A 72,089-nucleotide genomic window follows, 5' to 3' on the forward strand; every position below is an offset into this window, starting at 1 on the left:
GACCTGCCAGGGGAGGAGACCATAGAATAATTGTCCGGGGGAGCTGGAGGCTCTCGAGGTGGGTGGGTGGTAAAGAGAGAGGTCCTGCCAATGGAGGCAATGTGTAGAAACCAGGACTGGGTGGGAAGGGGTTTGCTCCAGGCCCTTCACTAACCGTCACACAGCAGTGAAGAAAAAAACAGACAAAAAAAAACACCTTAGCGCCTGCAGAATGCTGAACCTCTTCAATTTTTCTACTCTTTTCCAGCTCCCTGCTTGTGCCCTGGAAATGTAGTAGAGGATGACCCAAAGCCTTTGAGACCCTGTACCCATGTGGGAGACCTGGAAGAAGCTCCTGGCTGCTGACTTTGGATTGGCTCAGCTCAGGCCATGGTGGCCGTTTGGGAAGTAAACCAGCAGATAGAAGATCTTTATGTCTCTCTTCTTTGTTAATCTGATCTGCCTTTCCAATAAAATAAATAAATCTTGAAAAAGAAAATGAGTAGTCTACAAGAGACCAGTTCAGTGCCAAAGTAGGTTAAATCACTGCCCATAAAACTAGCATCCCATGTGGGTGCCAATTTGTGCCCTGCCTGCTTCACTTCCAGTTCAGCTCTCTGCTTATGGTCCAGCAAATTAGCAGAGGAGAGCTCAAATTCTTGAGTCTCCACACCTTCATGAGAGACCTGGAAGAAGCTCCTGGCGTTCAGCTTCCAACAACCGCAGCTTTGTCCACTACAGCCATTTGAGAAGTGAACCAGCAGATGAAAGATCTCTCTCTGCCTCTCTCTCTCTTCATGTAACTTTGATTTTCAAGTAAGAAATAAGTATTTTTAAAAGCACTAAATGCAATAATTCTGATACTGCTGTGTACATATCAGAATTGAATATTGTAATTAACTGGTGAAAAATGATGGTAGTCAAGTTTTTTACTGTTAAGTGTGAGTTTAAAGGTAAGAAAATGGAGGTGGCTAGAATGATCTATGGTAGATGGGGGTTGGACATGCCACTCTGAACTCTTCAAAGGAACACTTACAGAGAGAAGAGGAAAGAGAGATCTTCCATCTGCTTGTTCATTCCTAATTGGCCACAACAGCCAGGACTGGGACAGGCTGAAGCCAGGAGCTAGGAACTACATCCAGCTTGCCCACATGGATATAGAGGCCCAAGTATTTAGGCCATATTCTGCAGGGAGCTTCTCAATCAGGAGTGGAGCAGCTGGGACATGATCATCAACAGGTGCCCATATGGGATGGCAGCAGTTTAACACATTACACCACAATACTGGATCCAAATGTGAACTCTTGTTTGGCTTAATATAGATACATGTGGTCACATATAGGTATATTCATTAAAGTATCTGGTTAATTTACTCTTGTGTATTTTTTTATTAGCTTAAAAAGTTTAAATTCAGTAACTTTCTACTAGCAAGGAAGATTTAGGATCCATATTTCAGATCGTTCCAATCAAATAACTAGATTCTTTGGAAAAAATGGCTGGTTCTAAAACTGAAACAGGGAATGTGTAAAATACGCCTGGAACATCGTCTTACAGCAGGGAGTAGAGACTAGCAGAGGGACACAGAAGCCAAAGGAAAGAGTTCCCAGTGCCTCAAGCTGGAACATTTCGAGTAACAAGTCAGATAAATAGTATTGGATTGAGTGTAAAGGAAGGGCCTGCATTAGGCCACAGTGAATTAACCCACTATCTGTGACACTGGCATCCAATAATGTGCGCTGGGTGCATCCCAACTGTTCCACTTCCAATTCATCTTCCTGCTAATGTGCCCTGGAAGAGCAGTGGGTATGACCCAAGAACTCATGCCCCTACCAGCCGTGTGGGAGACCCAGATGGAGTTCTGCCGGAGTCCAGCTCCAGTTGAGTTCAGAGTTAGAGAAGGGTGCGTGGAGTCGGCGATAAAGAAAGACACACACACTGTCACTTGGTGCTTTCTTGCTGCTTTTTTTTTCCCCAAGAAGAAACTGTTCTTTTTGTTTACTTAGACATATCACAAGCCTCTGCACAAACATTTGATTTTTTTATCTTTAACTTTAGAACTAAGCATGCACAGATGTTCAATTAATTTTTACTTCATGGTCAAACAGGTACTCTTAAAGATAATTCCGTAAGTTACTATAATCAGTTTCTTTAAAGCAAGCCATTATTCATTCTTCAGAAGTAGCCGTTCTCCAGAACTCCAAGGCCAAGGCACAGATGGTTACCTACTAATCATAAAAGATTCCTACTACATTTTATTTTCACAACTTACCTATCACTTAATGGGAGAAATACATCAAAAGAGAAAAAAGCATAAGGATCTAAGACAAAAAGTTTCAAACATTAAACTCCCCTACAAGTGCAGGCTCTATAACGTCATAAGCAATCAAACAATAATCAAAAGTATATCTCTATGATGTTAATAGAATCGTCCTATATTTCCTCTAGTTAAAAAATTATGAAAGCGGCTAAAACAGCTACATTTTCTATGCTCTAAAGAGTTGCAAGGACAGGTTAACCTTTAAGGTCACAGTAACTATATTTTTGCCATAGCAGTTTCCACTCATACTCCCATCACTTCCATTAGTTTGTAAAATTCTTTTTTTTTAAATATTATTTATTTATTTATTGGAAAGTCAGATATACAGAGAGGAGAGACAGAGAGGAAGATGTTCCCTCTGATGATTCACTCCCCAAGTGAGTGCAACGGCCGATGCTATGTTGATCCGAAGCCAGGAGCCAGGAACTTATTCCGGGTCTCCCACACGGTTGTAGGGTCCCAAGGCTTTGGGCCATCCTCGACTGCTTTCCCAGGCCACAAGCAGGGAGCTAGATGGGAAGTGGAGCTACCGGGATTAGAACCGGTGCCCATATGGGATCCTAGTGTGTTCAAGGTGAGGACTTTAGCTGCTAGGCCACACCACCAGGCCCAGTTTGTAAAATTCTTATTAAGCCATTTCCCAGGAGGCATACTATATGTCTGAGCCTGATTTCAGGGCAATAGGTAGGCACACAATAAGGTGAACAGAAATGGCATGGGTTTGATTGTACTCCTGTGCGCAGTTAAAGGCCCACTCACAAAGACATTATCAATAACATTAACTCTCAAGCTCACATCAGTGGCAAAAATCTGCAAAAACTATCTCACAGGGGCAAACAACAATGCCTCAATAGAATACAGAATTCTTAGTGGGGTGCTTGAGTGTCCATGCAACCAGGGGATCAAACAGCTTCAAGGTGGTCAGAGAGACTTCCACTGGGCCTTGCCTAACAGCTGGAAGCTCCCCCAGGCCTTGCCACACAGGGGAGCTGTTCTCATCACACCCTCGTGTCATCCACACCCACTGCACAGACCCTAGCAGAGTTCCAGGCCCCTGGCTTCCAGTTGCAGAAATTCAGGAAGCAATTCAATAAATGAAAGATTTCTCTTGCTCTCCCTCTCTCTTTCTCTCTCTCTCTCCCTCTCTTCCCTTCTTTCTCTCACTCTGTCTGCCCCCACACCATAACTCTGCCTTCCAACAAATAAATAATTTTGATGTAAAATAAATATCCATGAGCCCATAAGTAAGTTAGTGTACTTTTCAATAGAATAGGGAAAGAAAGATAAGATTTCCAAATAATTTATGTAGATAATCCAGATACTCCACCTATAAAGAGGAAAAATGCAACAGCCCACTCCTTTTTTTAAAAAAAAAAAATTTACTTGGCCCGGAGGACTAGCAGCTAAAGTCCTCACCTTGAACGCACCCTGGGATCCCATATGGGCGCTGGTTCTAATCCTGGCAGCTCCACTTCCCATCCAGCTCCCTGCTTGTGGCCTGAGAAAGCAGTCCAGGATGGCCCAAAGCCTTGGGACCCTGCACCTGTGTGGGAGACCCAGTAAAGGTTCCTGGATTCTGGCTTCGGATCGGCATAGCATGGGCCGTTGCGCTCACTTGGGGAGTGAATCATCGGATGAAAGATCTTTCTCTCTGTCTCTCCTCCTCTCTGTATATCCGACTTTCCAATAAATAAATAAATCTTTTAAAAATAATTTACTTATTTTTATTGTAAAGTCAGATATACAGAGAGCTGAAGAGACAGAGAGAAAGATCTTCTGTCCGATGATTCATTCCCCAAGTAACCACAATAGCCAGACCTGACCGATCCAAAGCAGGAGTCAGAACACAGATGCAAGATCCCAAGGCTTTGGTCTGTCCTCGACTGCTTTCTCAGGCCACAACGGAGCTTCCAGGATTAGAACTGGTGTCCTGTGCATACAAGGTGAGTATTTTAACCGCTAGGCTAGCGTGCTTGGCCCAACAGCCCATTCCTTAAGTGGACACTGTAGTAACTTCTTTCTAAAAAGTCCAATATTCTGGCGGGGACAGGGGTAATGGGGAGAGCAACTACAATGCAGAAATTTACAAGCATGGTCAAGGTTTCTGGCAACAGAGGTAAAAAATATTGATAGATAAAATCTTTTAAAAGTTCATGGAAATGCATATTATGAAAAAATTACACATCAGATTCAAATGTTCTTTCGCCAAAATAAACTTGGTGTCTTCTTAAAGATTTATTATTTTTTTTTTGAAAGGCAGAGTCTTAGTGAGAGAGGAGCAGATCTCTTATCCATTGGTTCACTCCCCAAATAGTCACAATAGCAAAGAACTTTCTTTGGGTCTCTTCTATGTGTGGCAGAGACCCAAGAGCTCAGGCCATCTTCTCTTGCTTTCCCAGGCCATTAACAGGGAACTGAATCAGAAGTGGAACAGCTGGGATCCCATGTGGGACACTGGCATTGCAGGCTGCAGTTTTACTTGCCTGGCCACTTTTCTGAGCCCTAAGCTAGTTTTCTAATTCCATTTCCCACTATCTTTTCCAAGTATCCTCATAGTGAGTGCACTTGGTTTGATGTAATAAAAATGAGTTTCCCTTTGTAATCTTTCTCTCCCAAATCCATAGCCACAATCTAATCATGTTATAAGTTACAACTGAAGAAGCTACTAGGTATATAACTAGATCAAACAAGGACATTAAAAGCAAAAAAAAAAAAAAGTCTTAGCCAAGAGAATATTAAACTGCTTTGGCCAAGAGTATAATAGAGATATGTGAGAATTAAAGTAATGCAGTGTATTAGATGGGATTTTGGAACAGAAAATGAGCATTAGGCAAAAATTAAAGAGATGTGAATAATGTACAAACTCAATGTTATTGCAATAATCATTAGAAGTGCTGTACTAATGTAAGGTGTTAATAAGGGAAACTGACTGTGAACTATATTGAAAACGCTGTTATCTCTGCAAACTCTATTTAAATTCACAAATGTTCTTACAGTGTGTCTTAAAATTAATTTTAAAATCATAACTAATAGAACATAAAAAGTTATTACCATGTATAGTGATTTTAATCCTAGGAATTCATATGAAATAATTGCTATCTGGCCTACTGTAAAGTTGTTTTAATAATAGGACTTGAAAGAACAGTGTGAAGTTAATATGAAGTCAGACATACAAAGCAGTATGAGTACTCAGTAAAGGTTGGTTGCTACTATTGCTGATGTTATTCAAAGTCAGCTTTGTTTCAGACACAATCCTTAAAGATCTACAGTGGAATAAAAATAAGTAAAAATATGAGTATATGAAGATTTAGTGAATGATGATACATGGCTCATCACTTTTATGTGAGCTTGGAAAATGAGTTAATCTCACTAACCCAGCCTCTGACAATCAACAAATGTAGCAAAAATGGTATATGTTAGCAATAGCAATTCCATTGATAGTGTAAGGACTGAAATATGGTGTGGGTACAATAAAAACTGAAATACTTCCTAATTTGGGGATATAAAACTTTCTATAAAAAAATAGCTAAAATGCATGTGAGGAATAAGTATTAGCTAATTCACTGGTGCATTCAAAAACTTTGCTATGTGTGTCAGGTTCTGCATTTTGATTCAACAATTCTTGCCATCTGGAGGGAAAGCCAAACACAGCCATCTACACAGTAATTTCAGATTCAGTGAGTGGTTAAGAGTCCAGATGTTAGCCCTTTCAACCTAACCCATGTGGGGAAGGAAAGCTCATGGAGAACTTCTCAGAAGGTTGTATACCATCACTGAATGTCAGTTGGTGGGATAACTTTTCACAGTGGAAATACGTATATAAATATGTGTATAAAGAGTAATAAACAGTTGACTGTTAGTGAAATATTACCTTGAATACCAAGAATACCAGATGGTAGGGACCTCATCTTGGCTTTTTCCTGTTTGCAATCAACATAAAGGATTACAAACGTAAGAGTAACTAAAGTACAACTTTCTTGGTTTGATGTTTGAAAGGTGATGTTTGAGGGGCCAGAACATCTTCCCAGAAAAATTAGACAGCTTTTGCAATAGTGTTAGAAAGATATGGCTAGGGTTTCAACAGTGGTGTCTGAGATCAAGAAAGAAGAAAGATTTGAGAAGTGTTTAAAAGGGAGCATTTGAAGAACCATTGAGCAGGAGGGAGCAAAGGAGGAAGATTCAGCAAGTAGCTCAAATATCTATGTCCACAATGTCATCACTGGGCCATGAGCAGATAAAAATTCAAACCACAGAAACAATGAAAGAAGAGCAGATCTAGGGACAACCGAGTTTAGATCATTCTAAGATTTATGTTCATTGGGAATACCCAGGCAAAAAGTCTGTTACACATAATTTATTTTCAGATTAATTTTCATATGCTGTATTGCATATCTTGAATTTTCACATCTCAGTAAAGGGCAAAATTTTAATGCAAAATTCATAGTTTTTGTAAGATGTTCAAGTAAAATGTTGACCAGAGAACTGAATAGATGGAATCGATAATCACTGCTACACATGAATGTCTCTGGGATATTTAATTATGTGACTGAATATTATTCATTTCCCACTGAAAAAAAAAATTTATAATTAATTTAATCTGGAGGGCTGACATCTCAGGTCATGGCTTATCACGTATTATGTGACCTTGGAAAATCAGTCAATCTCACTAACTCACTCCCTGACACCCAACAAGTGTAGCTGGCATTCCACCATATGAACACTGGTTCGTGTCTTCACTGCTGCACTTAGAACTCAGTTCCCTGCCTATGAACAGGGAAAGCAGCAGATGATGGCTCAAGTCCTTGGGCCCCTGTATACATGTGGGAGACCGATAGGAGGCTTCTGGTTCCTGGCTTCAGATTAGCTCAACTCCAGCCATTGGGGCTATTTGGGCAGTGAATCAGTAGATGGGAAAATCTCTCTCTCTCCTTCTCTTTGTTACTTGGCCTTTAAAATAAGAATAAAATAAATCTCACAAAAGGAGAATTTAATTCTGAACTGTAAAGATCCTTAATAATTTTGAAGCCTGTCTTACTAACTACTTGGAGAAATATCCAATCTCTTATGGAAACTTGTGATTATATTCAGGAGACATTGAATTTATTTAAAATTTCAATAGATTTCCAATAGGGGTTTTCTGTGATGTCACAATTTCTCATACAGATATAATTGGAAGGTTTTTTTTCTCAATATTTTGGCATATACACTCTTGAAGGTCAATTTGCTCAAGCAACACATTTAAGCACATTGTGTTAGCTCTTAGCTAGAATGTGGTTTATTTTATTGATAGGATTTTCTTTTAGCCTTTTGACTACAAGGTATAATAGAACTTTTGAAGAATAGCTTGGAAGAGACTGTGGAATACTGGAAAGCATCTGGGACCAGGAGGCAGACAAGACCTCAGTGCTGTTTTTATCTCAGCTCCTGTTATGTGTGGGCACAAACAACTCGCTCATTTCTTCATGGTTCAACCTCCTTATCTGATAATGGAATATAATCTATTTCATATAGTTCTTGTGTGGGTCAAATGAGATAGTGAATACTAACGTACATTAAAGATATGGTATACATAAAACTGAAATAACTCACTAGCCACAAATTTAATAAGAAATAATAAGTTTATTGGAAATGGAAAGGATTTTAAAAAATATATTGTGGTGTCTCTCTCTTCGCTAGTAATTGAATTTATTATGTATGCTCTAAGATTTACTTTGTGTATGTATAAAAAAGAAACAGCCATTAATAACTATTTCTGTCCATGGGTAAAAGTTACAATCATCTTGGTATACTTAGGTTGAAATAACTTGTCCAATAACAAACACTACACATAGTTGACTACCAAAATAGAACTGTTTATTATTTTTAGGGTTCTAAAAAGACATAATGTTGGCTATATTCTCTAATATTTGATTAGATGCTATTTATTTCTCTCAGAATTATAAAAGAATTCATTGGCTTTTCCCTAGAATATTTATGTGTCATCTTTTAACTCTTATTCCTGTATCAAGCTTTATAATCAGATACTTCACACCATGTAAGAGGAGATATGCAATTTATACACTAAGCTGCCATGAAAAGAAACTAAAAGACATCTACAGAAATGTTCACTTTCCAAGAAAAAGCTGACATGGATAATGGAGCCCAAATGATCCTTAATCTTCACCAGCATCAAAGACAATAACATCATTAAGTGTTCACATTTTTTAGGAAATAGCTAGGAAAAAGAAGAAAAGACCTTAAGGAGAACTGATTTGTACAAAACTTTAAGAGTTATTTGAGGGTAGAGATTTTATCCTGCTCATATCTGTGATACTAAGAACAATATTTGCATAAGAAGAGTTTTTTGCACAGATGACAAACAAGTGAAAGAAATACTAGATTGTTAGATCCGACAGATTTATGTAGAATAACAATGATCTCTAGAATAAGTTGCATCATGTGTCTTGGTATTTTAGTACTCTGGGAAAATTAGAAGACTAACAGTGCTTAATGAAGTGTGCATTTCCAGTTCACCAAAGTTTGCATGAACTCATTCTCTTATGCTTGGCTTGGTCTTGCACCTCATTCTTGGAATGCTATTGCTACATGAGGACTCGTAGTCCATCCCATATATCCTTATTTAGCATAGACCAGAGAGAACTGGCCTATCTTGATTACTTCCTATTCTGATGGGCTCCTGCAAAGTCTGGGTGGTTCTGGAACAGCCTCTATATTTAGTTCCTCCCTCATATCTAAGCAGGTGCAACCTCCTGTTTGATTTTCTCAAACACATCAAAAAGCACATCAATGACCACACTGCCAACTCTGTTACTCATTGTCTGATGGTCAGTGTCGCAATTCTCTGGTAGCCTGTAATTGTTAAATATATACCTCATGCCCAACCCTTCTTAAGCCCCGACAAAATGCTTCTCCAAAGCTCTTGTCCTACATTTTCAAACAGAAGGCTTCTACATAACGAGGGTTTTTGGTTCGTGCCACCATCAACACTGCACACAGACACTGCCTCAGAGGATTAGAGTGGTAGAAGTGTTTAGATGAAAGATCAATTAATTAACATGTCAAATTCTTCCTCTTACTATCGTTTCCAGCAGTTGGCCATTGCAACGGATGAATATGTATTTAGCAGCTCACATTGCTGTCCAGTGTGATAGCCTTGCCATCTGAAATGCAGCTAATCTGAGGGATGTTCTAAGCATAAAATACATATTGTTGTCTTTGAGGACTTAGAATGAAAAAATAATGTGAATGGCTTCATTGATTTCATGTTGCTATAGTTTAGCAGTTGTTTGCCTGCAAAGGTTCATGGGTTGGAAGCTTGGCAAAGGTGTGGCAATATTAGGATGTGGTAAATCCATTAAGAGGTGGACCTAGTAGGTGGTGATTAGATCATTGGGGGTATTGCTGTCAGCAGGGATTAGTGCCGGTCTCATGGAGTGAGTTACTGTGAGAATGTGTTATTCCTAAAAGAGCAACACTATCTCCCCATTCCCTCCTACTGGTTTCCTGTCTGACTGGACAATATCACCCCCTCATAATCACTGCTATCATGATGCTGTCTCCCATAAGGTCTGACCGTAGACTTTCAGCCTCCGAAACTATAAACTAAATAAACCACTTTTCTGTATAAAATATCCAGTCTCAGTTAGACTGTTATAGCAGCAGGAAGGATCTAATACATTTTTTAATTAGTATTTTAACAAATTAGGTTAACTGTATTATGTTAATAATATTAGAATGTTTACTTTTTTAATGTGCAAAACTTGCATAAGGAATTCTCAAAATATTTCCTTGAGAGACAGAGAATGCTCCCATACACTGGTTTACTCCCAGAAGCCCACAATGGCCAGAAGTGGGCTACACCAAAGCAGAGAAATGGAAATATCATCCAGGTCTTCCATGTGGGTGTCAAGAATCCAGGAACTATCGTCCCATGGGTGGTAGTGGCAGGAAGATGGAAGTAGAAGCTGGATCCAGTATCAAATCCATTCACTCCAGTGTGGGACACAGATATTTTAATTGGTACCCTACTCCCAGGCTAAACACCTGTCCTGGAAAAAATGTTGTCCTGGAAAGAAAATTATATATGTGGCTTGCCGTGTGTGTGTGTGACTTGTATGTATATATAAACATTGGCCAATGCTGATGTAGACTTATTAAATGTGTTACCACCTTTTATACTAGTACTAAATGGACATTCAGTGATAGAATTGTAAATAGTTTTATACTTGTGAAAACTCAAATTAACATTTAATTATATTTGGAAAAATAATTAAAAATTTAAATTTAGTGAATATTCACTACAGCTTTTCATATGCATTAGTTTGACTTTAAAAATAATTTTGAACATTTTAAAAGAAACATTGTTGCTAGGAAAAGCATGTAAAATAACTTCAATTTTATATTTATTTTAAGCTTGGCTGAAAATATATTTAAATTTAATCCTTCTTGAGTGTAATTTCTTTCAGTCCTTTAGTTCAGTAATCAATGGAGCAAAATTATGTGAAAATATGAATTAGAGGAGCCAATGCCGCAGGTCAGGATAGTGCTGGAAAGTGGGCAGTACTGTGAAGGTGCAGCTCCCTGTGGACCCAAAGTAGCTCCCAGTCCTGGATAGCACTATGGAGTTCAATCAGCTCAGTGTCAGAATAGCCTGCATTGCTGCCTTTCCTTGGGGTACTTGCACGACTTGGCTACCTCAAGGTTTGATCATTTTTCCCCAAAGGAAAAAAGCAACAGAAGTTATTATTATTTTTTAATTCACTTTTGATTCTTCTTAAAATACAAAAGGAAAACCAGAAAGTTGGAAATGAAGTAAACATTGAATATCTGTGCCTAACTAAGACAGATTATGTAGACCCGGGCGTTCTAAGACGTCTTCTGTGATGGCTCACATAACAGTGAATCGGCAGGCACTAACGTACCTCCTCTAACACTGAAGAAGAAAGATAATAGTGATGAATTAGCATTGGAATCTGCTGTGTGCTGAGAAGTCTTATAATGACAAAAAAAAAAAAACAAAACAAAACCATGAGATTTAAGTGTGCATTTCTGTGTTTGTACTGTTGTTGTACTAGGGGGAGAGAATGTATTATATTTTTCAGCTTGCTAGCCTCACGGCGTGGTATCAGACAAGAGGTATGTGGGTCGCAATTTGTACTGCTGCCTTGGAGCTCACAAATGTTAGGCCTGGACTTTTTTCTGACCTGACAGGATATTCCATGCAAACAGTCCTAAACAAAACAGGGTATTTTCTTAAATGTCCAAGGCTTTGGGTGATTCCTAAGAGTTGACAGTGTTTGTGTGGCTTCTCAATTCTATGTGACCCAAACTACAGTGTCTTCCCTGACTCATACTTAGTCGTGTACTCATACTTACTTTCAGATAGAAAGGGAGGTAGGAAACGGGATAATGAACGTGACAATGTCCTTGAATATGTTTCTCTCTGCTTCTGCGCCTTTCAGAATTAATGGCATAGCCTGTTGAATAAAACTGCTGATACAGGCTTAAAGTAAGCGCAAAGCTTCTGCAACATATGCAATACTGTATCTATGTTGCCAAATTATAGAAGAAACTGGGACAAAGGGTGGAATAGGTGGAAGGGATATTCTTCAAAAGGTATATCTGTCAATTAAGCTATGATTGAGGAGCAGGACTCTTGGAGATCATAAACGCAAGTTGGAAATTTGTTTATTAGATTCCTTCACACGTTATTTTAACAGTACTTGAAAAGAACAGCCATAAAATACATCCATCTAATATGGATAAGTACTGAGAATTATGCATCTCTAGAGATAAGCTTTATTCACTTCTAGAAATTAATGTCTGTTTTCAGTAACAGAAAATTCAAAGCCATGTGTAATCATGCTGCTAGACGTAATAATAAATTAGAAGCAAAATCCCTGTGTACTACTCCTTGTTTTGCCATCTCCCACTATAAACTCCAAGACAAATTGCTAAACTGGTTTAATCTCCAACCTACAAAATGATAGAAAAATGACTGGGCTGCCTATCTCATAAAGTGATATGAAGATCAACTGAAACCACTTAAGGATGGCACTTTGAAAATTGTTGAGTTGGTTACAAATATAAGTCACTTTCAGTCTCTGTGACAATTCCTGCTGGAAGTCAGGACTGATTTCTAAAATCACTGTGATTATTTATTGAATAGTTTGATGTTACTATACAGTAATATGTGTTTTTCCAAACGACTGCAATTCAGAATTCTAAATCAAAACTGCCAAGAATCAAAACTTTACTAAAGGAAATGGTGGTGGTGGTTTAGGAGAATAACCTTTTGCCTGCAGTACAAGCTTCCCATGTAGGTACCAGTTCCTATTCTGGCTGCTCCACTTTCAATCCAGCTCCCTGAAAATGCCCTGAGAAAGCAGTAGAGTATGATCCAAGGCCCTGGGTCCCTGAATCCATGAGGAAGACGAGGAGAAAGCACTTGGCTCTTGGCTTCAGACCAACCCAGCTCTGGCAGTTTAGACCATATGGGGAGTGATCCAGAGGATGGAAGATCTCTGTCTCTCTCTCTCTAATTCTGACTTTCAAATAAAGCAAAATCTCAAAAAAAATTATTGAAGCTCTGTTTCAGAGAAAAATTTTTAAGCCTTGTTCATTCTACTCACTATTAGATGCACTATATTTTCCCCCTTGAATTTCAATTACTCTTTCTCCTGTCTCTTGATTTGTGAAAATTATATGGTTATTTTCTGTAAGATGTCTATGTTACCAAAATCAATTTTGCCACTTTACCAGTGCTCGCTTTTCTTCTATCTCTCCATCCTGCGTCTTGTTATTGGGGGGAAGAAGCTTCTTAGTTTTGTCTGGATTGTTTTCAGTGGTAAGGAAACTTTTCAGCACCCTTCATCATCCCAGAGATACCTGTGGGTTCTGAAAGCACCAGTTGGGTGGCTAGACACACCCTGTACAGCCATGCTTCATCAGATAAAGCAGGGAGTGAGCTCTGACAGGGACTTCACTCACCATTTGGGATGTCTGTGGCGCAAGCGGAACTCTAATCGGACCTGTGTTGTGCAAGAAGCTGTACGTGGGTGACTTCTATCCCTCCACCCCAGAAGAATGCCTCACCACATGAGCATAACCAGAGTGAGGGAGATCCTGAGTTAGGAAGCTGTGAAGAGAACAATACGAAAGTAACAGGTTAGTGTTCCTGTTATACATAATATAATCATGTAAGAAGAAAATGTTATGCCCCCAAATATTTAAAAAAAAATCTATTTTTCTATAGTTACCTGAACACTAGCCTGGACCTTTATGCATTCAGTAGCAAGTTTATTCAGACCCTTCTGAGACAATATAAAGAAAAGATAATTTTCTTTGCTTCTTTTTCTTTTAAAGAAAAATAAATATCAGCAAAGGCTTTAACCATTGCATGCAAAGTTACTTCAGAACACTGTTTCTTAAATTGACATTTTTTTCTTCTTTTGTAGGTATAGAGATTTCTCCCTTTCCCTCCTCTTCCTTCCTTCTCATTTTCCTTTTCCACCTTCCACCATTTCCCTCATATTGTCATTGTAATATAGTCCTTTAATAATACTTGCAAGTCTAACATTCTGCTATTTAATTGTATCATGGTATTGTATAAACAAAGATGGGAAATCTAGTATCATTTTAAATTGATTGTCACAGATCTATGCTAAGAAAATAAATTGCACGTGTTTCTATTGTCATTTATAGTCTAGGATTAGTGCGGATCACATTTGGAGAATCAGTTACAAACAAGTAGCAGTCCCTTACTATTTCTTTGTCCCAGATGCAAGAGGGGGCACATCCTCTAGAGGAGCTGAGTTCTTTGCAGGAGCACTTGCAAGACTATCTTCGGCACAGATATTCTATCAGCCTTACCAGTGATTCTCTCTGGTGTGCTGAATGTGAGCCATATTTCTGGAGGCCCTGGACATGACCTAGTACTTCATCAGAAGCCAGTGTGCAGAGTGATTGATGCTTGAGCCCCTCCTAAGTCTTAGTGAATGCAAGATGCAAGGCAGAGCCTTCAGTAGATGGGGCTGAATTTCCCACCAGCCTGTAAGCATGGGGATAAAGTTGAATTTCAAGTGATTGCAGATTATGAATACTTAGGATGGTTCTTGCACTTATTGGTGTGTGAGCTGAGATTCTTTTGTTTCTGTTTTATAGCTTTTACACACTAGTTTGTAAAATGAAAAATAGATTAGAGGGAATTAATTCTTGGCTGAAGAAGAAATTGTTGCTGTGCTAATGGTCTTAGAACAGGTAGGCTCAAAAGTACAACAACGGCCTTCGCTTCCTTTCCTTGTAATGAGTAATGAAGTTTATAATTTAAACTTCATTGAGAGAAAGCAATGTAATTTCAACATCCAAATATAGGAATTATTTCAATGAAAAATAGATCTTCTTGTTTATGTACTAGTATATGAATAAGTAATCTGTGTTCCCAATCTGAGACACACCAGAGAAGAATCTCAGCAGAAATGCTGGAAGTTCAAGCTCTTCTGCTCTTGGCAGAATAACCTCCAGGGTGCTTGGCCTCTGTCACTTCTGGCTGCCTATGCCAAGGGTGAGAAGTGGATTTGTATCATTTGAATGCTTGTCACTGCTGAGTTCATTTGAAGATTTTCTCATGTGTCAAGAGAGCAGAGTTCAGCTTAAATTTTGGCTGTGGTTCTGCAGGCTCATGCCTGTCTGAACTTGCCTGAAGAATTAGAGAAACCAGCCTCTCTCCATGGGGCCTGAAGAACCTGTGGGAAAAAGATTGAGTTTTGTCTCCTGCTCAGGCTACAAATCATTGTGGGTACCCTGAGATACACTCTGACAGTCGGATTGAAGGGGGTCTCTGCAGTCTCATCAGAGAGAATGCATTCGCAGGGTAAGAGGAGGGAGGCACACTGAGCTCTCCAATAACACACCCTTCATCATCTGACAGAAAAACAAGATTCTGATTCTAACTTTGTGGATCTCACTCCAATCTGCTCCTAAGCCAGTACCCTAGATTCACATCTGTGTGCTAGGCAAAGTGAGGGACATAAGTGAAAACTGAGAGTGTCTACAAACACTGTAGATGATACCATGTCAGAGGTATGCACAAATACTGTGCTGTTTTTCACCTTTCATACTGCAAGGTTCCAAGGGAAAGAGGTAACCTCAGCTTTGCCACGGATTGCACTTTGTTGTTGTGAGCATTTAGGAAATGTATGGAGCACAGCAGAGTCCTTTGTGGTCACTGGTGTCTGAATAGCAAGCAGCAGGGCTTGCTAAAGATGTTTGTGGGACACTAGGAGAGCAGTGATGAGATTTGGAGCAGAAGATGGTGCACAAGGGCAGCAGAAGCATTAGCACAGCTAGCCTGACACAAACAAGTCACTGCCTGACAACTCTCAAAAATGCAAAATAGAACATCTTGGGGGCTAATCATTTGCATATGTGCACAGAGGGAAAAATAAGCCCTGAGATCTGAGTCATCTTCTTAACAATCCTGAATGTACTTCTAGGTGAGGCAAACACAGGAAATGTGCATTATTCCCATGTTCGCCTGGGTTCCTCAGGGGACTACATTGAGCCACACAGACCTAGGGATGAAGGATGATGTTAGACTTAACTACTATCTGGTCAGAAGGCTCTGGCCGTGTAAGGTTTTCATAGTGTTCCTGGCTTTGTAACTCTGGAGCTACTGTTTTTCTTTCATTTTTATCAACACATACTTATTAAGTACCTCCTCAGTGAATATAGAGATACAAAACGAGTATAACAGGACTTGATCCAGTTCCTACACAGCTTATAGCCTGGTGGACATGACAAAGAATTCAGCCATTTTGTCAACAGTTGTTATTAACTACCTACAATATGCTCTGTGGCAGGCAGTGTTTCTTTATTTTTATTATTATTATTATTATTATTATTATATCATTTTATGACACAGTTTCAAAGGCTCTGGGATTCCCCCAACTCCTCCACATGTCCTCCCCTCATGGTGGATTTCTGACCTAGCTTCAGTGTTACAGTTCAAATCAAGTCATGATTCTTTCTTTGCAAGCATGTACCATGCATAGAGTCCAGCCTCTTATTGTCCAGAGAGATTCAACAGATTCTTGGGGTGACCATGTCTGGTCTGAAAGCAGAGTTGACAGAGTATTATTCCATCCAATGAAAAGCCACAACATAGCATTAACAACAATTTACATCATTGTGGGTTTAATTGACATGTTTTTGAGTGACCAATATGTTAGAAAATGCAAGTTTTTAACCACAACCTGTGACTACTTCATTGACTTTTCAATTTTAGTTTATACACATCTGGCTGCTCTACACCTTAAAATGGTTATAGGGTACTGTTTTAGCTGTCTCGGGTCTATTTTCATTTTATATTTAACAGCTTGTAGTACTGAAGCATGATTTAACTGAACTTGGCGAGTTTTAGGATAGTCCAAACTGGCTTATAACTCTAACAATGCATTTGTTAACAGTTGAGGAGCAGAACGGTTTTAGGTGCGGTGTGCAGAGAAATCTTCAATACCTTACTGAAGAGTAACTAATCTTTGTGTCAGGTAGTGTTTCTTTACATAACTGTGACCAAGCACAGGGAGACAGATAATACACACAAAAATAACCAACACAACAAATTGTGTCAAGTAATAGTGGTAATGGATGAACAATGGGAAGGGAATTAAGGGTTACCTCGGGTAAGATTCTTATGCAAGGCCTCAACTGAAAAGATCTCAAAAAGAAAAGATGCACGAAGGTCAAATCCTGAAAGTCTGTGGAAAAGTGATCTAGGCAGAAGTAACAGCAAAGAAAAATCCCAGTGTGCTGCATGAACTGAAAGACCATGAAACCAGTTTAGTGAGAGCCAGAAGAGTGAAATAAGATGAGCTTGGGAATCGGTAAAAGCTTAACCAGACGAGGCTTTGAAGACTTGGTTAAGCACGAGTTCTCAACCATGTTACTAGGATAGTTATGAATGGTTTTAGGCAGGGGCTTGTAACCTGTGAAATCGCAATCACTTGTGGTGACATTTTCCCTTGCTATTTCTAATAGCACTCCCTCCTCCCAGTCTTATGGAGTTAAAATAAGTTATTTATATCTCACATTGAGTACAGGGCAAGCAGCACTACTGACTGGCAAAATCACAAAATTCACTCCTCATACTAATGGTCGACATTACATCTCTGCTTTGACTCAAATATTTTAACTCCTGCCTACCCTGACCTATGATGGAACACTTTTTAAAAATTAATCAATCAATCCATCTATCCATCCATCCATCCATCTACCTAAAGTAACCAGGAGGGGGAGAGTGATTGAGGAACAGTGAATTGGAGAGAGATGGAGATTTCTTCCATCTGTTGGCTCACTTCCAAGATGGCCTCAGTGATCTAAACTGGGCTAATCTGAACTCAGCAGTCTGGAAATCCATCCAAGTCTCCCATATGAGTGGTAGGGACTCCAGTACTTGGGTCATCTTTTGCACTTTTCCTGGCACACTAACAAGGAGGTGCAGAGCATCCAGGACCTAAACCAGTGCTCCAATGTGGGATGCTAGTATTATAGGCAAGTGCTTAACTTGTGGTGCCACAATGCCAGTTGCTTAGGGACCTATCTTAAGACATTCGTGGCTTTAGTCTCCTCTTGTCTTTGTATTTCTCAAGGAAGATTTTTTTTTTCAGGTATGTAGTTACTGCCTAGCTGTAGATAGCTTACTGGGTTGCCTGATACCTAGGCCAAGTGTTACACTGCTGGGGAGGAAAGCAGCCAATAGCTGGCTGGCATTCTGGGTCTTGTTAACGCTAACTCTGTGTCAGTTATACAAGTGTGCCAACATTAAATCCCTATTCTTTAATGCAAGAATGGTGGGGGAGGGATGTTAGTGGAACACTGCCACTTACTTGCCAGGGTTCATGTGCTCAGGATTTTGCATGGGCAAAGCTATAGCCATGATCCTCCCCAGGACTCACAAACCTGCAGGAATTGGGAGCGGGCTGGGCAGGGGATCTAGATGGCCCTTATCTCAAGGTCCAGAATCTGTAGGTGTGTAGTCTGGCCTTGGCACACATGCACCATGGTTAGATCACATACATCACTGACTCCTGGGCAGATATACAGAGAAAGGATAAAGAGTGAGAAAGGTCTTTCATCCACTGGTTTATTCCCCAAATGGCCACAAGAGCTAGAGCTAAGCAGATCAGAAGCCAGGAGTCAGGTGCTTCTTCTGGGTCTCCCATTTGGGTGTAGAGTCCCAAGGACTTGGTACACTCTCTGCTGATTTTCTGGGCCGTAGGCAGGGTGCTGGATTGGAAGTGGAGCAGGTGAGACATAAATTGGTTCCTATTTGAGATGACAGTGCCACAGGTGGTGGCTTAACTTACTATGCCATGGTGCAAGTCCCTGAATCTATCATTTTGCTAATTTTTTCTCTATTTTTATTACTTTAAAAAAAAGATATGGTTATTTCATTATTTATTCAAAAGGCAGAGTTACAGTGAGAAAGGGAGAGAGCAAGCTTCCATTAGTTTTTGATTTTTTTTAAAGATTTATTTTTATTATTTTTTCATTGGAAAGGCGGATATACAGAAAGGAGAAGAGGCAGAGAGAAAGATCTGCCATTCACTGATTCACTCCTTCACTCCCCAAGTGATGGCAACAGTCAGAGCTGAGCCAATCCCAAGCCAGGAGCCAGGAGCTTCTTCCAGGTCTCCAATGCAGGTACTGGGTCCCAAGGTTTTGGGGCATCCTCTGCTGCTTTCCCATGCCACAAACAGGGCGCTGGATGGGAAGCAGGGCTGCCTGGATTAGAATAGGTGCCCATTATGGGATCCTAGCATGTACAAAGTGAGAACTTTTGCCACTAGGCTGATGTACCAGGCCCACAAAAGGCATAATTTTAATCTACTCTATATTCACAGGCTTTATTCACTATTAATCATAACATTCAGCAAAAAGGTAGGAATCTTAAAATATCAAAAACTAGGGCCCGGCGCGGTGGCGCAAGTGGTTAAAGGTCCTCGCCTTGCACCTTGGAGCACTGGTTCAAGTCCTGGATGCTCTGCGCCTCCTCGCCTCACCCTCCCATATGGGCGCCGGTTCTAATCCCGGCAGCCCCGCTTCCCTTCCAGCTCCCTGCCTGTAGCCCGGGAAAGCAGTCGAGGACGACCCAAGGCTTTGGGACCCTGCACCCGCGTGGGAGACCGGGAAGAGGCTCTTGGCTTCAGATCGGCATAGCATCGGCCATTGTGCTCACTTGGGGAGTGAACCATCGGATGGAAAATCTTTGTCTCTCCTCTCTGTATATCTGCCTTTCCAATAAAAATAAAGTAAATCTTAAAAAAAAATTCCTGAGATATTTAGGCAGGGATTTTAGATAGTCACTGGGTATTCTAGCTGTCGGTGTAGAGTTCAGGAGAGCTTATTTGGTGGAACACATTACTGATATTTAACTGTATAGGGCTGAAGTCCTCGGGGTAGGCATTAGGCATTAGGCATTGTGATATAGCAGGTAAATCTGCCTCTCCTGGCATCCCATGTACGCAATGGAATGTGTCTTTGCCACTCTACTTCCAATCAGTTTTGTGCGAATGGCCTAGAAAAAGTAGCAGAGGATACCAACTGCTTGTGCCCCTGCATCCACGTGAGAGACCTGGAAGAAACTTGTAGCTCTCTGGTACTCAGGGGTGAACCAGGGGATGGAAGATCCCTATCCCTCTCTACAACGCCTTCAAATACATTCATAAAAACAAACAAACAAAAAACAAAACAAAACAAAAAGCAAAAATCCCAGCCCGGTGTATTAGCCTAGTGCTAACATCCTCCCCTTGCATGCAAGGGGATCCCATATGGGCTCTGGCTACTCCACTTCCAATCCAGCTCCCTGCTTGTGACCTGGGAAAGCAGTCGAGGACAGCTCAAGGCCTTGGGATCCTGCAGCTGTATGGGAGACCTGGAAGAAGCTCCTGACTCGTGGCTTCAGACTGATGCAGTTTCAGCCATTGGGGCCTCTTTGGGAGTGAACTGACGAACGTAAGATCTTTCAGTCACTCCTTCTCTCTGTAAATTTGACTTTCAAATAAAAATAAATAGATCCCAGGGCCCAGCGTGATAGCATAGTGGTTAAAGTCCTCACCTTGAACTCACCGGATCCCATACGGGTGCTAGTTCTAATCCTAGCCGCTCCACTTCCCATCCAGCTCCCTGCTTGTGGCCTGGGAAGGCAGTCAAGGACAGCCCAAACCCTTGGGACCCTTGGAACCCATGTGGGTGACCTGGAAGAAGCTCCTGGATCCTGGTTTTGGATTGGCATAACACCGGCTGTTGTGGTCACTTGTGGGGTGAATTATTGGATGGAAGATCTTCTTTTCTGTCCCTCCTCCTCTCTGTGTATCTGAATTTGCAATTTAAAAAACTAATAATAATAAAGAATTAAAAAATAAATAGATCCTAAAAAAACTTGATAATTAAAAAGGTTAATAAAGTGAGGTTACTCAGCAGTAGTATTGTCAGGAAAATGCAAGTTTTGCAACCAGCACCCAACGGGATCAGGTTCAAGAACTGGTAGAATATAAACTGTTTTCCTGGCATAAGCATCGTCAGAGCCAACGAGCAAAGGTGGAGCTTAGTGAACCATGGTCTTGCAGATCACTTCTGGTCCACTGGCAGTAATATGCATAGCTAGCAGATATGGAAAACAGATTTGGCGGTGAAGGGCTTTTATGTAGCTTAGTGGCTAGTGAGGCCGGACTTGAGAGAATTCTACTTAACAACTGGCAGTTCCAGTTGGTTTCCCACACTGGCACAGAAAGCAAGCAACCTGTCTTACCATGGAGTATCAATCTGAATTCTAGCACAACAGAGCTATCCTCCTTCCACAGATCAAGGGGAAGTGTTGCCCTGGACCACAAAGCTACTTAGCAGCAAATCGCTGCCCTAATGGAGATTACAGGGGAGGCCCCTTTCCCCCGAGGACACAGGAGCTTTTTCTTTTTCTCCCTCTGAGGACTACTGGGAAGGACTTGGAAGGAGGGGGCGCTGATAAGGCGAATCCGGGTGGGGTCGTTATGATGGACGTTAGAGTTTCTGCTCAAGTCTGGACAAAGAGCCACTGGGACTTGTAAACAAGCAGAGAAATAAATGCTGCAGGGTCCAGGGCTAAGCACTGGGATTCCGGAGCACGCAACAGGCCCGAATGCAGCGCGGGAAAAAGAGCCTTTCTTGCTGTATCCTCCCCAAACCCGGTCACGAGTTCGGGGGAACAATGCAACGGGGTGGATCTGGTGTATAGGTGTATAGGTTGAGGGAATCTACACTCCAACTGCTGGGAGCAGCCGGCCCCGCCTCTTCTACTTCCTCTCACCGGGCAGCTTGGCAGGGGAGTGGCTATCTCCTCGGCACCCGGCAAGAACTGGCGTTGGTAATGCTGGAAAGCCGACGGGGCAGGCCTCTGGTGAGTGCCGACCCCGCACCGCTCCACGGCCGCGCGTGGAGCCGGACGCCGCCCGGGGAGACCGGCTCGGACGACCCGGAGCCCACGGAGCTGGCGGCCAGACGCAGGGAAAGGGGCGGTGCCGCCGCGCACACACCAATCACGACGGACGCCTCCACGTGACCCTCGCTGGCCAATAGGAGGGGGCTGCGACAGCGGCGGGGAAATTCAAACGCGTTTGCGCAGGACGACTTGGGGTTCCATCTTTTTTTCTGAGCTGCCTTCCGGGAGTGAGTTCTGCCTCGCGGCTGCAGGGAAAAACGGCAACCAGCCGGGTGCGGGCTTTGTCAGCTCTGGTCGGCGAGGCGTCGGGGCGAGGCAGGTGAGCCTGGCGGCGGGCTTGATGGCCGCGGGTGGGGGAGAGGGCGGTCACCCCGGTCTGGGGGTAGGGGAGTGGGCAGATGCGGAAGAGGAGCAGGGAGGAGCCGTGTGGACTCCGGGAGGCCGCGGCGGAGGGCCTGCGTCCGAGGCGTTGTCCCCGGAGGCTGCCCCTCTTCCAGGCTGAAGCAGGGCTGTGCTCTGGCACCCTGCACTCCTGATCTGAGGGCTGGAGCGAGCTCTCGCCGACCACTACGGCCCTTCTCCTGGTTGTGAAACTGGAGGGCGAGGCGGGTTCGTAGCCCCGACCCCGGTTATTAGGTTTATGTTTGAGAATCACAACACTGGAGTTGACAAAAAGCTATCGTTGGAGTTGGACAGGTGCTTAGTACTGAGGGAGTACAGAGCATTATTGTTGTAACTAGAACGGCTTGGTAGAGCAGATCTGCTGAGTCCCTGGGTTGTGATGTTCGTGTTTTGCTTTGCTAAAATCGTGAGGATTTACCCAAATAAAGCAGGTGGCTAAGAGAATGGTTATTCTCATTACATATGTCTGTGCTTTGCTAAAGAGAATCCAAGCCAACAGTTGTATCATTTTGTAAAATGGCTAAATTTTGAAATAACCCAGAGGAAATAATTTTGGCAAGAGTGACAGTTGGTTTGATAATGAGAGAGATGTAAAGAATAAATTTAAAAACGAAGACTTTACACTTGAGCTCAATTTTAATGGATTCTCAGCTGGATACTTCAAGGCCATCAGTGCTTTTTCAAGGAAAATGCAGTTTTTGTGTGGTGCAGTGACTTGTAAGAATGTGGCTATATTGAGTATTTGTTGGGAGGAAGTGCTTGCAACCTTGCTGGGTACATGACAAAGATGTGTCTATTTTTATGCACTCAGCTGTCATAATACTACCCTCGTAATACTTGCATTAAGTCTTTTGGGTTTAAAAGGCTAATTTGGAGGTTTTTTGTTTCTCCTTTGATGCTGGTAAATCTAGCAACTGTTTGGTTTTTTTCTCTCTCAGAAATGGAGTCTGAGGATTTAAGTGGCAGAGAATTGACAATTGATTCCATCATGAATAAAGTACGAGATATAAAAAATAAGTTTAAAAATGAAGACCTAACTGATGAGCTAAGCTTGAATAAAATCTCTGCTGATACCACAGGTGAGGTTTTTTGTTCTGTTTTGTTTTCTTTTAACAAATAGTCATTGTTTGTTGAGTGTTCTAAAGTAAAGAAAAGAGGTATTATGCACCGAGTGTTAATGTCACGTAATTTTCTAAATTACCATTAGAGTACATTTAATTTTAACACTTTTGTGTGGGAGTATTCCACGGTTTTCTGCTTACTTGAAAATGGACACCTCGCACTTACTGCAGTGTGTTTAAGGTATTTTTCTTATCTCTTCCTGTATTGTCAGATATTTCTGTTGATACGCCTGCCATCATGCTATAGTATTTGTTTTCTATTCCTTTTTGTGTAGGAATTGAGATAACGGTACACTTCAGATTTGGAAATCCCACACATACACATCAGCTGCTGTGGTGGGTGTGGCCCATATCTTGCTTCCCAGTGCTCTTTTTCTCTGTGGCACGAGTTAGTCAGCCACATTATGTACAATTCACTCATGTGTTTATTGTATTTCTTCTCTGTTAGAATGTAAGCTTCATGCAGTCAGGGTTTCTAATCTCTCCTGCTGTAGTCACATAAGTTAGAATAATGCCTGGCATGTGACAGACCATTAGAAATTTGAGTGAAAACACCCCAATTTTAGTACCTTAGATTTGTGAAAAGTAATACTTCAGAAGCCTGATTCTTTATTGTTTCACATTGATGAAGTCCTTTGAATGTTGGTTTTGGTGTAAGTTTACCTTGGCCATAATAACCATTAAATATCTAAGGGATTGAAAATGAAAGAACCTATGATTTAGTCGTAGTGGCAGATTAGGTTCACTTGGAACAACCCAAGTTTTAGCAGATTTTCTACTATTGCATATATTTACAGTGCTGTGATACACTTATATAGCAGAATGTTGGTTGGACTTGTGACTGTTGCTGAGGGGCTGTGCTATTGTAATAATATGGGGAATATAGTGTGGAGGGAGGAGAATGGGAATGAAGACAAGGGAGGTGGAGGGGATAATCCCTATATCTACAAAACCGTATCATGAAAAATAATAATTTTTGAAAATAAAAAGATTTCTCATGAGCTCATTCGAAAGTGTGAACACTGGGGTCATGTTGTGCTAGCAGCAGAGAAGCCACTTTTGGGGACACCTGTGTCTCCTTTTGGAGTGAGGCATCAAGTCCTGGCCGCTCCCCTAAAGCGGCAGATGGGACTGCCATGTGGAAGGCTGGGCTGGGGCTCTGGGCTCCTGGTTTCAGCTTGGCTCAGCCCTGGCTGCCAAAGCCATTTGGCGAGTAAACCAGCAGATGGAAGATTTGTTTATCTCCTGCCTTTCAAAGAACCAAGTCTTAAAAATAGAAACAACTCAGTGTTGTGTTGATAGTGTAATGAGGACCTTTGGTGAAGTACTGGGGAAAGCTCGAGGATACTTAAGCTCAGTGTCTTGATTGACTGTGCTGCATTGTAAAGCAGCATAGGAATACTAACATGGTAAAGACACAAATGCTGCATATGTTGATTAGAGGAATAACGAAGTATTCAGATGTGAAAAACATCTCTGCAAAGCCAAAGATGGCAAATGCATTTTATAGATGCTTTTGCAGACTAAATTGGGATATTAAAGTAAAATTAGACCAAATTAAATTTGAAGGTAATAAACAGAGTTGTGAATGTACTGTTTTAGTACAAAGGAGAAATAATTTTTGTTTGTTTTCCCAAAAGTAAGGATTTAGGTTTTGTTTTGTTAAAGCAAAAACTGGAGTTGATAGAAGGAATGGTAGTTTCTCTGGGAAATCTTAGGTTTAATAAAACTGGGTGATGGTGAAAATGTCCTGTGCAGGAGACTTGTATTTTTAAAGCAACTGACAATGCCAAAAAAGAAAAATATATGACAATGTAAAAAGTCCGAAGATGATTATTATTTCTGTAGGCTGGAATTCAACAGAGAGAGAGAACTATTACAAGGGATGCTGTGAATTCTGAAGGTCTAGACTGGAGTAGCTGTTGATGCATAGAACCAAAAAATTAGCAAATGTGTGTAATGTAGAGAGATGAGAAGAAAATAATCATAAAGTTTGTTTACCTTCCTCTTTTATTTGTTTGAAAGTTGGGATAACAGAGAAGCAAAGAAAAAGGTGTTCTATCCACTGACTCACCATGGCCTGGACTGGGATAGGTGGAAATCAGGAGGCTTTGTTGGAACTCCATGCAATTCTCTTGTGGGTGCAGGGGGTCCCAGCACTCAGGCAGTCTGCTGCTGTATTCCCAAGCACGTTAGCAGGGAACTAGAGCAGAAGCAGAGCAGCCAAGTCCCACAGGTCATTCTGATATGGATTGCTAGTGCCAGCTATTACTAGTTGCATAACTGTGAGGGTTAGGGTGATAATCTTGAATGGGTAGAATTATGAAGATGGTTATGGTAGAACTGGAAAAATAATTTTTAATGAATAAATCACTAGAGGAAAATTTTCAAGAAAATTGGTACAGGTGTTATTGTGAAAGATTAGGTTTTTAGGGGTTGGAGGTGGGTATTTAGGATTACAGAATTATGATTATGCTGCTACAACATAAAGTTTTCTTAGACTATTTGTAATTTTTTAAAAAAAGTTTCCATATTTTTTCTTTCCATCCAAATATAAGCTTTTTGAGTCACATGTATTCTCTAATAAAAGATATATATGTGTGTGTGTGCAGTTAATAAGCTGCTTATGTTTGTGTGGCCTGTTAAAAGTAGAACAATTTATGTGTTCATACATTGATACTGAAAACATAAATGTCTAATTTCAAGGAAAAATATAATTTGGTACTTGCTTCGTATTCTTCATTTGTGCTCCATTTTGTTTTCCTTATTCAGATAATTCAGGAACTGTTAACCAAATTATAATGATGGCAAACAATCCAGAGGACTGGTTGACTTTCTTGCTCAAACTAGAAAAAAACAGTGAGCCCCTAAATGATGCTCTCTTAAATAAACTCATTGGTCGTTATAGTCAGGCAATCGAAGCACTTCCTCCAGATAAATATGGCCAAAATGAGAGTTTTGCTCGAATTCAAGTGAGATTTGCTGAATTAAAAGCGTGAGTATTATTAAACAACTACATTGCAAAAATAGATAATAAAAACATGTCAGTCACTTGTGTGAAAATTAGTGTTTTTTGACCAAATATGTTTTATTATGATTAACAAGGTAGTAATAATGTTAACCGTATGATGTATGTGTTTATAAGTTACAGATTAAAATATTTCTAAGAACAACATATTAGTATAATGTTACACACAAAAAAGTGCAATACATTGGGCCTTTTGAAAGATAAAATCAAAAGTGATCAATTTAAGTAGCTGTGTGTGCGTGTTTTCCTCAAGATCTAACTTTGAGTCTTCTCTCCCAGTATTCAGGAGCCAGATGATGCACGGGACTACTTCCAAATGGCCAGAGCAAACTGTAAGACATTCGCTTTTGTGCATGTATCTTTTGCACAATTTGAACTGTCACAAGGTAATGTGAAAATTTCAAGTCTGGATTTTAAATTAAAGATTAACAGCTAATCCAGGAAACTAGAGATTATATTTATGATATGAATTCAATTCATATTATCATGGAAAGTAGCTTCTTTACTGAGTATTTGGGGATGGAGGGTATATGTATTTATATTTAAATTTAGATAAGCTTTTCTTTAGATTTTATTTGGAAGGCAGATTTATGGAGAGGAGAGACAGAGAGAAAGATCTTTCATCTGCTGTTTTACCCCTCAGTTGCTGCAACTGCCAGAGCTGAGCCAATCCAAAGCTGGGAGCCAGGAGTCTCCCGTGTGGGTGCAGGAAACCAAGGACTTAAAACCATCCTGTGCTACTTTTCAAGTCCATAAGCAGGGAGTTGAACTGGAAGTAGAGCAGCTGGGGCACGAACTGATGCCATGATGCTGGCACTGCAGGTGGAGAATTAATGAGCTATGCCACTATACTGGCCCCTGGATATGCTTTTCTTATGCTGTGGTTTCATAGAAGTTCAATGTGTGGGTGTCAAGAACCCAATTACTTGAGCTATCACTGCTGCCTCTCTGGATCTGCATTGGCAGAATGGTGGAATTGGAAACTGGAGGATTCCAATTGAAAGCACATTATCTGATGGAAGATGAAAGTATTGTAACTGCTGGGCCAAATGGCACTCCAGAATAGGCTCCTATTCATGATGTATAGCCAGACTGTTTCTTAGTCCTCTCTTTTCATATGGCGCTCCTATATATCCTCAGTCTAGTGTTCTTGCTTTCCTTCTGCCTTATTTCTACTGTGCTCTGATCTCATTTCCAACCAACGATGAACATTGTTACTGTTGGTGGAGTGCTCCTGATGATGCCCAAAGAAGGTCTTAGTCACTGGAAAGTATTTCCTAGACTGTTGTTGGAGAAAATGATTGTACAACTCATAGGAGAACCCTGAACTACTGTTTATGGGGATTATTTCTGGAATCATCCTATCCAGACTATCCTGTATTTTATCAGGTTACTTTTAAGATTTTATTTTCATTTGAAAGGTGGTATTAAGACAGCAAGAGGGAGAGAATTTTCCACCTGTGCTGGTCTGAAGCTAGGAGCCAGGTTGTTAGAGTTTCACATAGGGGAAGGATTTAGCACTTGAGCCATCCGCCACTGCTTTCCCAAGCCATTAACAGGGAGCTGTGTTGGAAGTGTAGCAGCTGGGACATGAGCCGATATGAGGGATGCTGTCACCGCAGGCTGAGGATTAGCCCCTTTCAGGTTACTTTGAAAGAAATCTTTCCTGTCTATAAAATGAATTTTTTTTTGCTTGTTAGAACAGCTATTCTAGGCTTTTAAGATTTTCTTTTAAGGTTTATTTGTCAGGAAATGCACAACATCCTTGAAATCCTATGGACACAATGGTGTTTATGTTTCTGTGGGAGTGGAAGATGCTCTGTAATTTTTAATCGGATTTAAAAGGGACCCATGACTTTAATTCATAAACAGAAATAACTAATTCTTATTTAAGTCTTTGTTTTGTTGTCCTAAAATATTCAGTATATGAAAGTTTACTGCTATCGCATATATTTAAATATATGTAAAATTGACATTTGTTAAACTAGCAGAATGCATAAGTTGTCTTTTGATCGTCTTTCTAACCTTTAAATGCTCTGTTTATAGCATACATTGTCCAGTGGCTGACAAATGTTGAGAACATTCTTTGAGATTCACGGGGTATACATTTAATACATAGAGAGAATATATTTTAGATGTAAATTTATACCTGAAAGAAAAGTTGTTCAAAAATCTGTAGTCAGAAGCGTGGGTATAGTCTCAGTTATCTTGTACTTTGAGGATAGTATAGCTAAGTCTGAATGTAAAGATTAATATTTATCATTATTTTGACTTGCATGAGTCCTTTGATAGAAGATTCCTTCTAGTGAAATATATCAACCTTTCTTGGATGACTACATGTCATTTATAAATGACGTTTGTATTAAAGTTTGGTAAGAGATTGCTGTTCTTGGACATATCATAACATCTAAAATTCTGTTTTTGACTTCTGCAGTTAGCCTTGGCTTTTCTTGCTAACTATTTTATTATACTTTGGAAAATGGATAGTACACAGTTAAATCAGTTACTTATTTATGTAACCAACCTATTTTGACCATAGATGTATCAGAGAGTTGGTTATATGCATGGAAGACATGGCCTGGGACAACAAATGCATGAGTGTAGAATACATATTTTTCACTTGTGTTTTTGCGTGGATGCTGATCTATCAGTATTTAGAGGTGAAGGTTGCTGCCTGAAATGATGGTTACTTTTTACATTGCTAGGTAATTTCAGAAAAAGTAGACAACTTCTTCATAAAGCTGTAGAAAGCGGAGCAGTACCTCTAGAAATGCTGGAAATTGCCATTCAGAATTTAAACCTCCAGAAGAAGCAACTGCTTTCAGAGGAGGAAAAGAAAAATTTTTCAGGTAACTATTAATGTGTACTGATAATAGCTTTCTATAATAGGTGTTATTACACATAACAATTCGGAATAGTATTTCATTGAAAAATATTTATGTAGGTTGGCTGAAATCTTAAGAATAAATTATAGTTGTAAAGATGGATGACTAGAAGGCATTTGAAGTAGAAAATTATTCCAAAAACATCTTGAGGTTGATATATCTTATTTGGGGACACACATATATGTACATATGTCATGATACACTTAAACAGCATAATGATGGACTTGTGACTGCTGTTGAAGGACTGTTTTGTAATAATCTAGGGGAAAATAGTTGGGGAGTCGGGGAGAGGAAGAATGGAAGGAGAAGTTGCTGAGCCTGTGGAACCTGTGTCATGAAACAAACATTTTTAAAAATAATTAACTTTTGAGTATTTTTATTAAGAAGGTTACTTTGTTGGTAATTCTTGATATCTTTAAAAAGTTAATTATAGTTTCAAAATTTTGCAGCACCAACAGTATTAACTACCCAAGAATCATTCTGCAGCTCAGTTGGATATTTACAGAATAGAAACATCAATTGTGATACCAGAGGACAGGCCACTAAAGCCAGGTTTTTGTATGGGTAAGGAAGCAGAATTAGTCTTTTAAGTGCTCGTCACCTGTGTTGATATGTCCTTATATTTTTTTATGTAAGTTTAATAACCATTTCCAGCATTAAAATGGAATGCATGTTAACATTGATTGAAAATTTAGAGGTATTTTCTTTCTGTTTAGAGAGAATTTGCCCCCACCAGATGCAGAAATAGGTCATCGAAATCCCTTGAAACAAAGTAACAAAACTAAACGGGTATGTTATTTTTAGTTTGCTTAAATTAAAATATTTAATTTAAAGATTAAAGTTATAGTGAAATCTTGATTTCTTTGTTGGTTGCTTAATCTTTCAAAACATTTTCAGTCATGCCCATTTGGAAGAGTCCCAGTTAACCTTCTCAATAGCCCAGATAGTCTCACGAAGACAGATGGCTCAGTTGTACCAAGTTTTACAAAAAGGTATGTTTGAATTTTGATTTTTTTAATTTCTTGCTTGCATTTGATGGCAGAATGGTCATTAAGTCTTTCACTGAATGGTAGTTATTGTGATTGAATTGCTACTTAGTATTATAATTTATAGATGCTTTTAGAGCAAAGGAATAAGTAGAGAGGTATGACTGTTTTGGTGAGTGACCATTTTTCACTGGTTACCTTCTAGTACAAATCCTTTTCAAGTGTGTTTGAGTTTGTGTGGCAGGTGCGGGAAGCAGATCGGACAACAGAAAGCTCTCCACTTTGCTGGAAGAAAAGGTGCAGTGGGAAAGGTCAACTTTTCATTTGTCTCAGTCTAGGCTTCAGTAAATGGAACAGAACAGGCTTCTTCTTTTTTTTTTAAGATTTATTTATTTTTATTACAAAGTCAGATATACAGAGAGGAGGAGAGGGAGAGACATAGAGGATGATCTTCTGTCCGCTGATTCACTCCCCAAGTGATCGCAATGGCTGGTGCTGCGCTGATCTGAAGCCAGGAGCCAGGAACTTCCTCCAAATCTCCCACACGGGAGCAGGGTCCCAAGGCTTTGGGCCGTCCTTGACTGCCTTCCCAGGCCACAGGCAGGGAGCTGGAAGGGAAGTGGTGCTGCCGTGATTAGAACTGGCACCTGTGTGGGATCCAGGCACTTTCAAGGCGAGGACTTTAGCTACTGGGCAACCACGCCAGTCCCGGACAGTCTTCTTGGTGATGAGATAATGTTCATCTCATTCAGTGTGTTCTGCTTCCCTCAACTTGGGTGTTTAATCTCATAACAAGTTAGAAGATAGTATTTTAACTCAGCTAAAGTATTTCTTTGGTTAGTTCTTTAATCTGTAACCATGATTTATAAGATTTATAATGGACAAGGCTCCTTGGATTCCAGAGAGTCATTTTGCTAATAAACTTCAGAAGTGCATGTGTTTTTTTGTGTGGGGTGAAGGGGTTGGGATGGGAGGGATATCTGATATATTTACATCTTGACATAGTGGTAGATGGCATTTTGGTTATTGAGGTTAAGCTTCAGAATCTTACTACTTTCATCTCATCTTTTTATTTGCATTATAAATATGTAAATGAAGAATAGAGACCATTTCACTCCAAAGGAACAAAAAAAACAAGCCCACAAAACTCAACAGTTTTCTTGGTTTTTGTATGATAGGCTAAGCTAGTACTCTAGAGGCCCATAAGAGAGTGTGTTCCCTGGATCTTTACCTTAAGCTATTTGCAGCCTGAAATGTAGCTTCACTTACGTACTTTCCTTTCCTGCAGTCTTACCATAAATACAGTTGTTACTCATTAGCTAATAAAGAAATAGGCAATCATCTGATTTTTTAGCTTAGTCACCTTTGTACAAGAGTTAGAGTCATATCTCTTTAAAAAATCATTTAACTTTTTTTTTTCCTGATACACATATATAGCTAAAACATGTGCTTTTAAAAATGAAAATATTAATTTTAGGGTGAATGTTAAAATTGCTTTGTTTTGTGGCTATTAGACAGATCTCTGGATCAGAATGCAGAGATATGATTATGCCTGGATTTAAATCAAGTGGAAATGATTCCTGTGAATTAAGAAATTTAAAGGTAATTTCAATTTTTAAGTCTTTATAAGAATTGTGATCGCCAGATCTAGGTTTCATGGAGCTTTTTCACCATCATATCTGTATTCCTGTTGTTTCATGAGGTCCGTGTCTGCCAATGTGCAGTCACATGGAAGGCCTGAGCTGTGTCTCTCCAAGGATAAAAGAGTAGAACAAAAAGCAGTGGTCTCAGAATAACCATGAAGTATGACTCAACAGCCATATGTTTAAGATTGCTGGGCTTGGATTCAGGCTGGCTGTGGAACACCATAGCCCCCAGTGTTTGCTCCCTGGTGTATTTAATACTGTGATTCTGGTAAAGAATTTTAAAACTTTGAGAGTAGATTGTGTTGGGCAGAGATGAAAGAATACATATTGAATCCTGACCTTCTGTATGCCAGAGCGCTTTTACGTGAACATCAAAGATGAGGAAGTTAACTGTAGTCTCTGATGACCTTCGATTTTGGGGGGACTTGTACTGTTCTTAACTTTTTTAAAACACTGGACATTGAAATGTGCAAGTCTTTTCAATTTTATGTTTGTAATGCCTGTTTCATGATCCTGCTTTGAAATAATTTTTCCTAATCAAGACTATCCTGGGGAATAACGCATAATTGTGCTGAAGTGTTGTTATGTTTATAATAGCCACTGTCTTGTATTTGTGCTAGTACGAATACTTTTAAATACTTTTACTTTTCAAATAATGCTTTCATTTTCAGTGATTAAATACTTTGATTTTCCATGCATGGGAACAAAACGTTTAAAATTCTTTTGTAATAAAACTTATTCTGTGTTGGATTCAAACTTTCTACCTTCTTTCTAAAATACATTTTAGCAATTGATTGTATAATTATGATCGAAACAACATAACATGTAATAATACATAACATATTAAATTATTCTCACTGAAAATGTTGGCTAGATTCATGATTATCACCCTTCCGATTGCACTAATCAATAATTCAGGCAGTTAATCTTTGCAAGAAGTTTGTAAGTCTACATGTAACCCAAATATAAAATTATAACTAATTTTGTTAGTATTTTTGTGCAAATACTATACAGTATATTGAACAGTAAGATAAATTTGGTACTACTGCTACTTATGAAAGTTTCATTTTCTTTTTCATGTAGTGTGTTCAAAATAGCCGTTCCAAGGATCCTTTGATATCAGATGACAAGAGCTGTGAAGTTCTTACTGATTCTGTCACTCTGACAAATAAAACTGACTCAGGTCTTGTAACTCAGTTAGAAGGTAAGAAGGGTAGAAATTTATAGAATTATTTCTTTATTTTAAAAAAATCACTTTATAGCTTGAAAAAGCTAACTATCCCAAGAACTGTGAAATGAAACTATCTGTTCCTTCATCTTATATTTTAGTTCAGTTGTATAGAGTATATGAAAAGCAAAGACTGTCTTGTTTGCTTAAAAGGTGTATGGAAGGAAGAATGAAGAGAAAATATAGAGAGTGAAAGAAATCTGCCACTGGTTTACTTTGCAAATGTCCAGAAGAGCCAACATTGGGACAATACAGAGCCGAGAGTCTGGAATTGAATTCAGGTGTTTTTGAGGGTGGAGGGCAGGGGCCTAAAACCTTGAGCCTCCATGCTGGCCCTGTTGAAGACTTTTTATAGAAAGATTTTTTTTTTCTTAAATATTTATTTTTATTTGGAAGGCAGATACACAGATATTCCATTCTCTGGTTCACTCCCTAAATGATCACAATGGCTGTAGCTGAGCCACTCTGAAGCCAGGAGCCTCTTCCTGGTCTCCCACTTGGGTGCAGTGTCCCAAGGTTTTGGGTAGTCCTCTGCTGCTTTCTCAGGCCATAAATAGGGAGCTGGATGGAAAGTGGAGCAGCCATGACATGAACTGGCACCTCTATGGGACCCTGCTGTTTACAGGGCGAGGATTTAGCTACTAGGCTACTGCATTGGGTACAAAAAGGAATTCTTAATTTTAATATGTTTTGATTTGCCAGTCTTTCCTTTTGTGGAGAATGCTTTCTGTATCTTTAAATACATATTCCTATATTTATATATTTATATGTACTTTTTGTTTATAACTTACATATTCATTTTGTTATTTGAGAGAGACTAACAGACAGGAGAACACCGATTTTCTGGTTGCTGCCTCGGGCTGGGCTAACCAGAGTAAGAGGCAGCACTTGATCTGGGTCTCCCACATGGGTTTCTGAGACTCAGCGACTTCAGCCATCACTCGCTGTAGAACCCTTGAACGGAGACCAGGGCCAAGCACTCCAGTATGATGCATGGATTTCCTGACATCTTAACTGCAATACCAGACACATTGCCCATGGTTTTTAGATTGTCTTTTTACCTTCACATTTTACATTTATAATTTACCTGAATTTAGTATTTATGTATTTATAAGGTCAAGTGTCAATGACCTTTTTCCTTACTGAATGGTTGTAAATTAGATAATTCTGAAAATGATTTATATAGTTTTGGGTTTTTTTGAATTTTCATATTAATATCAGAATCTGTCACTGAACTTGTAAAGGAATTTGGAATAAATTGGCTTTTCAGTTCAGTGTTCTGATCCTTAATGTGATGTTTCCTTTCATTCATTTCAAATGTCAAGGCTCAGTACTAGAGATCTTTGTATCTTTTGCTAGATGTATTCTGGAGTATCTACTTTTTTTTCCCTCTTTTTTAAAGATTTCTTTATTTTTTACTTATAGTTACGGAGAAGACTCTCTGTCTTCTTTCTAGTGATTCATTCCAAATGGCCACAACAGCCAGCACTGAGCTGGTCCAAAGCCCGGAGCCAGGAGCCTCTTTGAGGTCTGCCACACGGGAGAAAGATCCCAAGGCTTTGGACCATCCTTCACTGCCCCCCAGGCAGTCAGCAGGGAGCTGTGCTGAAAATGGAGCAACCAGGACAAAAAACCACACTTAGGAGAGGCTGGTACGGCAGATGCAGAAATAAAGCACTGTGCCGGCTCTGAATAACAGCCTTTTGCTCATTTGTTTGTTTTATTTTATTTGGTTTTGTTTTTGTATGCGATACTAGTTTTTTTTTTCAAAAAATTATCTTTATTAGTATGTAAAAGTAAAATTGATTTTTTTAAAAACTTATTGGTGTTAAATCTAGTGACATATCTAAATTTACTTCATAAGTATTCCCATGGAGTCCTTAAATTTTTCTGAACACATGATCGTGTTGTTTGAAAACAGTCTAGAAAAAGGAAAACAGCTAACTTTTTCTTTTACAATGAATTTATTTTCTTTGCCTTGCTACATTTGCTATGACTGAGTTTACTAAAGAATATAAGATGTGTGGTGTTCTTGTCTCATTCCTTACTCTAAAGGAAAGCTTTTGGTACTTTCCTTTACTATGGTGATTAGAACAGATTTCTATAAATATTATTCCTTATAAATTGAGTGATGTCTTCTTTTTTACACATATATTACGAATGGGTTTTTTTTTTTGTGGCTGGTGTTGAATTTTACAAAAACTTTGCATGTCTATTTGTACTTTCCTTCTCTATGTATTGTGGCAAAATTACATTGATTTTCAAATGTTTTATAAATTGCATTTAGGAATAAATTCAATCGAAGCATAATTTGCTTTTCTTTAACACTAAATGCTAGTATTTTGTTCTAACTTTTTTTTTTAATGAAAGCAATACAGTTTTGTTACGTATAGAGTCTGAAGTATATTGTTCAGTCATTTTTGCTTTTGGACCATTAAGATAATTGCTGATTAATAGGAGGTAAAGTTTTTAATGTTAAATTATAGACCAGGGAGAATTACTAGATTCATTTCTCTTTATTAGCAAAACTTTATAACATCTATATGTTTTAAACTTTATTAATGTACTTGTTGATAATCTGAATCATGTAAATATGAAATAGTCTGAAAAACTGCATAACAGTTTAGGAAGGTGGCGGTGTTGCAACTTTGTAATCTTAACTCGGAAAACAAGTTGTCACCAACTGGCTTTGCTTTCAGTTTTTCTCTTTGATTCTTTGTTTTTAAAAACAAACAACTGATACTGTTTATGATTTGTTGTATCGTTTAGCCTTGATTTTGTTTATTACCATGTACTTTACTATGTAATGATAGTAACACATGATTTCAGAAGCTAGAGAGCATCAAGAACTGAAGGTGCCAGAAAGTGCCCAGAAGCAATGGCAGTCTAAGAAAAAGTCAGAATGTGTGAGTCAGAATCCTGCCATGTTTTCAAGTCAGCGGCATGTTCCAGAGCGAACCCCAAAGGCTGATGCAGAGGTGACTTTTTTTTTCCTAGTTTGCCTCAGCACTGTTGTTCTTAGTACATGATGAAGTTTGATGGTCATGCTAAATGTTTTCCTTCATTAAATGATTATGCATTGTATTTAATGTAATCAGTCAGATGTAATTTTTTTCTTAGTCATTCAGAAAATGATGATTACAAGTTCAGGTTCAGTAGGTGTCTATGTCTAAATAATGTTTCAGGAATGCTGATAGTTTGTTGATGAGCTTAGTGAGCTATAGCCTTTATTTCAAACCAGTTCCCAGATTGCACGTGGAAACAAAATGTTATCAAAACACTGGTATAAAAGTAGCTGCAATGCAGACCATTTATGTTCAAAGCCTAAAATGTTTAATATTTGATACTTTACAAAGTGTATGATGATCATCTGTGTGTAAGTATAGTGCTAGCAAGCATTTAACAGTTCTCTGTGACTGTACTCATTTATTTAAACTAGAAAAATGTAAGTTAAACAATATATGACTTTTTAACTTATTGAATAGTCACACCATTCAGCCGTCTGTTCAGAAAGAATGAACTGGTACAAATACACACCTGGAGAACCAGATACACTCCCTGTGGTCATACTTTGATCACCATTTGTATTCAGTGACTTTTGGTGAGAACAATAAAAACATAACATTATAACTCAATGATTTTGACATATTTTGGTCTTAACTGTTAAGGACCTTTTGATTGTATGGAGAGTACTTTGTTTACCATATTTAGAAGGTGAACCTGGGAGCGTGGTGTTTGACACAATGGTTAAACTGCTACTTTGGATACTCACATCCCATTCTGAAGTCTCTGAGTTCGTGTCCTAGCCCTACTCTATTTCTGAATGCTGCATCCTAAAAGGCAGCAGGAGATGGCTCATGTACCTGGCCCTGCAACTCTTGGGTGAAACCCAGCTCCTGGTTTGCGCCTTACCCAGCTGTGGCTGTAGTGAACATTTTGGAAGTCAGTTGGCCAATGGGTAATCTCTTTGTCTTTATCTCTGTATTTGCCTCTGTCTATTTTTTACTCTCTCTCTCACTCTGCGTCTATTCTTTTGCTTTCAAATAAATAAAAGATTTTTAAAAATCAAGAAAAAGCAAACATTTAAAATATATTTAAAATAATGGATTTTATTGCATGTGACTATAAATATATTTTTATGAAAGAGAAGTGTTTTCTGACACAAAATAATTACAGAGAGATTGGCATTGTTTTGTGATCTTAAATCTTTTTAATGATTGACTTAATGGAAGACTGGATTCTTATGATTTTATATTCAGTCTGTTTCATTTTCATTGTCATAGGTCAGGTTGTTTATACACATGAGGAAATAAAAACAAAAATGGCAAATATTTTCTTAGTATGAAAATAACTTTTGAGCTTCAGATTCCCTGAAGGAATTTTGGTGACTCCTCCACTTCCAGATTTCCTGGGCTGCTGCTTTAAGTATTAAATGGAGGAAACAAAATGTTAGATGTTAAAGGTCCTTCAAAGTTGCATTATGGATCAAATTGTGTTAGTTATCTACTTTTTGGAATCTGCTGAATCAGAGAAATAGTAAAGAAACTTGAAGACATTAATGGATCATTTGAAAAATGTAAATTAAAATGACAGATTAATACCACTAGGAGGGCTGCAACTTAAAAGAGATATTAACAAGTATTGATGAGGATATGGAGAATTTGGAGGTAAATTGTGCTGTTTGTGGGTGTAAAAAGTGAGACAGTCACTTTGGGAAGTAGTCACTTGCTCAGAAAGTTAAGCCTAGAGTTATATGACTCAGAAGTTCCAATCCTATGTTTATAGTCAAAACAGAAAACATTAAGTGAAAACCCTACAAAATAGACCGTATATTGTATGATCCCATTTATATCAAGTGTTCTGAAAAGGAAAGTAAATTAGTGTCTGAAAGGGAACAGGAGCACTGAGGAAAAAGAAATGATGAAAATATTCTAAAACTGGGTAGTTTTGAATGAGAGCAACTATACAGAAAACCACTAATACGTGTGGGAGACAAAGAAACTAACTGGTTTCCTATGATTGTTGCTTGTTCTGCAGGCCATATCTATACTTTTTTTGTTTTTAATATTTTATTTATATTTGTTTTATATATTTTGTATATTCATTTATTTGGAAGACAGAGCATCAGAGAAATCTTCCATTCTCTGATTCCTACCCCAGTGGGAGCAGCAGGAGCCAGAATTCTATCTGGGTCACCCAGGGCAATGGCAGAGACCCAAGCACTTGGGCTATAGTTTGTTGCCTTTGCGGGTGAATTAGAAGGAACCTGAATCTGAAGCAGAGTAGCCAAGACTTGATGCAGTACTTCAGAATGGGATGCCAGCCCCTAACTTAGCCAGCTGTGTCATGGAACAGGATCCTTCAGAAATGATTTTTTTGTCTCGCCTCTCATTTACTTTATAGCTGTAAATCCCTCGTTAGTAAGTCCCCATCATCTCTTCCTCTCTTACACGAGACCTGAGTTTTTTTGAAGCATCTTATTCCTTATTATCTCTGAATGTCATAGTTACTTCGCTGCATTACTTGAGCTGTTGCACTTTTGATCCATCCAGAGCCTGACAACTCTCGTATACGCTGATTTCTAAGGCTGTCTCCTGTCTCTTTATTTTCATTCACTTTAGCCACCCATTCCTAGATTCTAACATCAAGAATATCACACAAACATCCCACCCTAAGATCATTTTTTTCGTTATGCTTTCTCAATAACACCCTTACCACTAATTCTAGTGTATGTAGGAAATCTTAAATAAAAGGAAAAATGTATGCAGGAAAAGAAATTTCTTGGCTATCTTCCAAATTTAAAAGGACAGCAGTTGTAGAAATTAGAGTAGATTTATCCAGTGTGATTCTTTGAGAACTATAGTGAGAAGACACAATGTTAAAATTACAGTGATCAATTTATATGGATATCTGCAAATCCTTTTCAATTTCTATTTTCACTTTGACAAGTGGAGAGGTGGACAGGGTAAGCCCATTGGTTCATTCAAAAGTGCCTGTAAACATCTAGGGCTGGTCCAGCTAAAACCAAGAGCCAGGAACTCCAGTGGTGGATACCTGGCACATATAATTTGACCTATGGTCTGTACTAATGTACACCATTAACATAAAGCTCGATTGGAATCAGAGGAGGCTGCTATAACACAACCAGACACTGTAATATGGCATACAAACCATAGGTCCAATTACATGTGCCAGGCATCCACCACTGCAAATCCTTTGTAACAACTAAAACTGTCCTGAAGTTGAAATGAACTTCTGTATACAGTATGAATATTGCCCCTCCCAGGTCTGCATTAGTAAGAAAGTGGAATCAGGAATTGGGCTGGGACTTGAAGCCAGGCACTTCAGTAGGTGATGCGAGTGTTCCAGTCTATTTTAAATTTCTACATGAAATGACTGATCTGCTTGCTATATTATGCTTTGTATTTATTTGAAACAGGGAAGTCATGTCTGTCATTTGTACTTCAACAGTAGCTACTCTTCACAGCTGAATATTTTCATTTAGGTCCTATGTTGAGTATTTACTGAAAAACTGGACATGGAAATAAACAGGACATGGAAAGAACAAGCAAAAAGTGGTTTTCTAGTTGTTTGCAGTGCTCTATGACCGGAATTGGTAAACTTTCTATATAAGGGATTTGTAGGCTTTGCATGCTAGACGATCTCTGTGGCAACTTTTCAGCTGTGAAACTGGACTAATAAAACAGCCATAGAAAATATTAGAATGACTGCTGGGCATAATTGTATCCCAGTAGGATCTTGGTCACAAATGTTTTCAGCAGGCCAGTCGACTGTCATCTCACAATCCTTACTGCAAAGGATTTTTGTTCAGGATGAGATGATTCCATAAGTTCTTTGCTTCAAAATGAGGGAAAAGGATATATGAGGTGCATGTTTGCCATCCAGAATATCGTGAAATAATTAGTATTTAGGTACATTTGGGATAAATCGAATATAATTTTATTGTGCTTTTTTTTAAGAGTTTGGAATAAAAGAGCTATACTAAAGATTGCTAAAGTCTGCATTAAATATATATGTATATGCATAATATGTATCTTTTTGTTTTGATATGTTTTTGTTCTTATTTTTTTGCCAGTCTTTTATATGTTAAATGTTTGTGAAACTATTGAACACATAACTAATTTTAAAATCTAAAGCATAGCATCTATGATTTTCTTTTAGCAGAAACATACCACTATTGAGCAACCTGTCTTTTCAGTTTCAAAGCAGTCACCACCAATAACTACACCTAAATGGATTGATCCGAAGTCTATTTGTAAGACACCAAGCAACAATACCTTGGATGATTACATGAGCTGGTAATTAATTTTACTCAGCTTAGGATTCAGAATCCTAAACTAGCGTGAGCCTTGGGGCCAAATAGATCTGATAGAAATCTGACGTATTACAGACTTTACAAATTTTTGTTGGTTATCTCAGCATCTGTGGTTTTAAAGTGTAAAAAGAGGTGGGGTGGCTACAGTAATGAGTATGTGTGGACATATATATATGTGTGTATGAATATACATATGTATGTATTCAAGATTTGTTATAAATGCAGTCTTACATTATAATCTGTACTTGCAGCCTAGAAAGTCACTAAAGATGCTAAACTGCTTGCATTGCTAACTAGAAGCCTCTATTTGAGGGAGAGATTATAAAGGTTAGCATTCTTGGAACAGCTAAAGGATGGATAAACTCTTTAGCATAGAGATATTATAGTTGTGATCATTTCTGGAAGACACTGATTGTGTAGTTCACATAGTTCTAGAGGTGTTTCAGGGTTTGAGGCTTGAGTGGATAGTAATGAGGGATGAGTGAAGAAATTGGATTGAATGCTGATTAGTAAAAACAATGAAATACTTTAAAAAATGAGTCTCAATTCATAAAGGAATTAGATATAATACTCTTAATCTTTAACTATAAAGATATTTTTAATGTCTTAGTGGAAAATGTAGTCTTTAGAACTGATTTTTAGGTTTTTTAATTTAGCTATTATGTAGACTATTTTAAAGAATGATTACTAACTACACCAGTGATATTGGTATTTCTGTTTGTATTTGATTATTTATTGTTAATAAATATTAAACCTTTGGGGCAAGCACTCTTCTAAGGTCTGAAAATAGTAACAAACAAGACAGTGCGAATATGTACTAGAACCATACAGGTTCTAAGACTAAACCCCCTGATGATCTAATTTACTTTCTGCTATTTCTAGCAGATCATTGTAGAACATTATTGTTAAAATATGAGGCAGGCATTTGGGCTTAAGTTCCTGATTCCTAATAGTGTGAAAATCACAGGCGATAGCTCGAGCTGTTGAGTCCCTGCCACCCAAACAGGAAACTTGTGTGAGTTCCTGGCTCCTGGCTTCGACATTACCACATCCTAACTGTTGCAGACATCTGGGGAATAAGCCAGCAGCTGGGAGTGCTCTCTGTCTCCATTTCTTTGTTTTTTCTGCCTTTCAAATAAATAAGCATATATAAAGTAGGTGATGAGTTATAAGCTGATCTTTGTCTTGGCTAAATTCATAAAATTCCGTATTTAAAGCACCATCTGCTTTATTTTGTCAACAAAGATTGTTTGGCGATTTAACAATAACTTTCAGAAAGAATTTTCTAAAATAAATGATACATGAAAATAGAATGGAACAAAAATATTAGCTATTTTTTTTTAGAAATTGGGTTTTGTTTGAGGTGCCACTTTTTAAGTTTATGTCAGTGTTTTATAACATGAAGCCTTATTTAGAATCTTGTAATATCTTTAACATAATGCTTTTTTTCTAATTAAAAACAAAATCTTTCTTAGTTTTAGAACACCAGTTGTGAAGAATGACTTTCCACCTGCTTCCCAGTTGTTAACACCTTATAGCCAGTTTGCTTGTTTCCAGCAGCAAATATCTGTTACTCCACTTCAAAAGTTACAGGTTTGATAACTTTATTCATCTGTTGTGTTAAGGTGCATCAGTTTCATAGATTCTGTCTTTATAATTATCTAGTCTGCAGGAAAGATATTAAGAACTTGTCAGTTTTCATTCCTGGCAGGCAAAACCTTTCTGACATCCTTATATGCCTGATGACTCCAAGAAGTTAGTTATTGAAGGTGATGAAATTGTTCTCATTAACTAGGCCAATGAATGTAGTTTAAATAGTTGAATAAAATTTCTCTCATACTCAACTTGTTTAGCTATTCATTAGCTGTTAGTGGGGTACCTTTGTTTCATTTGCTAATATAAAATTAACTTAGGAAAGTTAACTTTTGCACTTGATGTTAGCCAAAAGGCTGAGAAGAGATTGAAAAGTTAACTTTTAAGAATATTAGAATATCAATATGAAGTGTTAGTGCAATCTTAGTAAAGCTATAAAGTATGAGCCAAAAGTTTTTACTTGTGAGGTGATTGCATTCCCATGTAAATGAACACTAGCTAATTTTGACACTTGTAGCTACAATGAGTTTCTAATAACAAGTAGAGAAGCAGCTTAATAGTATTAGACACTGTTGGTGAAGATAGACTGCCCAACCAATTGGAAAGTTAATCTTCACTGTTTAATGATCACCTGATCTTCTGCAAGTTGCATGAATTTTCTTTATCCATTTCATCATCTATAAGATGGAAGAAATAAAACACAAACTTCCTAGGATACTTATTAAATTAGTTTATGTATAAGAACAATTCAAAAAGTTCATGGAAGTGAATGAGAAGTTATTTTGATGGAAAAACAATTGTAATCCATGTATCTCACAGCTTAAAAAAAAGAAAGTATGGAAAATATGTATTTTTTTTAAAAAATACATGGATTTCAAAAATTATTACAATGGAAAAAGAAAGATGGTCAGATTTGTCCATAAATTGTTTCAGAGCATATTTATTGAGTTATTACTACTGTCACATTTGATGTAGTTGAAAGGTGGAAGGCAGGTCACAGATGAGAGGAAAAACTTGAGCTTTCTGGAAAAAAACAGTATCAAGGCAGAACTAAAAAGAACACAAGGATGCTGGGATTTGCATTTGAGATGAGTTCTTAAGGTCTTTGGCACGTTGCTAAGAATAAGTAGCGATGAACTGCAAGATTCTGTTCTACGTTGAGGTTTTATCCTAAGAAGGTTAGGAAGCTCTGGCAGAAATCAAGGCACGAATGTCAAATGATGTAATTTGGATTATGAGAATTGACGCCACTGAGAAATAGAGACTAAAGGGACTGCAAGATACCCTGTGTTAGAAACTGAACTTCACATTGGTTATTGAATCAGAAAGAAGTTAGGATTATTGTAAACGCTGTCAGCAGGTAAGGGAGAAATATTGAATTGCCTTTTTTTCTCCCAGAAATATTTCTGCTTTAACTACAAAAGGAAGAACCCAGGATAAACAAGAAGTGTGGGAGAACCTTGATGAAATTCCAAGTGCTTCCATGTTTCAAGGCAGATACTCTTATGGGAAACATTTTATGACTGTCAGCTCTACAGTTTAAGGAAATTAGAATCCTTATCTTCTTATTTAAATGGAAGATATTGCATGAGGGCCATTCTGTCATTTAGATCTAAAACAAGACCAGATTGAATTGAAATTTACCTTCGGTCTTGTTTTCAATTTGATTTGTCAGGAACTGTGTGTATGAACTTCTTTATCCACTCAGAGTAATGTCCTCTCAGCGTTCCTTCTGTTGTAGAGCATTTGCAGGGACACAGGGAGATCCTTCAGCATAAGGAAAGGGATGGAGGGGAAGATTGTATGTACTGTGTCAGCTGAATGTTTGCTGGTCACAATGTTGAAGTTCAGATAAGTTAAGGTGAAAGGACATTTTGGCACAGGGAGGGGGCACTACTGGAATTTGTTGCATTTGTCTGATTCGCAGATCAGCGCTTCAACACCTTAAGATGCACATTGCTTTCATTATAAGGTAATACAAAACTATGCACACCACTATGCCTACATTTTTTTATATTACCTTATAAAGAAATGTACAAGGAAAAAAGGATAGAAAACTGAAAGTGATAGCTTGGATAAATGATCTTTTTCCTCATAATTTATATTTATGTTAAGTAAAAACAGTTAAAGGGGGAGACCTTGAAGTATATCCATATGTTAACTTAATACATTTATTCCTTGATTAAAGAAAGTATGCAGAGCAAGTTCTGTTTTTTAAATATTGTGTCTAAAATTTTGAGATTTAAAAGTTAAATATTCCACTGTACCAAATATAAACTATTTGGCCTATTTTTGAACTTTTATTTATATGTCTTAATTGTTTAGGTTTCAGCATCCTCTTCAACAAATGAGTGCATTTCAGTTAAAGGAAGAATTTATTCCATATTAAAGCAGATAGGCAGCGGAGGTTCAAGTAAGGTGAGTGTCTTAAATATTTAAAAATGAATGCAAGGCTCAGCAAGATGATTTAATGCTTAAATCCTCACCTTACAAGCACTGGGATCCCACTTGGGCACCAGTTCGTGTCCTGCCTGTTCCACTCCCATCCAGCCCACTGTTTGTGGCCTGGGAAGGCAGTAGAGGATGGCCCAAGGCCTTTGGAGCTTGCACCTGTGCGGTAGACTTGGAGGAAGCCCCTGGCTCTGGATAGGGTTAGTTCCAACCGCTGTGGATATTTGGAGGATGAACCATCAGATGGAAGATATGTCTCTCTGCTTCTTCTTTTTTCCATAAATCTTATCTGCCTTTCCAAAAGAAATATAAATCATTTTTTTGAAAAAAAATAAATGCAAGGATCTTAAACTCTGTGTTTCTACCTGTTGGGTTTCATTCTACCTGTTGGGTTTCATTTTACCTCTAGGAACATATGTTGCCCTTACGCCATAAATAAACAGCCTTTCATCTTATGCCTTCATCCTCCAAAATGACCTATATTCTTTAGACATTTCAGGCCTTATTTCATGCCTTTATCTGCATTGGTCTATGGTTTCAGATGTTTACTTGGAGTGACAAATGAGCATATTTCTTAGAATTTTCCCACAAAATATCTTCACATTCTTATTTACTTGAAAATCAGAGAAGCATACACACATCTTCCATCTACTCATTCACTCTACAAATAATCCACAGTAGTGGAGACTGCCAGGCCAAAACTAGGAGCCAGGAGCCCAGTCTGATCTTCCACAGCTGGCAGCAGGGACCCGGCTACTTGACCCATCAACTACTGCCTCCCGGCTTGCACATGGGCAAGAAGCTGGAATGGATGGGCCCGGTGGTGTGGCCTAGCAGCTAAAGTTCCTCGCCTTGAAGGTGCCGGGATCCCATATGGGCGCCGGTTCTAATCCCGGCAGCTCCACTTCCCATCCAGCTCCCTACTTGTAGCCTGGGAAAGCAGTCAAGGACAGCCCAAAGCTTTGGGACCCTGCACCCATGTGGGAGACCTGGAAGAAGTTCCTGGATCCTGGCTTCGGATTGGCATAGCATCGGCCGTTGTGCTCACTTGGGGAGTGATTCATCGGAGGGAAAATCTTCCTCTCTGTCTCTCCTCTCTGTCTCTCCTCTTTGTCTCTCCTCCTCTCTGTATATCTGACTTTCCAAAAAATAAATATATCTTTCAAAAAAAAAAAAGCTGGAATGGATGGAGAGCTATTGTGCTTGGTCCCCTTAGCATTTTTTAATGTCTTTTTTTTTTCTCTCATTAAGGCATTCAGAAGAATTAAATGAATGTATGTAAAATGAATTTGTATGATGAAAGAAATGTTTTAGATGCATGTGTCTTGAATTATTTCTTTTCTTTTTTTTTTTTTTTTTTTTAAAGATTTATTTTTATTATTTTTTTTATTGGAAAGTCAGATATACAGAGAGGAGAGACAGAGAGGAAGATCTTCCGTCCGATGATTCACTCCCCAAGTGAGCGCAACGGGTCGATACTATGCCGATCCGAAGCCAGGAGCCTCTTCCGGGTCTCCCACGTGGGTGCAGGTTCCCAAAGCCTTGGGCCGTCCTCGACTGCTTTCCCGGGCCACAGGCAGGGAGCTGGAAGGGAAGCAGGGCTGCCGGGATTAGAACCGGCGCCCATATGGGATCCCGGGCGTGCAAGGGGAGGACCTTTAACCACTTGCGCCACCGCGCCGGGCCCGTGTCTTGAATTATTGAATGTACATGTTATGGTTATTTTTTCTGCTATATTCAGCATAAGCCCAGGAACTTAATTCTCATGTCAGTATATCTTTCAGGTTTTCTTAATCTAAAATTCTGTCTAGTAAATTTAGAAGCTTTATGGCAGTGTGTAAGTAGTATATTCTAAACTTTCCTATTTGTTCTACTCTATAGGTATTTCAGGTATTGAACGAAAAGAAACAGATATATGCTATAAAATATGTATGCTTGGAAGAAGCAGATAACCAAACTGTGGACAGTTACCGGAATGAAATAGCTTATTTGAGTAAGCTACAGCAACACAGTGATAAAATCATTCGACTTTATGATTAGTAAGAATGCTTTTTAAATTTAAGATGATCCTTTCTTGGGCTGTAATTCTTTAGGTAATTACTTAATAAAACTTTGTTAATATAACTCGGCCTTTTAATGGTTTATACTTTTGTTTTAATTGTAGTGAAATCACGGACCAGTACATCTACATGGTAATGGAGTGTGGAAACATTGATCTTAATACTTGGCTTAAAAAGAAAAAATCCATCAATCCATGGGAACGCAAGAGCTACTGGAAAAATATGTTGGAGGCAGTACACACAATCCATCAACATGGTATTTTAAAATACCTTTATAAATATAAAAAGAAAATATGCATTACGGTGTCATCATAGAGATATACACCCATAATTTCTAGGCTTTGGGTTTTGGCACCTTCAATTAGATGAATTAAAAAACTGCAAATGTATTTAAACATAAAATAATAAAACCATTTTTTAACATTCTGATATGAACCCATGTTCCCAGATCTATAACACAAAATTTCTATTTCTCAGTAGTAATGTGCTTTGTGATTCTTATATCCAAATACCTACATGGAAGATCTTGAAGCCCTGAGGTTTAGCACACAAAAAATATGAGATGCTTGTTGTTTTTCCTAACCATTTAGTACTGCATTGCTCTGAGTGAAGGGTGGTGTCATTTTATATATTTTTACCCTACTTGTGTCTCTCTTCCTGTACATTAACAGATGATTCACCAGTGATCAGATTAAGGCCATCAAGCAACATTAGGAGCATCACGGTCTTAGAATCGATAGTGTTGTTTTGGGTGCTCTCTAGTGGGTGTTGTATAGGGTGTTTATGTAGACAGACAAACCAGACTGCCTGACTTTCACTCATGGCACTCATTTTTTCTTTCTTTTTTTTTTTTTCCAAGGTTTACTTATTTTTATTGTAAAGTCAGATATACAGAGGGAGGAGAGACAGAGAGGAAGATCTTCTGTCTGATGATCACTCCCCAAGTAGCAGCAATGGCAGGAGCTGCCCCGATCTGAAGCCAGGAGCCCAGATCCTTTTCCAGGTCTCTCACATGGGTGTAGGTCCCAAGACTTTGAGTCATCCTCAACTGCTTTCCCAGGCCACAAGTAGGGAGCTGGATTAGTACCAGCACCCACTCATGTCACTCTTAATTTGGGCCTTGTGACTGAATAATTAACTTAAACTTTCACTATCTTAGTCTCCTTAGCAGAAAGTGGGAATAGTTAATAGTATTAACCTTAGCATTGTTATGTGGATTAAATGATACAGTATAAGCAACAAGCTTACACTGGTGCCTGGTACATTACAAGTGTTGTGTAAGTATTTGCAAAAAATATATAACATATGAATATTTAGTTATATTAACTAATTGAAGGAACCAGGTTGCTATGTGGGATTGTTTGTGTTTCCTAATATGGATTTTTCATTTCAAGGCATTGTTCACAGTGATCTGAAACCTGCTAACTTTCTGATAGTTGATGGAATGCTAAAGCTAATTGATTTTGGAATTGCAAATCAAATGCAACCAGACACAACAAGTGTTGTTAAAGATTCCCAGGTAAGACTTGTTGTGAATTCTTGGATTGGTCACCACAGAGCCGACTTCAATTCCTTTTCACCTGTGGCGTTTTAGGAATAATGTATTATGTTTTTATCCACATCATTCTTCAGTGGGCTTTTATCAGACCATATACTATAAATCCAAACAATTTAAAACCATGATCAGGGTTACCTAAAATAGAAAGTCAAGATCAAATTGAAATATTCCTGCAATTTTGAATGATCTTCTCATAGTTGACTTAGAAAGTTAGTCATAATCACCTAGGAAGTCATCTTGGCCACAATCTAAAGTCAGCCTGAAAATCTGGCTCTGAAATTGAATCCTAAGAAGGAATTGCAGTTACACGTTTTCCAGTGTTTATAAGTACAATTATTTCTCTTTCTAGAGAAAGAAAGCTTGTCTTAGCAAATAGCTGGAAAAACATTTAAGTGGTTTTTCATGTTAGAAATACCATGGTAAGTATAGCACAGTAGGAGCTACAGTATTGCACTTGGATCCATAATAACTAAAACTTACAGCAGTGAAATCAAAGTATAGCTGAAAAATAATCTTGCTTGGAACCAAGTTAATGTGTTCATGTATACAAATTTGTGATGTGGATCTGTATTAGAAAAACCAGAGCTTATGGAAAGGAATGGTTGGGTAGAATGTACTTTAAATAATTTTCTTTGACAATCATTTGTTTTTATATCAAAAGAATGACAGAACATTGTATTCAAAATTAGCTTCAAAGTACATGCATTTTAGTAAGAGTAGCATAATGTTATAGCAGAAATTGTTAATTGATTTATATTCCTATTCCTTCTTGGACATGAGCCCAAGGAATACAGGGAGATAGAGCTAGATGTTTTTTAGTTTGTATGTTGCTTGCTTGGTTGGTTTATTTAAAAAATATCTATGGACTGCTTTCTAACACTATCATGATTAATAATGAAATTCTTTGTAGTTTCTGTCCATTAGTAGAATTTTAACCCAGTTAGCTTTTGAGGTGGATGTTATTAGTTATCCACTATTAATTATGGAAAAAGCACACCATTCTGAAGAACTCATTTTCTGATTTTGAACCCAATTTTGTTTGCTGGAAATGTGAAGAAATTTGATACAGGTGCTTTAATAATTCTGGCAGTTGAGTTTTCTAATGTGAATTTTGTGGTTTTTAAAATCAAACTGCATAATAAAAATATTTCATTGATTGATATGCTTTCTGTGATTTGGCACGTAGGTTGGCACAGTTAACTATATGCCACCAGAAGCAATCAAAGATATGTCTTCCTCCAGAGAGAATGGGAAATCCAAGTTAAAGGTACAGTAAAGGTGATTTATGCACCAGTTGTGGTGATTTATACCTCAGTGGAGAATGTGCTATTCTCTAATAGAAGGTGTAACTGAAGGACATTTCTAAAGTTGAATACCATTTTGGCCATTGCCGAGAACTCGGCCTTTTGAAGCCAATTGTTAAGGCATTCTGTTTCACCCTTCTTTATTGACTTAAAGTATGGTGATCTTTCACTGTGTGTTCCTATGATAAATGCATCTATGATTTTAGGGGAGGAGGCACTTAAAATCGAGAGAAATAAAATCTAATAAATTAGCTCTGATTTAGGCACTTGATAATAGCATAAAAATTTGAACACTTTTATTTTCTCCGATTCTTACGTTTTTCAGCATTTATTCATTTGTGTATTTTGTCTTTTCAAGGATAATGGGTGTGATTTTTTTTTTTCCGTTGGCTACTTTTCCATTCATTATACGAATTTTGTGTTTTTAATACTCCCTTTCAGGTTTATATTTTGCCTGCCAGGTTGCCTTGTAGCAGGGTACCAAATTGATACAAGCATAAGTTATTACCCAGAGACAACATTCAAATCATGAATCTGCTGTTTTTCTACTTTTTTAAGATTTATTCATTATTTATTGGAAAGTCAGATATACCAAGAGGAGGAGATACAGAGAGAAAGATCTTCCATCCTTTGGTTCATCCCTCAAGTGGCCACAGCGGCTGGAGCTGAGCTTTTCAAAAGCCAGGAGCCCTCTTGCGGTTTCACACATGGGTGTAGGATCCCAAGGCTCTTCTACTGCCTTCCCAGGCCTCAAGCAAGGAGCTGGACAGGAAACAACAGCCAGGACATGAACCAGCACCCATATCGGATCCCAGCAGTTGCAAGGCGAGGATTTTAGCCACTAAACTACTGTACCAGGCCCATAAATCTTCCTCTTACATAGCAAATGGAAACCCAGATGGAGTTCCAGGCTTTTGGTTTTAGAATTTTTCTGGCCCTTGCTGTTGTGGGAATTTGGAAAGAAAGCAAAACAGTGAAAGAAGATCTTTCTACCACCTTTCTATCTCTCTCTCCACCCCCCCCCCACTTTCTCTTCCCTCAACCCCCACCCCCCACACACACATCCACACTACCTTTCAAATCATATCAAATCAAAACATGTCTGCATTGTGGCACAGCAAGTTAAGCTGTTATCCCTGTTAAGCCAGTTATCCCTGGCTTCAAGTCCTGGCTCCTCTGCTTCTAATCCAACTTTCTGCTGATGCATTCTGGGAGGCAGCGTGCGATTCTTCCAGGGCTTGGGCCAGGAATACAGTGTGAGAGACCTCAAATGCATTTCCAGGATTCTAACTTCAATATCGCAGGTCTGGCTGTAGCAGGTGTTTGAGGAGGAGTGGGAACCAGGTGGAAGCTCTGTCTCCCTCTCTTTTCGACTCTGCCTTGCAACTAGATGAAAAATAAAAATAAACATTGAAATGAAGACTAAATTTTACTCTGAGGTTTGAAGTTGTTCCCTAGGTACTCTTTCCAGATTTTACTGCAGTTTCTTAGTTTCACTAATGTCTAAAATATACAATTTCAGCTTTAAAAAGTTGTTTCCTCTTTCACTTTGATTTGTTTCAAAATTTTCCAGTTGTTAATGATTTTATACTTAGTATACGCTTCAATTCATTTGAATCCCTGCTGTCAGAGGAGCATACACTGCCCCTTGGTCAATTCCATTCTTGTATTGATCTGCCACTCTTGCGGGTGAATACCTCTTGGCTCTCAGCTTCTTCCTTGCTCTTAATACACATCTCAGTGTTTTCATCGCCCCGCTCTGCTGTCTTCAAATGCCTCTGCCATGCAGGAATTGGGACTTTTGGTAGTATGATCCTATGAACTTACTTCCTGAAGTTGATGTGCATACATTTTTGCCTAATTTTTTTGTTTGTTTAAACCCAGAGCTTTTCTGGCACATTTCGTATTCTTTTTTTTTTTTTTTAAAGACTTATTTTATTTATTGGAAAGTCAGATATACAGAGAGGAAGAGAGACAGAGAGGAAGATATTCCATCCAATGATTCACTCCCCAAGTGAGCGCAACGGCCGATACTATGCTGATCCAAAGCCAGGATCCAGGAACTTCTTCCAGGTCTTCCATGCGGGTGCAGGGTCCCAAGGCTTTGGGGCGTCCTCAACTGCTTTCCCAGGCCACAGGCAGGGAGCTGGATGGGAAGTAGAGCTGCTGGGATTAGAACTGGCACCCGGTGCGTTCAAGGTGAGGCCTTTAGCTGCTAGACCATGCCACCGGGCTCGCATTTTGTATTCTTGTAAACTAGTTACTTGTTGGCTTTGCTGACAGTTCCTATGTTTTCTTTGGAGTTTAGAAGAAATTGAGAACTGTCTTGCCACTGTAATTTTTCCCTGACTCTGGAAATTCGTTTTTAGTGTATGATTTATTTAGAAATGGATTTAATTTACAAGTGATTAAACTGGTTGAAGAAGGAGGTTTTTTTAAATTAATTTTCAGTTTGGGCTTTTGTATGTTGACAATAGAATCTGTTTTACCTGATATATTCTCAAAGGTGTGTTAAAAAAAACACAGGACAGTTTGCTTGCCTCATGAATGAGGGTACATTTATCTATGAAAAACCCCAGATTTCTCTTCTGTTTTAAGACAACTAACCTTGTTCTTTTTCTGATATGTACCAGTGTCGTCTCTTATTTGTCTTGAGTTTTCATTTCTTGACCCTCAAGTTCTTCTGTGATTTTTCCTTTGTGGAGACACAGGATTTCTACCCGATGAGAAGAACAGGAAACAAGCTTAGCCTGGTTATATAGTTTATATTTAACTTAAAGAACCTTTTAATAGTCTACGTATATTTTAGTTAATATACAATTTATTATAATCCTATAGTGATGGGAAAAATCAGTAGGCAAGAATTATCATTTTTAAGTTTTTTCCACTTGTCCACTTATTTTTACAAATGGAGAAAAATATTGTCTAAATTGAAATATGTTAAACAGTTATGAATTTTTTCAGAGATTTAAAGTGAGACTCCTCTCTGGCAAACGTAATGAAAACTGAAAAAAGATATTATGTGGCTATAGTCTAGTACTTGCACATTCACCACTATTTACTTCTGTTATTAAATACAAAAGAATACATATTGAAAGCCTTCAAAAATTTCCTGGAAAATGAAATTCAAAGTATTGTGCATTTTCCATGAACTTTATTAGAAAACCCTTATTTGTGTACACACACATTTTTATATAGAGAATGTTACTAAATTTATATAATATAATCCTATGAGAATGCAACTTGTTATTGTTTTGTTTTGTTTTTTTCTGCTTAGATAAGCCCCAAAAGTGATGTTTGGTCCTTAGGATGCATCTTGTACTATATGACTTATGGCAAAACACCATTTCAGCATATAATTAATCAGATTTCTAAATTACATGCCATAATTGATCCTAATCATGAAATTGAATTTCCTGATATTCCAGAGAAAGATCTTCAAGATGTGTTAAAGGTAATATTAATAGTTAAAGGCAATATTACTGTACTAGAATGATAGTACCTCATTATAATTAATTGTTTAAAACAATATATGAAATAATTACAAGTATACAGGGCTTGAAATTATTGTTTCAGTAAAGGGGTTTGTTTACTGAGTTAGCTTTTGGGATTTTTTGGTTTACCTTGAAGGTATGGATACTTGGGTTTCACAAGTACTTTGAATGATGGTCTCATTGAGTGGAATATGAAAGGACGTGAACAATTTCCTGGAAACGGGTCTTAAGAAAATATTTTGAAGGATTACAAAAAATTGTCCTAAATCTCTCTCTTCATGAGCTCTTTGATATACTCTTATCTAGGAAGAAGCTTCTGTAACATGTAACCTGGAAAAATGTTTTTATCAAGGTCACATAGGAAAGTTTTTGTGTTTTAAAAGATTAATGTTTATTTTTGTAGTGTTGCTTAATAAGGGACCCTAAACTGCGGATATCGATTCCTGAGCTGCTGGCACATCCATATGTTCAAATTCAAACTGTTTCAGGTACTACTACCTTAAATATTTATTACTAAGTTAAACAGCCAATTAGCTGTAACAAACAGAATCTGAACTGACTATTCTTTTTCAGCTGGCATCATTTAAAAATTTACCGTTGTCTTTCTGTACCAGCTGGCCTTCAGCTTTTATTTATTCTGTTAGGGACTATGATCAATGATAAATAGCAAAAATCCAAGTTCTTGTTAAACAGAATTCATATTTATAATGGACTTATGTTTATCTACTTGATAGTAGCACATAATTAATATCGTTTATTTTATAGGTAACCAAGTGGCTAAAGGAACCACTGATGAGATGAAATATGTTCTGGGCCAACTTGTTGGTCTTAATTCTCCTAACTCCATTTTAAAAGCTGCTAAAGTAAGCATGTTTATTCTCTATCTACATTGCTATTAATTCTTTTAAGTAATTCTTTGAGTTAGACATTTCAAAAAACAGATAATCTGAAATATTGGATTATAATTAATCCAATAATCATCAGAGCGGTTATAAAGGATATTTTACATTTATGTATTCAAAAGATGCTTTTTGATAAATGCAGATTTACTTGGTTTATAGTCTTGTGGTGCATAGACCACAGTTCAGAATGGACTGCCTTCTGTGATACATTCCTCAGATTACTTTCAAGTCTGTTTAAATAGGTGGGTGTCTGTTGACATCATCCTTAAATAGCTTTTGAATTTATTCATTCTAGCCAGTGTTTTATATATATATATATATATGTAAAGATTTGTTTAAAAGTCAAAGCAACAGAAAGAGGATGAAACAAAGAGCTTTCCCCTGCTGATTCAATCCCCAAATGGCCGCAAGTCCTAGCAGTGAGTCCAGCTGAAGTCAGGAGAGCACAACTTCATCCTCATGATCCCATGTGAGTGGCAGATGTCCGTTGTAGTTTGACCTGTTCTCTGCTGTTTTGTTAGGTGCCTTAACAGGGAGCTGGATCATAAGTGGAGCCGCTGGTACTAGAACCAGTGTCCTACAGACTGTTGTCACAGCCAACAGTTTGTCTTTGCTGCAGTGATGACTGCGTAGCTAATTTTTTCTTTAAACTGTCTTGGAGAAATCACGGTATCTTACAACGTAGCATCTTCCCTGAAGCTGCACATAGCATCAATACATTTCTCAAAGTACATGTCTCAAGCTTTTCAGCCCACCAGTCCCGTATAGTCCACGATTTTTTACCTCATTGCTGTCAAACACCTCTTCATTTCAAGAACTTTATGAATGGTTATTGACCAGCTGGTTTAGCTAGCTGGCAGTTACTAATGACATTTCAATTATTTTTGAAGTTGTAGGAGCTCCAACTAACGGTATGTTAAGTTCTCTGGGTAGGAGTAAGTCCATCTAAGTTGCTAAGAACTTGGACATACTTCTAAAGGAATTATTATATATTCACTATTATATTTGCATGCATATGATGTAAGCTTATTCAAGTGATGATGCCAAAATCAGTAACTTTAGTAATTCAAACAGGACAAAATCCATTTTGTAGTTCTTCTGTATTGTTTATTTTCATGCTTTAAATCCATATCAGTGTAAAAGAATGGGAAAACAACTGTCCCAAACGTGTACAGGTTTTTTTTTCCTCATCTTTTTTTTCTAAATGATATGATAGAGCAACAACTTAAATTGTATTATGGATTATAAATCATCTGCACGTACGTGATTTAAACTAGATGTGAAGATCTTTATAGGTGATATGAAATACTCTTTATTTAGGGGCTTTAATGTTTGTGAATTTTGAAATGTGTGGGGCCTTACAGAAAAATGCTCTGTAGATATAGGGAGGTCTCTATCCAACTGTGTATATATATATATGTAACAATTTATATGTCTGCTAATCGCTAGTTTAAATGTCATTGGGACATGAATGTGTTGTTTTTTAATGACGATATTTTACATGTACGAATTTGCCTAAAGCTGTCTTGGTTTAAGGAAAACGGAGTAGATAAAGGTCTTAAAGGTTCATATCTCTGTTAGTAATTATTTTTCTCGCACAGAAAGATTTAAATAGCTAGTGCTTCAGATCAAACTATGCGCTTATCTCTGATAGTTTATGGGATATTTTTCTGATAATGAGAACAAGAGAAGTAAATAGTTAAAGTTTGCCAAGCTGCTTTTAGTACTCTGGAAATACACTGAATTTGAAAAATTGCAAAACAGATTTGTGTTTTTAATTTTAGAGTTTATACGAGCGCTACAGTAGTGGTGAAAGTCATGATTCTTCATCATCCAAAGCTTCTGAGAAAAAATTTGAGAAGAAATGAGATTCTAATCAGACTGTCACATGACGTTGAAACGTGTTGGGCTGTTACACTTTTGATTTTCTATGGATCTGCTCCTGAAAGGAGCTTCATTCTGAAATGTTATCAGGGAAAAAAAAATGAATGCAACAGATTATCCTCAAAAGGAAGCTAAAAGGAACCACTATGTATATATTACATTGTAGAATTGTTTTCCAATTGTATACTTTCCTATAAATTAATTTGTTGGGTAGGGACAGTATTTCACACTTGCAATAGCCTGTAGACAACAGATATATGTATATATGTTCTGAAGGACTGTGTAAATAAAACTTGATAGCATGAATGACACTAAAATTTCAGGATTGTAAAAAAAGAAAACTTTCAAGGTCATAAGGTTTTTTCTTGAGATATATGTGTGTGTATATATATATATATGTTGGCATGGCAGCATAATTCTGTAGTACTAAAAATTGGATTAAGAAAAGTCATGAGAATGGACCTGGGAGATAAACTTTGGGGAGGCGGAAGTCCCAAGGTGAATTCCTGTGGTCCCTGAGTACTTGTGGCTCTGACGCAGTCCATGCTTGTACAGCTGTACTGTCTCTCTCACTTCTGCCTTTGATTTTTCATTGTATCCATTGATTTTTGTGTTTAGAGTGCTATGCTGTATTCTGTGTGCCATGCTCTCTCTGTGTGACCTACTAATGCATAACTATGAGCTTGGCCTCAGAGACACTTGACAACATCCAAAAGCTTAGTTACAGAGAGAGCATCCGTCATTCAACAATCTCACAAACAACATGACCCGAGGACTGAAACATTTTGATTGCTGACATAATGTCACATTTGGTAGGCACACAGTGAGCATGGTATAAAAATTACCTTAAGGCTAAATGTATATGTGTATATAAAACAAATTGATTTTGTATTTAGACTTGCATGCTGTCTGCAAGGTAGCTCATCTGTATATATACTTATTTTCCAGCATAAAAAAAAATCTAGAGTTCTTCAGTCCCAAGCATTTCAGTTGAAGGAAACTCTGCTTGTATCATTGTATAGTATTTTCCTAATTAAAAAAATACATTTTAATAGACTTTGTTTTTTAGAGCAGTTTTAGGGTCACAACACAATTAAGCAAAGGTACAAAGAGTTCAGTTCCCAAATATCCTATGTACAACCTCTTCTACTATGAGCATCCCAAAAGGAACAACATCCACACCATAATGGCATATTTGTCACAGCCCATGAACACGTTTGTATATCATTATCATCCCAAATCCATAGTTTAAGCTTCATTCTTGGAATTGTTTATTTTATGGGCTTTGATAAGTGGTGCAATGACATACATATATCATAATACAACGAAAAACCGTTTCACTGCCCTGAAAATCCTATATGCTTTGCTTGTTCATTCCACCCACCTCCCAGCCCCAGCAGCCACTGTCTGCATAGTTTTTGTTTTTTTCCTGTCCTTTACAGAATGTCAGATAAGTGAAATGAAACAATATGTAGCCTTTTAAGGTTCCTCTGGGTCTTTTTGTAGTATGATGTATGTTCCATTGTATGTATTGTGCCACAATGTATCTCTCTGTTCACATACTGAAAGACACCTGGATTACTTACCGGTAATCCAGTATTGTCAATTGTGAATAAAGCTGCTGTAAACATTTGTGTACAGGTTTTTGTGTGGACATAAGTTTTCAGTTCTTTTTGATAAATACCAAGAAGCATGATTGTTGGACCATTTTTTTAAATTGTTTTTATTGGGAAAGCAGATTTACAGAGAAAAGGAGAGTCAGAAATGTCTTCTGTCCACTGGCTCACTCCCCAAGTGACCACAACAGCCAGAACTGAGCCTATCCCAAACCAGGAGCCAAGAGCTTCTTGGTCTCCCACATGGAGGCAGGGTTCCATCTGTTGACTCACTGCTCAAAGGGCTTCAACATCCAGGACTGCGCCAGGCTGAAGCTAGGATCCAGGAGTCTCCCACGTAGCTGTAGGGATCCAAGGACTTGGACCATCTCCCACTGCTTTCCCAAACTCAGTAATAGGAAACTGGAGTGGAAGTGGAACCACCAGAACTGAACCAGTGCGTGTTTGGGACACCATTGTTACGTGCTACATAATTTAGTTCAACCATAAAGGACTGAGGGTCCATGGCTTGCATGATGCCTCAATTAGCTAATCCTCAGCCTACAAGTACTGATATCCCATACGTATGGATACCAGTTTGTGTCCTGGCTGCTCCAGTTCCCATATGGGATCCCAGAACATAAAACTATGATTTAGCCACTTAGCTATCACACCAGGCCCCTTAAAAAGCATTTTAAGTGCAGGCACTGACATGGATTAGGAAAGTGGCTTATTCAGAAGGTGAAGAAAACAAGTGCTCATTGGCCATGTTCAGGAAGGGAAAGGGTAAGGAAGAGACAGATTTCTACCTCTGTCCTCCAAGTGAAAGTCATTTCCTCAACATGGTTTAAGGGGCTTGAAAGGGGAAGGCTAAGTGACACTGCCCCCTACAGGTCGTAGGTAATGAGACATGTTCACTGGAAGAGCATCATTTGACAGGTGGATTGACAGAAAGGATTACATAAGGGGAGGAGTGTGGTTTCCAAATTTGTGACCCTGAACTAGTTGCCTGCCCAAGTCCAGATCAAAATGAATGCAACAACCAGACCTGAAGTAAATCAAAGCTAGGAGTCAAGAACTCCATCTGGGTCTTGCACATGAACCACAGGGGCTCAAGTACCTGGAGCATCAATTGTTTCCTTCCCTGGTGCATTAGCAGGAAGCTGGATCAGAAAAGGAGTAGCACAAGACTCAAATTGGTGCTCCAATACGGGATGCTATTGTCCTTAGTGGCAACTCCATATGATGCACCAGAATGCTGCCCCCAATATGAGTTTATTTTGGTTTCCTCCACCAAAAAAAACAAAATCAATTCAATTTTTGAAAATAATATGCATTTATATAAACTTTTTGAAGATCCAGTGTATGCATTGTGTCAGTGTGTGTACAAACTGCCTTGTATGCTATAATAGTAGAAACATACTAAATCTGTACATTGGAGAGAATAAAGTCAGATACTAGAGTTGCTTAGTCAAAAGGCTGAGAAGCTATAGAGAATAAAGCCAGAAAGTTCCCCATAGATAGAGGTGAAGTGGAGGAGGTGAATGGACAGTGCTCAAATGCACACTTCTACAAAACTGAAGGGTGACAAGGTCACGGTGTAAGGAGTTTGATAGGCTGATGGGTACAGTTGGGTCCCTGTTGGACTAAGGTAAAGGGAGAGTTCTTTCAAAAGGGCAGGCAATGCTTGCTTCTCCCCTCAAAGCTGCATTTAGCAAGAGGGAATCTAGTTTTCTCATGAGAACAGCAGAGAAACAGTGATGCCACTCTTGAGTTTTCAGCTTATCGTGACAATGGAGAGAAGTTACCAATTACACTCTTCTGATAACTTTTTGCTTTGAGCAAGCTAGACAGGATTAGGAATCCAGCTCTTCGAGTTTTGTGTTCTCACTGTTACCTACTGTTCTGTTGTTTTTTCCTCCCAATAAAAATTACGCGTAAAAGCTCCAATTCAACCAGATTTTCAGGTCTTCCCCTTTTCTAGCCCTCCTCCTCAGTGCTGAGGCAAAATGTTTCTGACTTATTAAATCCTGCTTTGCTCCCTGAATTGTCCACATGAGAATCCTTTGATGTGAGACAAGAACTGGGATTGCCTCTGTTCTTTGCATCAGTTTCCCTCTAAACTCAGTTGACCTTCAATTAAACAGAGAAGATTCAGTTCAATGTCTTTTGGTCCCAGTTTAAGGATATTCTAAAGAGAAAAGCAAATGCAAATGAAAAAATTATAAATTAGTCATAGCATAACAGTGGACTAGACAGCTATTTGTACCCTGGAGGAAAATATGATGGGAATTTTATAGTATAGTTGAGGAGAGGAGGTTGTTGAAAAGATGAGTGGAATTCTTTGAAGAAGTTATGGCTCAAAATAATCACACAAGTTGGAAAATCTTGAACAGCTTATTTATTTTGCCTTCATTTTGGGGACTCTAACAAGCCCACATAACCTGGAGTGGTAGCTGCTCCATCTTGTCTGCCTCTGAGAAAATGGCAGTCATACATGGAGAATTTAGCTTGTGAATCCCTCACTTGGGGATCTAAAAGTGTTACTATCAGAGGAAAATGACCTCATCTTAGTTTACTGAAGTAGTAGAAAGAAGCAAAAATAACTCCTAATCCCACCAAGAAGAATTAATCACTATTAATATTTAGCATATTCACATTATTGAGATAACATTCATAATTTTACATTCTTATTTTTCCACCTAATTGTTCATAAATATTTTCCCATCATTCAAGCCATAAAATGTTATGCTAATTAAACATTGTTTTATGGATATTCTAAAACATTTGCCTATTTTTAATTTTTATATGAACTAAGTCAGAAAACAAAAACCCCACTCTTAAAGTCATTTTTATAACATGTGAATTAATGTTCATATTAACACATAACTAATAATACAAATTCATAAATAAATAAAAGCCAGAACACCACCATGGATTTTTTTTAATTATCTGCAATTCCTCATCCCAAAAGCTTTTGTGACACCCAGATTTCCTCCCCACCCTAGACAGTAGTCCATTTCCTTGGCAAACTTAGTTCTGCACAAAATATCTGTGGGGCTGATATTCGACCTCGTCATTAAGATACATCCCTTTTGGAAGTGCCTGCGTTTGATCCCAGGTTCTAGTCTCTGACTCCAGTTTCCTGCAGATGCAGACCTTGAGAGGCACAGTGGTGGTTCAAAAAATGTGCTTGCTCCCTTTCTGCAAGGCATGCATTGAGATCCCAGCTCCAGCTTCAGCCCTGTCTTCCTCGCGTGCCTCGCCCCCTCATGACACTTGCAAGGCCCACTAGCTGTGAGTACAGGAAGTACAGACAGTATTGCCCATCCAAGAATGTTGGGAGGATTTGGCTTATGAGTCAATCCCTGTGTCCCAGCTCCTGGGAGGGTGTGGGGTGACACTGACAATAGCTATGGTTCTGGTCCTCAACAGGAATTTCTGGTTTGGGTGTGAGCCCATGTACATGACTTAATTGAAACAATGCTACAGGGCTCAGGCTGGGTCAGGCATACTAAATGGGTCAGGTTAATTTAGAGGACATTGTCAATTGCAGGTTACCCAATCTAACCCAGTGAATGCTCAGAGCACACCCCTTGTACTCTTTCTGCATTCATTTTGTCCTCACTAGTTGGTCTTTGCTGTGTAATTTTCTAAGAACAGGAGCCATGTGGAACTAAACAGGAGCATTTAATTCAAGCAGCAAATCATGACAAAGACCAAAGTTTTCAGAGTCAATGTTGTGGCAGATGGGTAAAGTCACCATCTGCAATGCTGGTTTGAGTCTTGGCTGCTACGTTTCCCATCCAGATCCCTGCTAATGTGCTTCGGAAAGCAGCAAAAGATGGACCAAAAGTTTGGGCCCCTGCATCCATGTGGGAGACCTTGAAGAAACTCCTGGCCACTGGCTTCATTCTGGCCCTGTCCTGCCTATCGTGTCCACTTGGGGAGTGAATCAGCAGATGGAAGAATTTCTCTCTTTCTGTAACTCTAACATTCAAGTAAATGAAGCCAATGTTCTGTTTTTGTTCTTGTTGTTTGTTTTTTGTTTGGTTTTAAGACTGAGGTTTTCGCTGTCTTATCAAAGCAACTTTTAATCCAACCTCTATTTTCTTTTCTCATTATTTGGCCTACAGATTTGAGCTCTGAATAATTAGGTCTTCTTTTCTCCCTACTTCTCCTGTATATAGTCTGACCACACACCAATTTCCTTAGGTGACTAAGTGGCTCCTTATTCTTTTGCTTCCACATTTAAGCCCTCTGTGGGTATCCAGGCACTCAGTAACCCCACCTCTTTCTTTGGCGGGGAGCTCAGTCCTTGTGTATGACACTGTTCCCCAATGTGTCTTCCTTGTACCAGCAGCCTTAGCATCACTGAAAAATCTGTCAGATGGGTGAACAGTCCAACTTCTTCCCAGGCTCAAAACTCAGAACCTGGGATAGGACCTAGCAATTTGCTTTTAACAAGCCTCTTGAAGGCATAGCACAATAGCCTAGTGACTAAAGTCCTCGCCTTGTATATGCCAGGAACCATATGGGTGCTAGTTCTAATCCCGGCTGCTGCACTTCCCATCCAGCTCCCGGCTTGTGCCCTGGGAAAGCATTAAGAATGGCCCAAAGCCTTGGGACCCTGCACCCACAAGGGCAACTCAGAAGAAGCTCCTGGCTCCTGGTTTCAGATCGGCTCAGCTCCAACCATTGTGGCCATTTGGGGAGTGAATCAGGGGATGGAAGATCTTTGTCTCTTCTCTCTGTAAATCTGACTTTCCAAATTAAATAAATAAATAAATCTTTGTAAAAATAAAGTCTCCTGAGCAAGAGCCTCTGAGCCCCAGAGGAATATTATATCACATTTGCTTGCTAAACACATTGTTTCGTCAGTCGCCTCCTAAACTCAAAGCTCTTGAAGCAGTCCTCACTGCCTAGGATTAACTTCACGGCCTCCTCAGTGACACCAGCTGCGGCACTTCCGCATGGCCTCTGCTCCAGTCGGAGGCTGTGATCTCTGACAGTCCTGCGATTTCGTCTTATCCCCTCCCCATGCCCTTCCTACTTACTCACGTCCTAGACATCTGTAGCAAGAGACGCCAAGTCTTACTTCTGAGCCCAGCCCAAGCTTTCTCTGCCCTTGAAATTATTCTTGTCATATGTATTTTTATGGTCCCATAAAGCAAATAGCACTTAATTAATCTCTCACATAGATAATCATTATTTCATGTTTATGGATCTAGTTTCCCAAAAATTAATGACAGCTTCCTGAGGTTTTATAAAATCAAGCCACATAATGTCTAATTACTTCCTAGCAATGTTTGCAAAAGGAGTCTGATAATAGCACCTGATTCATTTGTTGAAAACATGAATTTCTAAAGGCCTCCCATAAGTCTTCTACGCTGGGATCTTCTGAGAAAGGTTCTGAAAATATGTGCCCAAGTATTCTCATTATCAGGAACATTAGGGGAACACCTCTGTAAATAGTAAGCACTCAAATATTCAAAAATTACACAGAGAGCAAGATCTTCTATCTGCTACTTCACTTCCCAAAGGGTTACAGCAGGGTCTGAGTCAGGTAAGAGCTGGGAACGTGGAATTCCATCCGGTGTCCCATGTGTGTACCAAGGACCCAAGTTCTCGGACCACTGACTGCTTTCTCAGACACATTAGCAGGAAGCTGGATTCGAAGTAGAAGAACTGAAACTCAACCCAGCACTCTTACAGGGGATGCTGGCATCTCAATCAGTGATTTAACTTACTGCACTCAATGCCAGCTTTTTATTATTTAAATGATGACTTTTTGACCAAAGGAAAGAAGCAGGAGGAAAAAGCCTTTGTCATACACATCTTGCAGGCATTCAATAAGTAGTAGCTGGATGCCTAATTGCATTCAGAGAATCCAGGAGAAACCGCAAGGGAAGGTAAATGGGGGACAGACAGCAGGAAGTGAAGCAAAGGGGAGGAGACAAGAAAGCAGTACAAATGAACCGTGTGATGGAAGCCACTGTTCCTCCCGGGAGGAGTGTGTTAGTGCCAGCTGGTGAGAAGGAAGTGAGGAAGGCGAAGGGAAATCAAGGGAGGTGAAGGTTCAAGGAGCATCTGAGTTGAGCAATTTTTTTTGATTCAGGATCCACCAGAAGCCATTGAATTCTTTTCTCCTTAAATCATACATTTCAGACTGTCAAGAGGGCAATGTTGCTATTTGAATCATAGGCTAACTCATGCCACTCTGTAGATGACGAAGCTGGGCTGGGAATGTTTAACAGTTTGCCCAAGAATACCTGACTGCGTGTTGTCAGAGCTCTGAGTTGTCCTGCATCTCTTGTTTTAAAAATTTTACACCTTAAAAACAAACAAACAAACAAAAATTCTATTTATTTCTTGAGGTATGTCTTTTGAATCTTGGTTTTACACAAAACAAGAATAATTAATTCCTAACTTGGCCCCAAATTTTCAGAAGTGAGACCTAATCCTATAGACGTCCCTAACTGAGAAAAATGGAGATAATGGTGCACAGGTAGCTATTGTAGCAACTGGTTATGCTTGTTGTTAATATCCATTTGTTCTTCTGGTCTTTAAATTACGCGCTGTGAGTGTTAACTTGAAAGTTCAACCACTGTTGACATAATAAAGAAATCTTTGATCTGTTGGTTCACTTTCCAGGGACTTCTGTGTCTCCCACATGGGTGCAGGACCCCAAGGACTTGGGCCATTCTCTACTGCTTCCCCATAAGCAGGGCCATAAGCAGGACATTATATGAGAAGTGGAACATCCAGCACTAGAACTGGCAACCATATGGGTTGCTGGCACTGAAAGTGGAAGGTCACCTGTTGAGCCACTGTGCTGGCCCCAGTGTCAAGAGATTTATAGCATACTTTCTAGTCTGTCTAGATCATTATTAAAAATTTCAATTATTTGCTATGTATAGTTAATTCTGGTTTTCATTATTTAAACTGTACAGTCTCTGTGAAGCTCCCAGGAAAGTCCTAGCCCAGAACAATTATGTTCATCTCTGAAGAACTTTATTGATTTGATGTGGTTACTCTTTCTATTTCTTTCTGTATTTCTCAAGCTGTTTAAGTGCAAGATCCTAGGATATGTCCTTTTCATCTTTTCCATTTCTAGCACATCACCTGAAAAACACAAAGCTTGAACATATTTTCATTTGTGTTGAGAATAGAAAGAAAATAATTTTGGCTTTCCCATTTTTGGTCTACCCATTTTCTTTTTACATCCATTGAGTGATGGATGGTAGATGGAAAAGTCAACAGTACAGAAATGAGAGCTGATCAACTGCTTTGATCCTAAGCCCTGTCACTTACTAACTAGGTTTCATGTATATTGTTTAACCTTTCTAAATTCTGTTTTCTCTTAAGTAAAATATGGTTAATAGCACCTTGCAGTATTGGTATGCAGATCAAATGGAGGAAAAGAATGTAAACTGCCCTAAACTTTCTAAGTTATTATACACACACAATTTTTTCTTAATTTGTTTGTGATTGCTGAGAAGGAAAACTCAGGCAGAGTGGCATTGCAGAAAAGAGATAGAGGATCTGATGATAGCTAGAAGATATTTAGACATCATTTCACTAATGTATAAATATTGTCTAGATGAAGAAACAGATCTAGAAACCTGCTAAGGCTTGCTATAAGTCCAGTGCTCATTGGCATATTCTAATGCACACAAATGAGCTGCTTATTCCAGATCCTGTGATTAAGATACATCTGTTTCCTGGCTTCACCCCTTTTACCTACTTTAGGACTTGGGTCAGGTGATAAAGAGGGAGGTGTCAGTGGAAACACTTTCAAGATCAGGCCAAGTGGAATTGGGTAAGAAGAGCACCTGCTTGGGAATTTGCAAAGAAATTACATCCACCTTCCTGAGAGGCAGAGCATAAAAATTGGGATTGTGAACTGCTAGCTGAAATGAGAAATAAGAAATCATGTGGATCATCTTCACTCTATTTCTGATGCTATTACAGATGCTATCAGATATTGTCCTCTTCTAATATGTCCTGTTCTAAATATGACTCTACTGTCTAACTTATGTTTTCTCTCTGATTCTTAAAATCACGATAAAAAGGAAAGTACTGGAAACAAAGAAAACAAAAATGTAGAAAGCCTTCATTATCACTGTTAACTGTAAATCAAGCATTAGCATCGCACAAGATACTTAACCTGCTCAAACTCAACATTGTGGAAATTTGCTCAGAGGTGCAACTCAACTTGCTTTCTCAATTCAGGCTCAGAGGGATTTGTAGAAAACACTGTGCTTAGATTTTGATTGCGTTCATTTGTGCATATTTTGCACAGCAAGTATGCCTGCAAGAAAAGACTGAATATTTTTGGACTCAGAAACTGTGACATAAGCATTATGTCCTGAGACCATCATGGCTAGAAGAGAAAAGGAGAGAAAACTCGAGTAGGTCTTAGGTCCCCAGAACAGAAGTAGAGGAATCCTGGCAGCTGGTACAGTCACAGAAGAAGAAGGTTGGTAGCTGCAAGAGCAAAATTATGATGTGTGATTGTATTATGTAGGTTAGCCAAGTGTTTGTTGTGATGAGACAATATTTAGACTTAAGAAATCAACCGCAGGAGTCAACCACTATCTTTGCCAATCTTTCATCTTCCTTGTTTGCCATTAAAGACATCCCAGAATGGCTAAAATTCAAAGGGGAACTGGAGCTCTCTATAATGCAACCAATGTCCCAACATTGGGCCATAATGATTCATAAATGCAACCCCTGGAAGGGACAGATGTGCTGTGCCCTGAGAATTACATCATATGACCCATGTAAGTGACATCTTCCATGGCAATTGACAGGCTTTTTACCTGGAAAATTGATGTGAATGTCACATTGTTGTTATGTTAGTGAAACCGATTACTAAGAGTTCTGCAGTTTGCACCATTGTAAGTAAATACATGTCTAAGGCATTTTTTCAGCATTCCATGAGGAATAAAACCAAAAATTTGTATGTCATTTATGTTATTCAAAGACCTTTTGATTGCCCTTGAGGTCAATAAGTTATGATTCATTTCACAGATGAGGATTTTGCAGCTCAGTGATTGTTCCCAGGTCACGTAAGTTAGAAAAACACATGAAGGTGAGCACTGTGGTGGAACTAATTAAGCCTTGTTTGGGATGCCTGCATACTTGCTGGGATAACTGCACTCCATATTGGAGTACCAGTTCACATCCTTGCTATGCTGCTTTTGATCCAGCTTCCGTTAATGAATCCTAGGAGACAGTGGATGATGGCCCTGACGAGCGTCACACAGGTTACTCAGATGGATTTTCAGGCTTCTCACTTTGGCCTGGTCTAGCTCTGGCTGATGCAGACGTCTGGGGAGTGAACCAGTGAATGAAAGGTTTCCTTATGTTTCCCACTGTCCATCAATCTCTTCCTATTGCTCAGTATACCTTTAAAGCATTATTTGCAGCAGCCTTTTAAAAAATGTTAGGAAGCATGGAAAAAAGAATTTCTGCTTGAGTGATGTGACTATCCACCAGTCCTAATCAAGTAAAGTTCTTAGTGCAGTTGAGGAGGGCTCATCAGAAGACGCAGGATGGGTATTAGTATGAATGTCTACAAATGCATAGAACAGATGCAAGGTGCCATATGGGAAGTGGGAAGTGGGAACGTGAAGGTAGGTTAAGCATACATGATCCAGTGGAAAGAGCAATCTGAATAATGAATAAAGAAATAACAGTATCCTAATTTGATGTTCAAAAAACAGACCACTGCAAAGGATGATTTCATTGGATGCTTATTATTTATCCACTGTGTGCTATGATAGTACTTGGCTCAGAGGAGATCCTTGGGTTAGCTTTGATAATGAGTGAGCGCAGCTGGTTGAAATGATGTCTAATGAACTGCCACCTGCATAGGTCAGTAAGACATTTCGCCAGGCCACAGAGATATCTTGGACAGGAACGCTTTGCTTTGGCCTAGTTTCTATTCTTCCAGCAGCAATTGCAGCATTTGTTTGCCCTTTTTAGAAAATATTAATGCGATTTTTTTTATTCTCTACTTTCCCAATAAAGAGCTTATTCTACCGCAAAGCCTAGCTGTCTTAAGAATCACTTTTTTTCATTTGTATTATTTAATAAAATTCCTTTTATCTAGTGCAAAAGTCAGCTTGGGTACCATGCAAAAGGATATAAATGAAAACCATTTATATTATATGAATTATTACTTATTATATATATGTGTGTAAATATATAGATTTATTTATCTATATAATCTGTACTTCTATATATATGTGCTCATGCATATTGATCTATCTATCTTTAAATTTCTCTGATTCACTTCCCAAGTATTGAAATTAAACTTTCCAGCTGGATGTTGCTGTTTTGCTCTTATAATCTGCAATGAAGTAGACTGATATTAGAAAATCTAAGGATAAATGTTCCTGTTAAAATTTATGCTTATTATTGTGCATGTATACACTCCTTTATTATGCAAGCATGTATAATATTCAGGAGTGGGGTAGGAACTAAAATATCCTCTATGCTCTCAGAGCTAGTGAGGAGCGAGGGTCCAGTGGGAACCACAGCTGGAGTGAGAACTGAAGGTCAGCTATCAACCACCGTGTGTCGTGAGAAGGAGTTGTTAAAGGCGATGTGAGAAGGTACAAGCAAATTTTTTTTTTCCTTGTGCTTTAAAATATTCTAATCCTTTGAGAAAATAACACAGTGGAGACAGAAGGAAGATTATTTCTGAAGTCCAGGAGTAAGATAGTTTAGGTTTAAACTCTGGCAGTGAATTAATAATGGAAAGGAAATATAAAGCTACATAAAATTAAGAGATTGATCATTTTAAGTGAGGGAAGATGAAAAAGGGAAGTATCTAGGGTGATTATAGGCTCCTGGCTTAGACCATCTGAAGATGCTTTTATTGAAAGGAAAAACACACACACACACACAAACAGAATGAAATAAAAATCCTGGCACATAATGAATAAATGGCCGAAATTATTGTTTAGTTGGAAGTAGGTGATTTTCCCCACAAGTTTCAATACTGGTCTCCTATTAAAATTCCACATTGAATTAAAAAGCATGAATGGCCAATAAAAAAGTGATAGTGACAGCTGAATCTATTATGCATGTATTATATTCCAATAACCCATATTCACATTGCAGATAAGGAAACTGGGTCACAAAGCTTTCCTAAGGCGATTGCTTGTAAGTGGTTCAAGTTACTGCAGTATAATCCCAGATTCTGCTCTCTTGACCATTATGATAACATGTAGCGACTATGAATTCCCAATGAAAAGTAAAAAGACAAAGTAGATCTGGATGAACAGTAATTTTCCATTTTGTTATTAACAATCAAAGGAGGGGAAGATTTTGTGGAAGAACCTCAGTCTCTGCTGTTCCCCTCCCATTCTAGCTTCTCGGCATCCTGGGAGTTAACAGGTGTCAGCTCAGGCTGTTGGGCCTTGGACACCAGCATGGGCGACCAAGGTGGAGTTCTGGACTGCTGGCTTTGATGTGGCCCAGCCTCTGTTTTTGTGGGGGCTTGGGGTAACAGTAGGTATAAGATTTCTCTGTTTCTCTTGCTATCTCTCTCTCCCTCCTCCTTTTCTTCTCTTGAAACAGTTGAAAACAAACCAATAAACATTAAGGAAGTTGATTGAAAATGGAATTAAAGGATAAAGTTTATTTTTAAAAAGATTTATTTATTTATATTAAAAAAATAGAGTTACAGACAGAGGAAGAGAAACAGAAAGAGATCTTTCATCAGCTGATCTACTCCCCAAAGGGCTGCAACAGTCAGGGCTGGGCAGTTCTGACAGTAGAGCCAGGAGCTTCCCACAGGTCTCCTACGTGGGTGCAGGGCCCTAAGGACCTGGGCCATCCTCCGCCACTTTCCCAAGCCATACAGAGGAAGCTGTATTGAAAGTGGAGCAACTGGGACTCAAATCAGTGTCCATATGGGATGTAGAATAGCCTACTACACCACCATACTGGCCCGATAAAGTTTCTTTAAAAAAAAAAAAATCCAAGGGGGCCCAGGGCAATAGCCTAGTGGCTAAAATCCTAGCTTTACATGCACTGGAATTCCATATGGGTGCCAGTTCTAATCTTGGCTGCTCCACTTCCTATCCAGGTCCTTGACTGTGTGGCCTTGCAAAGCAGTCGAGGACGGCCCAAAGTCTTGGGACCCTGTACCTGCCTGGGAGACCTGAAAGTAGCTCCTGGCTTCTGACTTCAGGTCAACTCAGCTCAGGCAGTTGCAGCTACTTGGGAGTGAACCAACGGATGGAAGATCTTTCTGTTTCTCCTTCTCTGTGTAAATCTGCCTTTGCAATAAAAGTAAATCAAGCTTTAAAAAAATATCCAAGCAGTGGTGAACTTTGACACATGTTGAGCTAGAATTCTATGTTAAATAGAATTAGTGACAAGATTAGGTTATTTACAAAAATTTCAACTTCTATTTTATAGTTATAATTTCATTATTAAATCACCATTTTAAAGCTCGAAGAAATGAAATGCTTTAATTACAAATATGTTACTGAATATTTGTTCATTTGGGAATATTACTATTTGTCCATTTCCAAAAAAATGAGATACATTTTGTCACTGTAAAAACTGTACAAACTTGATTGTGAGGCGCTGAATTTCACCTTAGTCGTTTTGTGATACATGGCTGTAATTAGTCTCTCTACAAGTAACATGACTTATAGAGGTTCTGGGGTTGCAGCTTTCTACTCACTCACAGTAAGGACCAGGCAAAGGCAGGCAAGAGGTTAATAAACCCAAGTATGTATGCCAGGAACCATAAATGGAAAACACCCCTGGGCTCTGACTCTGGAATTTAATCTCCAACTAAGATGTCCTCCTTGAAACCACAAGAGGAAGGAAGTACAGTTAGGAAGGCCGGCAGTTTGCCAAAGACTTTCCTGATTTTGGCACTGAAACCCTGGACTATTTCTCACACTGGAGTGAACTGAACACTCGGTCTCCATTGCACCATCCTCAGCTGATCATGAGCCAAGTCCTGATGAAGTCCTAGGAGGTACTTCTCTCTCTGGAGCTTCTGCTTGCCATTTACCAGTTTTCTCAGTGTCAACACTGCCATTCATCTCAGTTGTTGTTGTTTTTTTTTTTCCTCTGATGTGAGGCTCTGCCTGAATTTTAAGAAAAATCTGAGTCCAACTTCAATATTATGAATCTCATTCATATTAGCATATTAATTTTTCTAGGTTTTAGCAATTTAAACTCTTTATTCACAATTTTTCAGGGATTTAGGGCAGACTTGATTGGTGATATTTTTAGGGTGGTTGAGTCATTTTCTTATGCATTTAACCACTTTCTGGCAGCACGTTTACGGGGATGTTTTGAAATAGGCAGTGCCTGTTTAACTCTCTCTTACTGTTTTTCCATTTTGTTTTCGCTCTATTTTTCCTCTGCTCTTCTATGTCCAATATGCCCTTTATCCAACAGACAAAAATTGGCTGTTTAAAAGGAATTTTTTTTTTTGTATTTTATCTGAAAGGGAGAGGGAGAAGGAAGATGAGGGAGAGTAGGAGGAGAAAGAAATGTTCCATTTACTACTTCATTTCCCAGGTTTCTGCAATAGCCAGAGCGGGTCAGGATAATTCAATCTGGGTGTCCCTTGTGGGTGACAGGGACCCAAGTATTGATCCATCACCTGCTGTGAAGGGCATTCCTTAGGAGAAGGTTAGGATTAGAAGCTGACCTGGTTTTAAGCCCACATAATCTACTGTGGAAAACGGGTATCTTGCAAAGCAGTGTCTCAACCACTAAGCCACATGCAGGCATGATAGAACATATTAAAGTCAGAAAAGAAAAGAAAACGAACACAGGTTGACTTCTCAAAGTTTCTAGACTCAAAAAGTCTTGCGTGATTGAGGATTTTTGTTTTGAGGGTTATTTGGCTGTTTAGAACATCAGTTACCTCCTTGTCCCCCTACTTGCAGAATTAAGTTTGTAGGAGGAGAAAGAGCAGAGGACAAGTGTTCTTTTGTTTTCTTTTTTTTTTAAAGAATTATTTATTTTTCTTAGAAAGTCAGATTTAGAAAGAGTACAAGAGACAGAGAGCAGGATCTTTCATCTGCTCGTTTATTCCCCAAGTAGCTGCAATGATCAGGACTGAGCTGAACCGAAGCCAGGAGTAAGGAGCTTCTTCCAGGTCTCCCATGCAGGTGCAGGGTCTCAAGGTTTTGAGCCATCCTCTACTGCTTTCCCAGGCCACAAGCAGGGAGCTGAATGGGAAGTGGAGCAGCCAGGATTAGAAGCAGTGCCCATATGGGATCCCAGTGAATGTTAAGGCTAGGACTGTAGTCACTAGGCTACCCCATTAGGCCCAAGAACAAGTATTCTTAAATTATGAACTAGGATTAACCCTAAGATTGATTACATGGAAATGTGAAGTGATTTCCAGGGAGCCAAAAGTGAGAAAGGTGTGAAAAGCTTGGGAATCGTAGTTATTCGTAACATATTTGTGATGAATACGATGATGAATATGGGGGTATCAGAAAAACATTAAAAATTATTTGCTTATTTATATTTGAAAGAGAAATATACAGTGTGAGAGAGAAATCTTCCATCCATAGATTTACTACCCAAATGCCACAATAACTAGTGCTGGGCCCGTTGAAGTCAGAGACTCAGAGCTCAAACTGGGTCTCCCACATGAGTGGCAGGGAGCCAACTACTTGTCAATACCTGTGGCCTCCAGGGAGCACATGAGCAGGAAGCTGGAATCAGAAGACAAGCTAGGACTGGAATCCAGGTGTTCCAGTATAGGAGGTGGGCATCTCAAACAGCGTCTCCTCCACTATGACGAGTGCTCACTCCTAGGAAACCATCACCGACCCTGATTT

General features: G+C 38.7%; 1 protein-coding gene and 1 long non-coding RNA gene across 3 annotated transcripts; both read left to right on the plus strand.

Annotated features, from left to right (window-relative positions):
* The first annotated feature begins 2,015 nt into the window (after positions 1-2,015).
* On the plus strand, positions 2,016-11,591 carry LOC121158357. Its single transcript, XR_005884180.1, has 3 exons — positions 2,016-2,163; positions 8,675-8,677; positions 11,581-11,591. It is a non-coding gene; the product is annotated as an uncharacterized LOC121158357 (long non-coding RNA).
* A 10,425-nt stretch (positions 11,592-22,016) lies between these two features.
* On the plus strand, positions 22,017-57,278 carry TTK (TTK protein kinase). 2 transcript variants are annotated; one of them, XM_040983674.1, is made up of 22 exons: positions 22,017-22,089; positions 23,111-23,251; positions 26,066-26,288; positions 26,601-26,707; positions 29,027-29,170; positions 29,656-29,770; positions 29,923-29,995; positions 30,104-30,198; positions 31,707-31,794; positions 32,922-33,042; positions 35,896-36,044; positions 40,249-40,385; positions 41,878-41,995; positions 44,321-44,413; positions 46,328-46,485; positions 46,611-46,762; positions 47,901-48,025; positions 49,251-49,331; positions 52,646-52,822; positions 53,266-53,350; positions 53,628-53,725; positions 55,549-57,278. In XM_040983674.1, exons 2-22 carry the CDS (start codon positions 23,113-23,115, stop codon positions 55,630-55,632), a joined length of 2,562 nt encoding a protein of 853 aa, XP_040839608.1. In that variant the 5' UTR covers positions 22,017-22,089; positions 23,111-23,112; the 3' UTR covers positions 55,633-57,278. The 2 variants fall into 2 exon arrangements, with proteins under 2 accessions (XP_040839608.1, XP_040839609.1); XM_040983675.1 differs by having other exon boundaries at positions 40,252-40,385.
* The last annotated feature ends 14,811 nt before the right edge of the window (positions 57,279-72,089 follow it).

The sequence above is a fragment of the Ochotona curzoniae genome, unplaced genomic scaffold (genome assembly GCF_017591425.1).
Source record: "Ochotona curzoniae isolate NIBS_2020 unplaced genomic scaffold, NIBS_Ocur_1.0 contig_3819, whole genome shotgun sequence".
NCBI lineage: Eukaryota > Metazoa > Chordata > Mammalia > Lagomorpha > Ochotonidae > Ochotona > Ochotona curzoniae.

Coding starts and splice junctions, on each gene's coding strand:
- TTK (XM_040983674.1), top strand. CDS start 23,113: ATGGAGTCTGAGGATTTAAGTGGCAGAGAATTGACAATTGATTCCATC. Junction 29,771..29,922: donor AAAGCCAGGTTTTTGTATGG/GTAAGGAAGCAG, acceptor CTTTCTGTTTAG/AGAGAATTTGCCCCCACCAG. Junction 41,996..44,320: donor CTCCACTTCAAAAGTTACAG/GTTTGATAACTT, acceptor TTAATTGTTTAG/GTTTCAGCATCCTCTTCAAC.